Source organism: the organism of the source record quoted next, unplaced genomic scaffold (genome assembly GCF_019419815.1).
Source record: "Pyrus x bretschneideri cultivar Hongxiangsu unplaced genomic scaffold, Pyrus_bretschneideri_v1 Contig38, whole genome shotgun sequence".
NCBI classification, from domain to species: Eukaryota; Viridiplantae; Streptophyta; class Magnoliopsida; order Rosales; family Rosaceae; genus Pyrus; species Pyrus x bretschneideri.
This window is the reverse complement of record NW_025999701.1, coordinates 2,398,673-2,470,761: the sequence shown is the minus strand read 5'-3', so window position 1 is coordinate 2,470,761 and position 72,089 is coordinate 2,398,673. Positions and strand designations below refer to the sequence as shown.

At 36.6% G+C, this 72,089-nt stretch overlaps 2 protein-coding genes across 3 annotated transcripts; one reads left to right on the top strand and one right to left on the bottom strand.

Annotated features, from left to right (window-relative positions):
* Positions 1–34,901: 34,901 nt before the first annotated feature.
* LOC103961813 (OVARIAN TUMOR DOMAIN-containing deubiquitinating enzyme 2) lies at positions 34,902–39,145 on the top strand. 2 transcript variants are annotated; one of them, XM_009374429.3, is made up of 9 exons: positions 34,902–35,050; positions 36,042–36,126; positions 36,233–36,278; positions 36,436–36,544; positions 36,899–36,990; positions 37,087–37,149; positions 37,909–38,024; positions 38,639–38,714; positions 38,840–39,145. In XM_009374429.3, the coding sequence occupies exons 2-9, from the start codon at positions 36,062–36,064 to the stop codon at positions 38,894–38,896; spliced, it is 624 nt and encodes a 207-aa protein (XP_009372704.2). In that variant the 5' UTR covers positions 34,902–35,050; positions 36,042–36,061; the 3' UTR covers positions 38,897–39,145. The 2 variants fall into 2 exon arrangements, with proteins under 2 accessions (XP_009372704.2, XP_009372703.2); XM_009374428.3 differs by lacking the exon at positions 34,902–35,050 and adding an exon at positions 35,145–35,384.
* A 557-nt stretch (positions 39,146–39,702) lies between these two features.
* On the bottom strand, positions 39,703–43,973 carry LOC103940611. The gene is made up of 3 exons (XM_009350761.3): positions 43,430–43,973; positions 42,608–42,730; positions 39,703–41,694 (listed from the first exon to the last, which is right to left on the bottom strand). The coding sequence occupies exons 1-3, from the start codon at positions 43,829–43,831 to the stop codon at positions 40,156–40,158; spliced, it is 2,064 nt and encodes a 687-aa protein (XP_009349036.2). The 5' UTR covers positions 43,832–43,973; the 3' UTR covers positions 39,703–40,155.
* Between the last annotated feature and the right edge of the window lie 28,116 nt (positions 43,974–72,089).

Here is a 72,089-nt window from a genome sequence, read left to right as displayed (position 1 = left end):
AGGAAGCTTAGGATACCTTGAAGCAAGAGTATAGAGGTGATTCAAAGGTAAGAGCTGTGAAGTTACAAGGCATTAAGAGATATTTTGAGTATGCTGGTATGAAGAATGATGAATTGTTGTCTAATTATTTGACTACACTATTTGATTTGATTAACAAATTGAAAATGTATGGAGAATAGCTATCAAACGCGGTAGTTGAAAAATTGGGTACAAAATGAAAATGTATAGAGAAGAGTTATCAGTCACTATATTATTTGACTACACTATCTGGTACGAAGTAGTTGAAAATTTGTTGATAAGCTTGACTCCTAGCTATGATAATATAGTCTATGTAATTAAGGGAACAAAGAAATTGGATGAAATCAATTCCACTAAGGTTGTTGCTACCTTGAAAGGGTTTAAGCAAAGATGGCTTAGACATGCTAAGTAGAATGAAGTGACTGAGAAGGCATTTAGTAGCCTGCATATTAGTTCCAGAGATGGATCTCAAGGAAGCAATTTCAAAGGAAAGAAACAATGGATAATAACCAAAAGAAGGGCGGTTTAAAGCTAATAATGGAACTGTTCCATTTGTGAAGTAGTAAGGGAATTTAGAGAATGCTAATGAAATATCCAAATACTGTGATAAATTACACTATGGCAATTGTTGGTTCAAAGATAAACCAAAATGTCATAAGTGTAGTAATTAAATTTGATCACACAGCTAAGGACTACAATAGCAAGGTGCACCAACTTGTTCACCATGCTAAGCATGTGGAGGAGGAAGCATCTATGCTCTATGCTTGTCATGCTGCTGAGGTCATGATGAACAAGTCTAGTGTTTAGTATATTAGTAGTGGATGTAGCAACTATATGACATCTGAGGAAGCCTTGTTGATCAATATTGGCAACTGTGAAATTTAGAGTGAAATAGGAAATCAAGAACTGGTTCACCTACAAGAAAGGGAACTTTGGTGATTGAAACCAAACATAGAACCAAGTATATCAAAGAAGTAAGGTTAGTGTGTTTGGATTGGATGAAAATCTATTGATTGGTAGTCAAATGGTTCAACATGGATACTTTCTGTTATTTGGTGACAATATGGAGCGTTGGTCAAATGGTTCATCATGGATGCTTTTTGTTATTTGGTGACAATATGGTTGGTATATTTGAAGGCTGAAAGCTAGAGTGCTTGGCAATTGTTCAAATCGGTGCTAGTAGATGTTTTCCCTTATTTATGGAAAATGATATCCATAATGCAAGAAACATTATAATTCAAGATGTATGGGGTTGCACATAAAAGAATCCTTAAATTTCAAGAGTTTACAGATGCTGAAGCAAAAGGAAATGGTGATTGGTTACCTAAATTGACAGAACACAGTGGTGTATGTGCAAGTTGTGCTATTGGAAAGCAACATAAAGAGGCTTTTAGTAAAAAAGTACTTAGAGGGCTAATATCTTCTTGAGTTAGTGCACAATGATGCTTGTGGCCCTATGCAGGTCACTACAATGGGTGGAAACATGTATTTTCTCACATTCATTGACGATTGCACAAGAACGTGATGGATTTACTTTCTCAATCTCAACCCTGAGGGGTTCAATGTTTTCAAAAAATTCAAAGAAATGGTTGAACTATAATCTAGATACCAGATCAAGAAGCTGAACAGTGACAAAGGTGGAGAATACACACATGTGAATTTGTGAAGTTTTGTGAAGACTATGGACTTAAGAAACAACTTATTGTTGCCTACTCCCCATAGCAAAATGGTGTTATAGAGGGGAAGAATAGGACAATAGTGGAAATGGAAAAGTGAATATTGCATGAAAAAGACTTACCTTATTTTCTATGGGGTAAGGTTGCCAACACTGCAATGTATATACTAATTGGTGCCCTACAAATGCACTTGCAAAAAGGGCTCCATTTGAAGCATTCAGCGGAAGGAAGCTATGAATTAGGCATTTGAAGGTGTTTGGATTTGTATGCTTCAATCACATTCCCGTGACTTGAGAGACAAGTTACAAGAATCATCTGTGAAAGGGATATTTGTGGGATATGGAAAAGTTAGGAAAGGTTACAAGATTTATAACCTAGAAACCAAGAAGATAATAATGTCAATGAGTGTGATCTTTGATGAGAATGCAAAATGGGACGAAAATAGTCAATAAATTGGCTCAAGGACCATTCTTGTGAACTTATAGATTGAAGATTCATATTAGAGATCAAAGTCAAGATGATATCTAGTTAAAAGGGAGAATTAATGATTCACCAACATTTTAGGATTCAATAACTGAAGTTGGTTAGTCTAGTTCTAGTAGCTCAATACCAGTGAAAATGAGAAGTTTAAGTGAAGTCTATGCTAGATGCAATGTATGCATTGTTAAACCATAAGGCTTTGAAAAAGCTAGTGGAGATGAAGCTTGGTCCAAAGTCATAGAGGGTGAACTAGAGATGATTGAAAATAATCAAATTGAAAATAATCAAACAGGGGAACTTGTTGATGGGCCTACTGAGAAACCAGTGATTTGTGTAAAATGGTAAAACCCAATTGAACCTAGATGGTACAATTCACAAGCATAAAGCCAGATTGGTTGCCAAAGGCTATTCACAAAAGCTTGATATTAACTTTAATGAAACCTTTGCACTAGTTGCAAGGCTTGATACAATCAGAACCTTAATTGCTCTTGTTGCACAAAGGAATTGGAAGCTATATCAGCTGGATGTGAAGTCCGCATTCCTGAATGGTGTATTGCGAGAGAGGTGTATGTTGATCAGCCTAATGGTTTTATGAGGTATGGAGATGAAGATAAGGTGTATGGACTGAAGAAGACACTCTATGGATTAAAACAAGCACATTAAGCTTGGTATGATAAGATACACATTTATCTATTAAGTTGTGGCTTTCATAGAAGTTCTAGTGAAGTCACATTGTACCTCAAACTACGAAATAAAGAATCATTGATTATATCCATCTATATGGATGACATTGTGTATACTGGAAGCTGTGCAATACTAATTGAAGAATTCAAGCAAGATATGATAAAGAAATATGAAATGACTGATCTGGGATTGCACTATCATTTTCTTGGAATGAGAATTTTCCAAGGTGAACACAGTATCTTCATAAACCAGAAGAAGTATGCACTTGTTATCCTCGATAATTTTGGTCTGAAAGATTGTAAACTAATGAGTGTACCACTTGTTGCGAATGAGAAATTAAAAAGGAAGATGTGCAAATGAAGCTCTCTATAGGCAAATGGTTGGTAGTTTATTGTATATGACTGCTACTAGATCTGATATAATGTTTGCATCTAGCCTACTTTCAAGTTTCATGCATAATCCAACAAGAAAAACACTTTGGAACCACTGAAAGGGTGACAAGGTACATTCAAGGAACCTTGGATTATGGAATTGAGTATGTCAAAGGCAAGAAGGCAATGATAGTTGGCTACTATGACAGTGATTGGAGAGGTGATGAGAATTATTTGAAAAGCACATCAGGATATGCTTTTTCCGTTGGAAGTGACATTTTCTCTCGGGTTTCAATGAAGCAACACAGGGTAGCACTTTCCACTACAAAAGTTGAGTATGTGAGTGCATCAAAAGCCACAACTCAAGCAATTTGGGTCAGGTTTGTCTTGGGGAATATTGGTGAGTTGCAAACTAAGGCAACACCATTGTATTGTGATAATACCTCTGCCATTGCTATGATAAGGAACCTACATTCCACCAAATGTCCAACCACACCAACAGAAGATACCATTTCAATATGGAAGATGTGCAAAACAATGTGATTGATTTGGTGTACTGCAAATCTAAAGAACAAATTGCAGACATATTCATCAAAACATCTAAACGATGGAGACACTACTAAGCATAACTGCTTGGGTGACCAAGCGATAGTCGTCATGCAAAGGCAAATATGATTACCGGAAACAGCAAATAGAACGTCGCTCAAATTGTGTCCCGCAAAGCTCGTGACGTCAAACAATACGCGATGGAGGAAAGTTCTTCATTGCGTGAAATGAATGTTGCGCGACTAAATTGGTGGTCGTTGCGCGAAACAAAGAATGATGAACCAGTGTTCGTTGCGAGTAAGGGTTCAACGCGCTAACCCTTGCTCGATGGACATAGAGGTCGTCACAGTAAGATTTTTAAATTAACTTTTTTAAATAATTTTTATCTATTTATTATTTATTATTTTTCCTTTTAAATGTTGATAATATTGTTTTAGGTTTAAATTAATTTAATAAACAGAAAATGTAAAGAAGAATATTGAATTAAAAAATTATTGAAAGTGTACATACAACGGAAAGAAATATTTTAAAATTTGAAAATGATTTTAAAAAATTACAGTATGTAGTCTTCCATGTCACACTCGCATGCTGGTGGTCTTGCTGCTACGTTGGGAGGCTAGAAGTTTGTAGCTATTGCGGCACGGGCTAGGAGGTCGTTGCTAGAGGTGGTTCAACGTTGGGGAGCCGAATGCCAAAGATTTAAGGGTGAGATGAATTTGGTTCAACAAATTGCTTTGGGCCGCAAGTTGAGACTGCTGAGCAACAATTTGCTCCTTTAGGTCCGCCACTTCAGATGTCAGCAATTCAACCTCTTCTATTATTTTCCTGGAGGAGGAGGCAGACGAGTCCCGAATGTGGACTTTTCCAAGCTCTCGGTGAACATTCCCTTACATATGATCGAGGGTCGATCGAGTGTGTTGTCATGATCTGAAAACCCGCATCCTCAGGGGGAAACACCTCCTCGATCGGGGTCTCTGGGGGAAATTGGGAAGCCACCTCCTTCAAAACAGTTTGGCCCTTCTCCACCATGGTGGACTAGAAAAATGAAAACAAACAAATTAATTTTAATATACATATAATTAATATTAATACTAATTGAATATTAAAAAATTGAAATAACTTACATGAAGCTGCTCTGTTAGCTCATCCCTAGGCCAAACGTATACCTCATTGAACATGTTAATCTCAGGAAACTTTGATCCCTCCTGAATGAAAAAAATATTAACACATAGATTACCAATTATCTAATAGAGAGTAAAAAGAATCAAAACTTAAAATAAATATATGGTTACCTTACATCAATCCTCCAACCTATAAGAGAAACGTCGTGAGCTGGAACAGTGAAGAAGTTTCTTCTTCAATCGATTAATCAAGTTTGCCTTCACTTTTTTATGTTGAATTAAAAAAAAAACATATTAGTTTAGATATTTATAACAAATTAATGAAAAAATTAAAATATTATTTAAAAAATATAAAAATTTTGATTAAATATTATTGGAATATATATTATACTTACGATGTATTTCTCATCTTGAAAATGGCTGCAGAGCCACTCCCATTCATCCCGGTGGTCCACCAACTCTTTAGGGCACCTAACTGCTAGAGCGACCTCCAGACCGTCATATTTCTCATAATGCTTGTGGAGGTCGCTCTTCCACTGAGTGAACCTACTGGGGCAAAGGTCGTTGTTGTACTGGTTTTGATTGACATCGAGGTTTGTGAGCTCATAGTGATGTTGCAAAACTTAACAAATAAATAGTAGTTAAAATTTATAATATTTGTGTACTTTAATTAAAAAAATTTAGTATTTGAGGTTGAAAATACTTACCAATAATTCATGAAGAACGACTTCCTTAACTTCAGGTGGGTCATCTTTCTATGACTCCCACAGAAGGGGGCAATGATTCCTGATAACCGAGCCAATGTCACCGTCCAACACATTGTGTTGCTCCTTTGTTTCAGCCGCATGATGTCGAAGATCCCACATAATGGTGATCTTCTCAGTCGTGATGCAAGTGGTATGTGATGTCTTTAGAAGTCTGCATGGGCCCCTGGTTTTTTTTTTTTTTTTTTTTTGAACTACAAAAAAAACAAAGTAAACATTAGACGAATTCTATTTTGTATCGAAAATTCGGCAAAACCTCCCCTAAAACTATAACATTTCCTAAAACCTACAAACAATATAATAACAAAAACAACACAACCACCCAACAATTTAAAGACTTGATGCCAATTGGGGACTTTAAAACAATTATAATCTAAATTCCATGTTGTTAAATTGAAAATAATATGAGAAAGATGCATTAACTGTCTGGGATCCCTCTCCATGAACGAATGAAGCCTCACCAAACTACTCAGCTTCCTCAGAACTCCGGGGCTGTCGATGAGTCCGCCGAGCGCTTAGTACAAGATATGTCATTGAATAAGTCGATGATGCAAGAGCTAGAAACACCGTTGGAACAACAGGTTGTGCCTAAATCAGGTGGGGAGGTGGCAGCAACACTACCTGCTGGAGAAGATGTCTGATTATCCCTACTAGCTGCCCGGCAATTTAAAATTAAGTTTGACATCTACAAAAACAATAATAAAAAAAGGTACATTCCACTACTTTTAGTCAATTTATTAGAGTACATTACATGGCATAAGCTATACATAATCCACCAACACCAACTTGTTTTTGTTTGTGTTTTGCATATAAAAGCTATCAAATGTTTATAAAAAACAAGTAGCTGATCCACAAATAGATAAGTAATAGACAAAGAATAGTCAAATATATAACATTTTCCTTGATATATATATATATATGTGTGTGTGTGTGTGTGTGTGTGTGTGTGTGCACGCGCAGAGAGAGAGAAAGAGAGATAAATTAAGTTTATCTATTTTTGGAAAAAAGATCCAAACCAAACTAAAACACCAAATCTAGTGAACTTATTTGAATATACAGCTAGGGCAAAGCATTCGAGACAATAGCATATAAGGTTGGTGTAGGGAAACAAATAGCAAAATAGCAAAAATATTGGTATTAGTTATAGGCAGCATGGTTTCATCACATAATCCAATGTGTTGATGGCATGGTTTATGGCCATATATTGGTGGGGAATGGGAGCGAGAAATAGCACATAATAGTAATAACAAGATCTACATTGTAGGATTACATACAGAAGAAAATGGTTCATGTTGCAGAGGTTGAAAACTGTGGTATAAAATAAGGTATAAAACATAGGAAATTTCAATCTAAATCCAAATCCAATTATTGAATACCAAACACAACATTACAAAACTCAAATTACAAATTCACAATACGATAAACGGGTAAACGTTTCCTTTCACCACATCCTAATTATCAAGAAAACACATCCATGCATAGAGTCTACATCATTATATTCCAAAGTTGCTGAATGCTAGTCCACTTTTCAGTATACCAAATATCCAATTATGTAAAGCCCCAAATTACGTAAATCAAACATAACAAAACATATATTACTTGAATGACCAAGACAAAGAATAATAAAGTTAAGAATCTAAATCCAGATAGTGAAAAAAAAGAAATATTCTTCAAGAATATGAGCAGCAACATGATTCCACACACTTCAATAAGACAACAGAATCAAATATTTTGGTACCTTAGTGGGCAAGATAAAGGCAAAGCTTAAAGGGGCCACTGCAGTGTTGGCAAGTTGTGAAACATGATGAGCATGTCCAATAAAGAAGAAACCAAATTAAATCTATACTGTAGTAACAAAAATTTATTTTATATTTTGTGTCACTACTCTAACCTAAACGAAAGGGAGGGGGAAGGGCTTGAGCCCGAGACGTAATGTTGTGTATCATAGTAGTATTCAAAGAAAATTTTCCAAATTTCTTAATGTATAATACCCGGTTTTGTTAATGGAATTTGATGGGACTTCCTCTCCATCACATTAGGTAATCCTAATTCGAAACCCCTATTTGATCCCAATTAGATACCCAATTTTGTTTATAACCAAAAAAATACAAACACCAGATTCCCAATTCGAAAACCATAACTCAATATTCTCAATTCAAAAACCATAACCCAATATTCTCAATTTGAAAACCCTAACCCAAGATTCCCAATTCAAACCATCCCTAATTGTTCTAATTAAAATAATTCAATAGAAAAAAGGAAAAAATGCGCTAATAAATAATTTAATTTAGGGATACTGGGCGCTTACCTAGTAATGTTACGACGGCGGTGAGATGGTGTGGCGTCGGAGTGCGGTGGCGGATGTCAAGTGAGGAAAGAAAAAGAGAAACAGAGAGAGGGAGAGACTTAGATAGTGAGTGATGAGAGTGAGAGATGGAGAGAATTGAGAGAGAGATAGAGAGAGGAGAGTAAGATTTGGACAGAATCGGGAAAGGGAGAAAGAAGAGTGAGCTTCACATGTAGAGAATGAGAGAAAGAGAGAGAGAGAGAGAGAGAGAGAGAGAGAGAGAGAGAGAGAGAGAGATAGAGAGATAGAGTGAGTCTAAGCTTCACCAAAAAAAGAAAAAAAGTGCCGAAACAAAAACGAGCCCAATTTTCGCCAAAAAAATCAAATTTTTATATGTTTGCGCAACGAGGGTGTTCTAATTTTCATCGCCCATCCAATTTTTAAATATTTGTGCAACAAACATTTCCAAAACATCGTCGCGCATATTTATAAATTTAATTTATTTTTTGTTTAAATAAATAAATATTTTTTTTGTTTAATTAATTTTAAATTAAAATTAAACTTTTGTTTGTATACAAAATAAATACCATTCAATAAATATCATTACATTTACATCACGAGTTTTCATTAATCCTTGTCTTAACTAGAATAAATATCATTACTTTAATCAAATTCAAACTCTTATTCCTCCTCATCTGTTGGCATGTTAACATTGTCGTTCACTCGCTCGGGTGCATTATATCGTGGTAGATCCCCAAGGTCAATTATAATGGAGTCGATCAGTATGTTGATTTCAGGACCTCCGGCTACCTGATACGATTCTTGTACAATAGTCACATCCCGCAATGTATTTGCACCAAGTTCCGTTGAAGTCTTTAGTTGTTGGTCAGCAACGTCACCACAATCGTTATCATTAGCAGGATCTTGGTCCGGAATATCATACAGCCTTCTGTGCTCAATCTTCTAAACTAATTTCCATCCCCTCCTGCCCTTAGGGTCATCTATATAGAAAAATTGTTTGGTCATCATTGCCAAAATGTGGGGGTCGTCGTTATACCTACATCTGTTAGTGATGACCAATAGCAAACCATCGTCTCTCTTAACACCTCCAAACCTACGTGGGTTTGTATCAAACTAGGACACTTAAACAAGATAACTTCACAGCGGTCTTTGTAAAGAACTTGCACAACACTTGTAAGTTTTCCATAGAAATCAATGTCTATAATGTCGCCGGCACCCAGGACGTGTACAATTCTGTGAATAGCCAAGTTGTACAATTCTTCGGTGCTAACGGTCGAATTCATGTCCTTCAAGTTCTTCACCTAAATTAATGATAAAAAGTTGACGTGTTAGTTTACCATTTACAATTATGCAACTAACCCAAAACACGAACAACTTACATTGTCACAAAACCAACGAGGAAACAATTCACGGTGCTTCTTGACATATAAATGTGAAGGATGTTCCTTCTTCATCAACTCTTCATACTCATCTAGGTAGGTAATTATCTCGTCACAATTGTTAAGTACAAACTAATATGCTACCTCCATGTCCATTTTGTTAAATGACTTATATTTGATTGGTTCGCCAAATGGTTGTGCAATTTGGGCAAAAACATAAAAATTTTCACTTCTCACATCATTGTCATTATTGCATTGGTGTCAATTGAACATAGTCTCAACATCTTTTAGGTACATTGCACAAAATGTAAGCAACTCAAATGCAACCTATGCCTCCACAATTGATCCTTCGGGCTTTGCCCTATTCCGTACACTCTTTTTTAATTCACCCAGTAGTTTGCATCAATAAACAAAATAACGTACAAAATTAGTCAAATCATACGTACATCACGAGCTAAGGTTTTTATGGCGATTAAATAGCTTTCTATCAGATGCATCCATCGATAGTTAAGGGGTCCAGCTAGAAGTGCCTCATCCGATAACTGAATCATGAAGTGGATTATGCTTATGAAGAAAGCTAGAGGAAATATTTGTTCAAACTTGCATAGCACTTCAATAATATCATTGTGCAACTGTTTAACATCGAACTTGCACAACCACGTTTGTGCAACGCCCGATGTTTGAAGCATACCTATCCAGAAACTGTATTGCAGATAGAAACTGTAAAAACTTTTTCCACTTATTCGATTTCATCAAAAACGATGCAAGCTTCTTTCTGGCAATGTCTCTGTCCCTCGTCATCCATAAACCTGGCCTAATGCCTATTTTTCCAGAACAATTCGAGCTTTTATTGTGTCATTTGTTTTTCCCTCAATGTCCAGTATAGTTCCGACCAATGTATCAAACACATTTTTCTTAACATGCATTACATCAATGTGTGTTCAATTTTAATTTGGACCAACACGGGAGCTCAAACAACCTCGTCCTGTGTGTCTAGTTCAGATATGTGTATGGTCTTGTCCTATTTACGAATTTGCCCAACGGAGCAAAATCCAAACGATTCACTTGAGACAAAATCTATGTGCCGTTGAAGAAAGATGTCTCGTTCTGACGTCATTCGTGGTCCCACAGCAACCATCTACGATGCCTTATAGGTAACAAACTTTTCCCGCGTGCCAACCAGATGTGTTTTCTTTGCAAACTTGGTATGCGTCATAACCCTTAATGCGCCACCTAGATATCTTAGTGTATGTAGGAAAATCATTTATAGTTCACATCACTACTGCTCCCAAAGTGAACATCTTCTCGATAGATTTATCGTACGTGGGAACAACATTTTCCCATAATTCTTTTTGTTCATCTACCAACGGTTGTAAATAAACATCAATATACGTGTCCAGATCTTTGGTTATCAACAATATCATCATCATATATTCTTTTTTCATGCATTTCCAAGGCGGCAAATTATACGGAATAGCGACGATTGGCCAAGTGCTATGGTTTTAGTTTAGAACCCTGAACGGATTAAACCCGTCTGTTGTAAGTCCCAATCTAACATTTCGGGACTCACATGCAAAATTGGGGGCATATCCGATCAAACTCTTTCCATGCCTCTCCATCTACATGATGTCTCATAACATCGTCATCCACCCGTCTGTCCTTATGCCACTTCATGTCTCATAACACCTTCTTTGCACTTTTTTGATCTTTAGGCAGGCAATTGTCCTTTAGAAGCATCATCTTGAAAACCCCCAAAAAGTAATCAAAATACTAGTTCGATATACGAAACTTTATTTTGCCATGCATCAACTCAAAGATGGTTATGAGCACCAAAAATCCTTCACAACCGGGGTATAATTCTTGCTTCGCACTTTTTAATAGTTTTTCATATTTTTCAAATGCTTCACTGTCAATGGTGGAAAGGACCTCATCTTCTGCTTCCTCATTTGTATTCAAACTAGCATTTGGAAAAGCATAATTGATAATGTCCATAATTTGTTCATTTGGGTCCACAACTGATTTAACTGTCTCCACTGCTTAGGTAATGTGTGAGGATGAAGCATGTTTTATTTGTTCTCCATGATGATTCAACATAGTATAGGTCTCCATCATCCTATTTCTGACTAAATGGTATCGAACAATTTCAAAATATTCAATCATTGAGTTACACTTTCTACAAGGACACCGAATTTGAATTGAACCTCGGTTGTTTGCAATTGCAAAATCAATGAACTAATTTATTCCATCCAAATAATCATCAGCACATCTGTTAGGATTATTTATCTACTGTTTATCCATATCACCTGCAAACATAAAAAAATTACAAGGGTTACAACAACTTCAATTATGACATGCCACCTTATGCCTCTGATATGGGTCCTATCTCATTCGAGAATGCACAATTACTCGAAGAACGCAAAGAGATGCTACCAAATTTTCCACGTTCAAACTCTAATGCGTGAACCGCAAAATACAACATGTAACTGTGCATTATCAAATTGTCCAAAATTTTGGGACAATTCAAAAATTAATTGGACCACAGCCATGCTTTTGCATCCATTCGCGAAATCCAACTAATTACCAAAATACAGCATGTAACTATGCATTCTCAACTGTCCAAAATTTTGGGACAATTCAAGAATTAATTGAACCGCAATCATGCTTTTGCATCCATTCGCGAAATCCAACTAATTCTCAAACGAGAAACTAAGTTCATATAAATATTGCAAACCATTTTTTGTACATCCATACAAAAATGTTTGCATATAAATACATAAACTCACAACAACTATAAATTACATACAAAAGAATTTAAATGAATGGAAATTAAATAAGTTAGTTAAGAAAATATACCTCCAAGATTAATAGCAACACAGCTACAACTGCTGGAAATTCTAGAAGGAAGGTAGCTACTGCAATTGTTTTGTAGCTTCTACCTTCCTACATTCTGGTTAAATTCAATAAAGTGAAAAAACTTTGCGTGACGAAAGCATCATCGCGCAAAACATGGTGCTTCCACTTTTGGCGTCATCCAACTACAATTTGCTGCGTTTTTAGGACACATTTCATCGTGCATTACCTTTTTTTAAAAAAAATTAACAAAAAAAATTGAATTTTTCCATTTAGTCTTCATTTTTTTTTTTCAAACCACATAAATACTTAATAAATCAAGAACTTATTTCATTAACCCATTCATGCATAATTAATTAATATAAATATTTATTAAAATGCATTAATCTTATTCAAAATGAACATATATTTAATTAAACCGTTCATGATAAATAATAATAATAAATAAATAAAACTTCTAATTCAAATCTCGTTATTAAATAAGCAATAAAATACAATAAAATAAAAACCCTATTCTACTCCTCTGCTAGTAGTTCTGATTCTCGTTGTAGTTTTGCTGCACGTTGATTATCAAACTTCCACTCCCGGAAACGTGACTTGAAGATGTTGTCGATAGCCTTCATCAGATTTGGGTTACTTTTGTCAACGTCCCAATTAGGCTGTCATACAAAAATTAATAAATTAAAATCTCACTATTATATTAAATTTAACAAACATAATTATTATTTAACTAATAACTTAACACATACAGCTAACTCATCGATCAAATGCATCTTCAACTGTTCGGGGATAGCTCTCCAAGACTCCCAATCCACACCACATTTGTCACGCACCAATAGTCCAACGTTGAACCAAAAGCTAGCGTGCATATATGACTTCACAACCCTTATTAATTCGTCAGCAATAATTCGGTAACGGTTCCCACCATAAGTGTGTTGGACTTGTATCGCAATTTTTTTCTTCTTGTCCATCAACAAAATATATATTCATAACATTGAAGCTAAATAACAAATTTATACAAAATGCAAAATTTACAACGCAAACCTTTTCTGAAACCTTCACCATCCATTGTCTTTGACGAACGCACACCACAGTCAGCCATCGTACCAACAATCAAAGAACAAATTCATTATAATTTGCAAAATAGTAAAGCATTTCCAAAATGAATTGTGAAGAATAAAGAGAGCAGAATAGCATATTTATAGAAAGGTTAGGGACTTTGCGCGATGAAGCCTTTGTCGCACAAACATTTGCACTAAATACGGTATTACTTCCTCTAATTCACATACACTAAATGCTCTGACTCAAAAATTAAATGGACTTTGCGCAACGAAGCCTGTGTCGCGCAAGGTTTCCGTGGGAAAAACTTCGTCATTCCTCTAATTTGCATGCACTGAATGCTCTGACCAAAAAAACTGCACAACCTTTACGCAACAAAGCCTTTATCGTGCAAGGTTTCCACGGAGAAACCTCGTCCCGCGTTTTTCACCACCATATGCGACAAACTATTCGTCGCACAAAACATATAGATTTGAAATATGGCGGTAAAACTTAACCATGATTTTTACACCCAATGCACGACAAACTTATACAAAATGCAAAATTTACAACGCAAACCTTTTCCGGAACCTTCACCATCCATTGTCTTTGACAAATGCACACCACAGTCGGCCATCGTACCAACAATCAAAGAACAAATTGATTATAATCTACAAAATAGTAACGCATTTCCAAAATGAATTGTGAAGAATAAGGAGAGCAGAATAGCATATTTATAGGAAGGTTAGGGACTTTGCGCGATGAAGCCTTTGTCGCACAAACATCTGCACTAAATACGATATTGCTTCCTCTGATTCACATACACTGAATGCTCTAACTCAAAAATTGAATGGACTTTGCGCAACGAAGCCTGTGTCGCGCAAGGTTTCCGTGGGAAAAACTTCGTCATTCCGCTGATTCGCATGCACTGAATGCTCTGACCAAAAAAACTGCATAACCTTTACGCAACAAAGCCTTTATCGCGCAAGGTTTCCGCGGAAAAACCTCGTCCCGCGTTTTTCACCACCATACACGACAAACCATTCGTCGCACAAAACATAGAGATTTGAAATATGGCGGTAAAGCTTAACCATGTTTTTTACACCTAATGCATGACAAACCGTTGATCGCGCAAAAAGTAATTGATTGTAATTATGCATTTTATATAAATATAGATCTTTAGTATCTATATTTACATAAACTTCATAATTACAAACAAATATTCAATTATAACATTTATTCTCAAAATAATTGAAAACTTAAATAAATTAAATTAATCCATTCAATTATGTAAACAACAAAACATGAATTAAAGCCTAATTAAGTCCAAATACATAACCTAGAAGAAAACCTTAAAACTAAATATTGTCCTCAAAAACATAAATTTAAAACTATTGCTCCGCCGGTCCTCCATTTCCCTCCACATCATAACGCCACTGCTTGTAACCCCTTTTCAATGCCTCATCCATCAACTTCATCAACACTTTGTTCGTATCATCAAGGGTATAGTTACACTATTACACATATATGCAAATAATTAATTACAACATACAACAAACAATTTCACAAAATTAATTATTTTCAACCTTTGTCACACTTACTAATAATTGATCCATCACCACCTTCTTCACATACTCGAGCACATATTTCCAAGAACACCACTCAGCAGTAGGACAATTGTTCTACATTGCTACACCAATCGCATGCGCAAACTCCACATATTGCGTCATATCATGAGGCGCAGGGGGCATGCTCTAATGCCGGTTTCTTTCCTCCACTCTCCTACTGTCCTTATTACTTGCCATCAGGTTACAAAATAATATGAATAAAACTGCAACACAATATGTGCTTCTATAGAACACGTAACACTTTACACGATCAACTGTTGGTCACGCCTTCAGGTTTACAACCTTTGCATGATAAAAAGTTCGTCGCACAACCTGCAAAATAAATACGCAATAAATGACACGACTTCAATGCCACTGACCACGGCTTTGCGCGATGAAATTTCATCCCACAAAGTTCTGCACAACTAAACTTTCATCGTGCGGTACATTCGTAGTAAATACGATGACTTAATTCTAATCAATCTTTTTATAGTGTTTTGCACGACGAAATCTCATCCGGCAAAGGTTTTAGCGACAAACATTTTGTCGCTTAAACCCTTGCGCAACAATTGAAAATATTTATTTTATTCCCTCTCGAAAATAGTTTCTCAAAATACTAATGTCAATATTATAGTATTTTGGAAATCTACTCTCGAGACGAAACAAAATAAATATAGTCCATATAAATTTATTCTTCCATATTATTAATAATTTAGTGTTATTATTTAATAAACCATAAATAGACTAATGAAAAAAAAACTATTCTAATCATCCGCTGGTCCAGCCACTCTGTAGCTTTGAGTCACGTTGAACATCAAACTTTAACTCCCGAAAACAATACTTGAACAGAATGTCAATGCACTTCATTAGATTTGCGTCACTTATGTCAATGTCCCAATCAGGTTGATATGCAATAATAAATAAATCATACATATCACTATTATATTTTATCTAAAGAACTAAATTATTATTTAACTAATTAATAATTTGTACGTATTGCTCACGCATTCATCATGACCGTCTTTATCTCCTCGGGAACGTCTCTTCAAGACTCCCAATTCACTCACCAATACCCCAACGCCGCCCCTAAACTTGTTTACCATATCCGACTTATCATATCCTACTAATTCTGTGTAAGTGATTGGTAGAGCCTTTTAGCAGAAGAAGTGTATCAAATGCATGTCGCAGCTCTCTTCTTTTTCTTGTCTACCAACAAAATAAAAACTTATATTAGTCTACTTAAATATTTAATTAATTTACACATCCAACAAAATTTAGTACATATTACCTTTCTCAGAACCTTCGCCTTGAACTTTCTTTGACGAAAGACCACCAGAGTTTGCCATCGCATATGAAAAAAAAAATTGAAATAATAATTTGGTGAAAGGAATTTTGGCTTCTTTGCGTTTCCGAAACGAATTGTTAAGAATAAGGAGAGTATAAGCGCATATTTATAGGAAGGCTAGGGACTTTGCGTGACGAAGCCTCGCGCAAACATCTACACTAAATACGGTATTGATTCCTCTGATTCACATGCACTGAATGCTCTAACTCAAAAACTGAATAGACCTTGTGTGACAAATCATGTGTCACGCATGGTTTCTGCGAGAAAAAACTTCGTGGCGCAATTGTTTTGCGCCAAAAAAAATTACCGGCGGTTTTCTTCTAACTTTGTGCGATGAGTATTTTTTTTTCGTCGTGCAAACAGTATTGCACGACAAAGATGTGCGTTGTGCAAAGTATCACCACTCTTGCGCAACAAAGATATTGTTTCATTGCGCAAACCGCACTTGCGCGACGAATTTTGCTTTGTCACCCAAACATCTGTCGCGCAAATAGTTTTTGGGAAATTTTATTCAAACCCGTTTGTTGTATCTCTACACCCAACTTATAAAATTCTCTATCACATTTCCAAATTTGCCCTTAAATAAGTAATAAAAAAATTATATTAAACCCCAAAACCCATGAACAACAAAACACTATTTTTATCTCGACACCCATCCATTTATTCATGTAAACTCAACTCAGACGCCGGTTACACTTTCACCGACATTGTTGACGGCCACCATTCCCTTTCACCTTTTTTTTTCCTTTTCTTTTATTTAATCAACTCTTGTTCATGAATATGCTTAACTTCTATCTCAACCTTACCTTTCAAGGACCTCAGACGAAGAGTGTTTGCAGAGAAAATTTTCTTGTCTGGAGTCAAGATCTTCTCGTTCTGTTCAATATAATCATCATCATCATCATACCTAGCCTTTATGAATCTTCCTTTGCTATTTGATATATGAAATTTAGCACTAATAGCAGGTTTAGCTCTTCTTGCACAAATGCTTCTCATCCCCATGCTTGAGTTACTCTATGATCACAGTGGAGAGGCATGGTGGTTGTTGAAAACGTCAGGAATTGTCGCCAGCTCTTGGGCTAGGTTCACCGAAATGTATGGAAGGGGTGTAGAGATAAGAATAAAGAACTTTTGTGATGTTCGTGGGTTTTAGGTCTAATCAAAATTTTCTATGCTATTAATTAAGGGCAAAACTGGAAGTTTGGTGAAGAAAATTTATAAGTTGGGTGTAGAAATACATAAATAGGGTTCAAATAAAATTTCTCATAGTTTTTCCTACTAGTGAGAGTGTGCCACCTATCCTAATTTGTTATGTTTTTAAGTTGTCCCGTGTGAGGCACGAGCACTCTCAAGCTTACACCACCATTGTTTATCCTTTGTTCTTCATTTTTTCCAGAAAACTAATTCACAAAATCATTCAATTTAATGAAAACCACAGTGGGATGCATTTATTTTGGTGGCCAAATGTTGTTCTTCGTATTCTGTAGAAAAATGGAAATAAATGAAAATATTATGTTTTGGCAGATTGTTGTGTCTTCATTTTCATGCTTTGTTGAATGTTATTAGCCAAATTACATCGTTCGGCTCCAATTGGAACAAGAGTAATGCTAAAAACATATAACCATATTAATTGACATGTCCATACATATAATCCACGAAGGCAAAATAGAAAGCATGAGAAGTCGCTGTTGTAAAGCACCTGATGTATCTGTCTGCTTAATGCTTAATTGTTTATCCTGTTTGTTTGTTATCTGACTGGATCCATACAGCAGATTTCACTTTTATGTTATCTTCTTTTCTATTAGCTAGGCTTTCTTGGTGTTTGTTGGTTTGGCTCTCAGCTGTGGCTGTGCTGACACTGTTGCTTTAATTACTTCTCTTGATCAATTTTTCTCTCTTTAACTATTTAACCTAGTTCCCTCTTAGGAGGACCCTGTTGAATTGTAATCTTGTCTTGGCCCAAAGATAATTGATCCGGCCCATACACAAAGAAATATCCATGCACATGCTAGAGAATTCTAGCAAAGTTCAAGTTGGTGGAAGAGTTTAGAAGAATGGTGAGGATTCCACCAACATACAAGATTAGTGTAGATAATTCTAGCTTAGGAAGGTAGTGGAATTATCTAGATATCTCTAGCACAATGTTTTCATGCTTCTCCAAGGTTCCATCCATGCCTATAAAAGGAGAAGGCATCCACACCATTTGTAACAACCAAGAGAGCAAGTAGCAAGAAGTGAGAGTGTCAAGTAAGAAGTAAGAAGAAGCAACAAAGCTTCTAAGAGTGTTTGAGTGTTTCCTCTTGTACTAAGTTTGTGAGTGAATAAAAACCTTGTGTAATACTTTGAGAATTCTTTCTTTCTCTTGCCTATCAATTCCGCTGCGTTACATTTTTCTTTGTGAGATAAACTTCTCCAAGTAGTGAAGCATTTTTAAACCCCCAACAAAGTGGTACCAGAGCTATGGCTAGCAATGCTATGGCAGCCTTCCAAGTTCCAGTGCTCGACAACAACAACTTCGATAATTGGAGTATCAAAATGAAGGCCCTTTTGGGTGCACACGATGTCTGGGAAGTCGTGGAGAAAGGCTACACTGAGCCAGAAGATGAAGCTACTCTGTCTCAACCCCAGAAGGAGAGTTTGAAAGATTCAAGAAAGAGAGACAAGAAGGCTCTCTACCTCATCTACCAAGCATTAGATGACAATGGCTTTGAGAAGGTCTCGAGTGCAACCTCTGCCAAGCAAGCATGGGAGAAGCTTCAAACCTCTTACAAAGGAGCCGAACAAGTGAAAAAGGTTCGTCTTCAAGTATTAAGAGGTGAGTTCGAATCTCTACAAATGAAAGGGTCTGAATCAATCTCTGATTATTTCTCAAGAGTCTTAGCCGTTTCCAATCAATTAAAAAGAAACGGAGAAAAGTTAGAAGATGTTAGAATTATGGAGAAGATACTACGCTCGTTGGACCCCAAGTTCGAGCACATTGTCGTGACGATTGAAGAAACTAAAAACTTGGAAGAAATTAGTATAGAGCAATTAATGGGTTCGCTACAAGCATATGAAGAGAAACATAAGAAGAGGCAAGGGAATGATGAGCAGCTCCTTAAGACGCATGTTCAGCCAAAGAAGAAAGAAGAAAGCTTCGACAACGAGAGAAGCCGTTACGGAAGAAGTCGTGGTCGAGGTCGCGGACGTGGACATGGGCGTGGATGTGGTTGGAACTTCAACAACCATAGCAACTACGAAAGAGGAGAAAGCTCAACAAAAGGTCGCGGAAGAGGACGCTCAAACTCAAGGTATGAAAAATCTCAAGTTCAATGCTATAATTGTCAAAAGTTTGGGCATTATGCTTGGGAATGTAGAGCTCCAAACAGCAGACTTGATGATGGAGACCAAGACTATACATGGTACCTTGACACCGGCGCTAGCAACCACATGTGCGGAAGAAGAAGCATCTTCGTAGAGCTCAATGAATCAGTGAGTGGCAACGTTTCTTTTGGAGATGAATCCAAAATACCTGTAAAAGGAAAAGGTAACATCCTTATTCCCTTGGAAAATGGCGGTCACCAATTAATTTCAAATGTTTACTATGTGCCCAATATGAAAAGCAACATTTTGAGTTTGGGTCAACTCTTAGAAAAAGGTTATGATTTTCATACGAAAAATTATATCCTTTTTCTTAGAGATGACAAAGGAAGATTAATTGCCAAGGCGAAAATGTCAAAGAATAGGATGTTTCCCATGAACATTCAAAACGATGTTGCAAAGTGTCTCAAGATATGTTACAAAGACATATCTTGGCTTTGGCATCTTCGTTTTGGGCATCTTAACTTTGGGGGACTGGAGTTATTATCCAAGAAGGAGATGGTGAGAGGCTTACCGTGCATCAGCCACCCTGATCAAGTTTGTGAAGGATGTTTACTTGGGAAACAGTTCAGGAAAAGCTTTCCAAAGGAGTCGACCACAAGAGCCCAGAAGCCACTCGAGCTCATTCACACCGATGTGTGTGGTCCAATAAAACCAAGCTCTTTGGGTAATAATAATTATTTCCTTCTCTTCGTTGATGATTTTTCAAGAAAAACCTGGGTGTATTTCTTGAATCAGAAATCAGAAGTCTTTGGAGCATTCAAGAAGTTCAAAGCCACTGTAGAAAAGGAGAGTGGTTGCAAGATCAAAGCCATGAGATCTGATCGAGGAGGAGAATTCACTTCGAAGGAATTTCAAGAGTTTTGTGAAGCAAATGGAATTCGTCAACCTTTGATAGTTCCAAGATCCCCTCAACAAAATGGAGTGGCAGAAAGAAAAAATCGAACCATCCTCGACATGGCTCGAAGCATGCTCAAAAGTAAGAAATTGCCTAAGGAATTGTGGGCAGAAGCTGTAGCATGTGCTGTCTACCTATCCAATCGGTCTCCAACAAGGAGTGTGTGGGGAAAAACTCCGCAAGAAGCATGGAGTGGAAGAAAACCAGGTATTTCTCATCTAAGAGTTTTTGGAAGCATAGCCCATGTACATGTACCAGACGAGAGGAGAACCAAACTCGACGACAAAAGTGAGAAGTTCATCTTCATTGGCTATGACACCAATTCAAAAGGCTATAAGCTGTATAATCCAAATAATGGGAAGACGGTGATTAGTCGAGACGTGATGTTCGATGAAGAAGGAGAATGGGATTTTAGCCCGCATGCAGGTGATCTTCACTTCTTTCCTCAATTTGAAGAAGATAATGAACAAGAGATGATGGAGCAAGCAAGAGAGGTTCAACAAGAATCCATTACTCCACCTGCTTCACCAACATCAACCAATCATGGTAATTCATCAGCATCAGCATTGTCAAGTGGGAGTCTAAATGAAAGAGAAGTACCACGCACAAGAAGTATACGAGATCTTTATGAGGTAGCTGAAAGACTTGATAATCCTACACTTTTCTGTCTCTTTGCTGATTGTGAACCAGTCGACTTCCAAGAAGCAGTGCAAGATACTAAGTGGAGGAAAGCAATGGATGAAGAAATTGAAGCAATCCAGAAGAATGATACATGGGAACTCGCTATTCTTCCGAAAGGACACAAAGCCATCGGAGTCAAGTGGGTGTACAAGACAAAGAAAAATGCCAATGGAAAGGTCGAAAGATACAAGGCAAGACTAGTGGCGAAAGGCTATAGTCAAAGAGCCGGAATCGACTATGATGAGGTATTCGCACCCGTTGCTCGGTTGGAAACTATACGATTACTAATTTCTTTGGCAACTCAAAACAGTTGGAAGATTCAACAAATGGATGTGAAGTCCGCCTTCCTAAATGGAGTTCTTGAAGAAGAAGTCTACATTCAGCAACCGTCAGGCTATGAGATCAAAGGGCATGAAGACAAAGTTCTGAAGCTGAAGAAAGCCCTCTATGGGTTAAAACAAGCGCCACGAGCATGGAATAGTCGCATCGACAAGTACTTTCAGGAAAACAACTTCATCAAGTGCCCTCATGAACATGCTCTCTACATCAAAGTCAAAGATGAAGATATTTTGATTGTGTGCTTATATGTGGATGATCTAATCTTCACCGGGAGTAATCCAAGCATGTTTGAAGAGTTCAAGAGAGTGATGACCAAAGAATTTGAGATGACCGACATCGGGTTGATGGCATATTACCTAGGCATTGAAGTCAAGCAGAACGAAGAAGGAATTTTCATCTCCCAAGAAAGCTACACAAAGAAGATACTGAAAAAGTTCAAAATGGACAACTGCAAGCCCGTGAGCACGCCAATGGAGTGCGGAGTCAAACTAACCAAGTATGATAAAGGAGAAAGCGTAGAACCAACATTTTTCAAAAGTCTAGTTGGAAGCTTATGCTACTTGACTTGCACAAGACCAGATATTCTCTATGCTGTCGGATTAATCAGTCGCCACATGGAGAATCCCACAACTACACATTTGAAAACGGCCAAAAGAATTCTTCGATACCTCAAAGGTACTGTTAACTTTGGCTTGTTTTATTCAAGTTCTGATAACTACAAACTTGCTGGATATAGCGACAGTGATTGGGCAGGAGATTCCGACGATAGAAAAAGCACTACTGGATTTGTGTTCTTCATGGGAGACACTGCATTCACATGGATGTCGAAGAAGCAACCGATTGTCACTCTCTCTACCTGCGAAGCTGAATATGTAGCTGCTACTTCATGTGTCTGCCATGCAATCTGGCTGAGAAACTTGCTGAAAGAATTAAGAATGCAACAAGAAGAGCCAACAAAGATCTATGTCGACAACAAGTCTGCAATAGCTCTAGCAAAGAATCCAGTATTCCATGACAGGAGCAAACACATAGATACCCGTTATCATTTCTTAAGAGAGTGCATTGCAAGAAAGGATGTGCAAGTGGAATACGTGAAGTCTCAAGACCAAGTTGCCGACATATTCACCAAGCCACTCAAACAAGAAGACTTTGTCAGACTAAGAAACTCAATTGGCGTCACAAGACAAGATTAAGGGGGGATGTTGAATTGTAATCTTGTCTTGGCCTAAAGATAATTGATCCGGCCCATACACAAAGAAAGATCCATGCACATGCTAGAGAATTCTAGCAAAGTTCAAGTTGGTGGAAGAGTCTAGAAGAATGGTGAGGATTCCACCAACATACAAGATTAGTGTAGATAATTCTAGCTTAGGAAGGTAGTGGAATTATCTAGATATCTCTAGCATAATGTTTTCATGCTTCTCCAAGGTTTCATCCATGCCTATAAAAGGAGAAGGCATCCACACCATTTGTAACAACCAAGAGAGCAAGTAGCAAGAAGTGAGAGTGTCAAGTAAGAAGTAAGAAGAAGCAACAAAGCTTCTAAGAGTGTTTGAGTGTTTCCTCTTGTACTAAGTTTGTGAGTGAATAAAAACCTTGTGTAATACTTTGAGAATTCTTTCTTTCTCTTGCCTATCAATTCCGCTGCGTTACATTTTTCTTTGTGAGATAAACCTCTCCAAGTAGTGAAGCATTTTTAAACCCCCAACAGACCCTTTGTTTGAAACTAAGGTCCTTGGAAGTTAAAACCTTCAGAGTCTATTTGGATATATAAGGGATTAAAATGAGGGTTTGGACTGAAGAAGGGGTTTAGGAAATTCCAATTTTGAAATCTCTTGTTTGGGTAAATTGTAAAAGGATCTTGATAAACCCAGGATTAAATTGAGCGCTTACAGTGAGGGGTTAACAAAACAAATAAAACAGATCTCAAACCTAGGTGGGTTTGCGTTGTCCCTCGTCCGTCGGCGTCATCCGACTCGTCCCTTTTGCAGCCTGCACACACACACACACACTCTCTCTCTCGCTCTCTTTCTCTCTCTTTCTCTAGGTGCGTCGTCGTCTTCGTCTTCTCCGACGTCATTTTTTTTCCTGCTATTTTTATTTGATTTATTTTTTTATATGGTTATCATTGTTTATATTAATAAAATTTGGATTTAGCATGTGTTTGTTAGCATGCGGGTTGAGATTTTCGATTTATCTAGATTTTTTATTTTTTTTTATTTTTTACAGTTATATTTTTTTTTAAATTTCTTTTTACATAAAATAGTTTTATTGGGTTAAATTGTTAAATGTTGGTGAGGAGAAGATTGGTGGAGTTTGAATCCGCCCGTACCTACATAAACATTATAACTTTGTGCTGTAACATATCATCGGCAGTTTTTTTTTCGATTTTCAAATTGCTAATAAATCCTCCCTCATTCTATTCCCATCATTACTAGATCCCCTTTATTCCCAAACAAGAAACCAAAAAACCCATCATTTTAACCCCTTCATTTCCTACTCCCATCATTAGTAAATTCCTTGGATCCACGTTCACCGAAGCCCCATCCAAAGGGACCCTTAGTTTTATGAAACGATGGAGGACAGAATGGCAATGCTACCTCTCATTCCAAAAGGAATTTTAGTCATGGTACACGAAAATATGCAGATTAATTGCTTCGCAACGTTTAACCTGGCATAAGATCTTGTCTGTTCTTAGTGAAAAAACTAGCTAACAGATCGTAGAAAAGCTAGGTTGGGAAAAGGATTATCGCATCTTAACCTTATTGTATAATCTGAGGAACACAAGAATTACAGGGCTGTGTCGAACCAGGAGAAGTAAATAAATTAACCAGATACAAATGTAATCAGTAAACCTAAACCATACTTGTACCATTTGACAAATCAAAGTTTTATATGTTTTTAACATCCAACCAGTAATAGCTTGGCGCTGAAGGGTTATTGCTTACTTCTATGCTCATACACATGTCATGTTTTATTATTGTGCACAACAAGGATTTTAAATACTTTTGAAATCCCTTCCTTAAAAGAAACCATTCCTTGGAAACCTTTTCCATATCCAATTCCCTTTTCACGGTACCATCTAGGTACTTACTTTGGAGACATTCCTGCAAAGCTAGTAGGGTTACCTACAAGCAAGTTTAATTCCTTTCTGCAAATGACCCCATGGGAGTTCCTGGGTAAACATACAAATCTCTTTCTGCGATTTCTCCCCTGCGGACCCCTAGGTAAAATGAAAACCCTTTTATGTAATCGACCCTCATGCGGGCTCTTAGGTAAATATAAAGGTCCCTTCACCTTTACACGAGTTCTACCTTCTAAGGTGTTTCCAAGATTATAAAATGTTCATAAATATCAATCTTGTAACGTTACATCAAAACACTTTAATGCATGTCTTATGCATGACTTGTGCAATGTGTATTTCAAACTTCATATATGCATTCCTGTCATCATAAATCATTTATGAAACACAAATAAAAGTAGAGGTTCAAACAGAAAACATATCATCATCACATCGTGAAAAATTGATGACCGCCTCGTGGTTCCCTTTTCTATTTTAGCCAAACACGAAATAGCCACTGATAGGAGCATATTCATGCGACTTAAATGGCTTGTTCTCGTGCATTTACATTATGTTTCTCTAGTTATTTTAGTCCTTTATGCTTCTTTTGTGTGTTTTCAGGTTCTAAGGGCTTAAGGAAGAAAAAAGATGCATTTTGGAGCATTTTGGAGCAAAATTGGGCTTGGAATGGATGACATATGATTGGAGCCAAAATGTTGGACGAATTTGAAGGCCTTGTATTCACTTTGGACATAAAACAAAGGGCCTAGCCCATTCTCTCTTAAACCAAGCCCTTTGCTATGCATTTCCTTCCAATTCCAAAGCCCACAATCAATTCAAATGCCATGCAAATCCATATTCAACACCCTAAACTACAAGCATGCATCATCTCACCAAGCAATCAAACAAGCCACATGCATGTCCCTTTAATCATTCAACCACATTCCCACTTTCCTAGCTAACCCTACATGCATTCTTTATTCACTCTTCATCATTGCACCACAAATCATTCACCCACATGCACTCATATTCCCATTTCCTTTCCAACATCTCACATGCATTTCCACCTTCCTACTTCATCATTTCACCATATTCTCCCTCTTTAACTCACATGCACCCAAACAAAGCCAACCTAGCTAACCCTACATGCATTATTTATTCACTCTTCATCATTGCATTCATCACCAAAGAACTCCCCATCATTGCCATGCATTCCCCCTAATTCCATCCATCTTCCACACCTTTCCAACCTAGCCACATCCTTTAATCATCCCCCCTTTAAGTTATAATTTTATTTCCTAACCCTACATGCATTATTTATTAACTTTTCATCATGCATCCACATTCATTCCAACACAAAACACACACATGCACTTATTCTTTCATCATTGCACCACCAATTCACCCACATGCATTTCCAACCATTCACACCCCTTTAATCATTCTCCTAGCTATCATTCACATGCTCTCCCATCCATTCTCTCCCTATATGTTCCCTCCACTACTCCTATAAATACCCTTGCATTCTCATCATTCAAGGCATTCTTCATCTCATTCACAACACAACAACACACCACAAACACATTCCTTTCTCCCTTAGAATCCAAAAACCATCTTCCATTTCCACCAATCCTCATCCATTTCCATAATTCCCCAACACTTCCATCCCCCCAACCAACCTATCCTTAAACCTTGTGCTACAACAACGAGGAAGAGAAGAGTGCCTAAACGTTCATACAATTCAAGTTTTGAGTTGTTGGAATGTTTAGGTGTTTCTTTGATTTCAAAGTTTCATTTTAATTCTCTTTGTTTTGTACGTATGAGAAATGGAAGAAAAGAGTGCTTAAACGTTCATACAATTCAAAGTTTTGAGTTGTTGGAATGTTTAGGTGTTTCTTTGATTTCAAAGTTATGAGGAACTAAACCCCCCTTAGCTAGGGGGTGATTCGAAATATATGTTTATGCTTGCAATATGATTTGATTACTTTTAATTACGTTTCATAAGTTGTGAATTCAATTTGTTTAACTATTTGATTGATATCCTATTTATGTATGTTTATTAAGAATGAACGCTTAATTTTCATGCATGAATTTGACGCTAGAATATAAGTAAGTTTCACGTAATAGTTATGAACTTATATTCACAAGTAGTGGAGGTTGCTTATAAACAATCGCGTTAAACAAATTCTTGGCATAAGTTTCATGCAATCATAGTAACGAATGCCTCGTCAACACTTATAGTTTTCATGATGCTTAATGATTCTTGCTTGTATCTCTATTATGCAATTCATGTAGGGAACTTGTGAGGAATGCTTTGGGTTGTCGTATGCAATCATCCAATTCATTAACTTAAGGAAAACTTGACGGTTAATTTAAGCGGACCTAATTAACCCGGGGCGTTGAGAATTCATGGTTTAGAGAAAAGCAATTAGAAATCGTTTTGTATGCAAGTATAACATGTGTGGAGATGAACCCCTTGGCTAGCATCCATTCATTCCATTTCATCAATTTCATATTTACATTCTGTCTAGTTTATTAACTTGTTTCGTTATTTCAATTTTCGTCAAACCTCAATCCCCCTTTTTCCTTTAATGTTCAATTTAGTTAGAAATCAATTTAGTTTGTGTTTTTAAAGCATTTTGAGTCTTTTGGTTTGTCTTAGTGTTTTAACGTTTAGTTTCACATTCTTTGAGTCTAGTTTAGTGTTTTATCTTGTTTTTACGTTTTTGAAGTCAAATCCAAGTGGTTAACAATCCCTCCTAATCCCCGGTCCAGAACGATCCCTACTTACATCCATACTACAATTGTCAAAAAGAGGGTTTAATTTGTGCGCGGATAATTCTCGCATCAGCCACTTACCTCGCTGGACAAGTCTCTACCCCCTTCAAATCTGTACCTATCAAACACATAAAAGCATGGATTAAGCCAGTAGGCCTATCAAAAGCAAAGCACATAAGCAACCACAAAATTATCACTTAGTTGGACGACAGTCTTGCTCGCACCTGTTAAAGAAAATCCCAAAATAAATCATCTATAGTTCCGAAAAATACCATAAAAATACTCTTCGAAAAAAAAGAAACATCATACTATAAATCTGAGAAAAGAAACCCTAAAAACCTCGCCTAACTTAATAAAAATTGGGTATTTGCAGCAAATTCAGTCTCATTCCTTGACCAAATTTCAGAAGCCATAAACGCTTGCATTCAGAAACCCTTATATCCCGATATCTCATGACCATGAAATTTTCAGGGTTTGTTCCTTCAAGTCTTGGCTACATGGTGTAGAAAAATCAAGGCAACAAGAGGTTTCTAATTTAGGTTTTAACTCTCCTGTGCTGAACTGGTTCAGAATCGGTGCCCTGCGGAAGAGTCTGTTTCTCTCATTTATTTGTCCAGTCAAATGATCTTATTTTTCCTGGAAATATGTACAGTAACTCAACGACTATGTTAACTATGTCCTGTAAAAATTTCAGAGAAAAATAACGTGTCTAATGGGATTTTGAAGAAAGTTGAGGTTCCACCAAAAAATCAATTGGCAAAATAGGGAGTAACCTAACCTCTTATAACCACTTGCAAAATGTCTCCATTCACTAATGTGAGACTCTTCTTGGTGGATTTTCAAGCCAACACATGAACAACACAAATTGGATGCCCATGTGACTGTTGGGCTTAACACGTACGCCAACCTGGCTTTGACACCAAGAAGAAATTGAAGTTTCATCATAAAACTAATTGGAAATATAGGGAATAGTCCAACCTTTTATAAGTCATTGCAATGTTTCTTCGTTCAGCGACATATGACACTTTTACCTTCATATTCTTACAGTTTCCAAATGTAACCCATCTGTCCAATTTTTAGAAAACAAAACAATTACAAAGCTAAACTTTTCCTTAAACTAGCAACGTTGTTAACAAAGCTTACCTCTTTGTTCCTCATTTTTGCTCACGTCTTCCTCTCCAAACCATGGTTAGGTCGTGGTTCTAGTACCTTCTCCAAAGCCTTGTACAAATACGATGCTCTCTCTATGGTTTTCTTTTGAAAGAAAAGAAATGGCATCATTTGGCTAATTTAATCACCTACAGCTTGCCCAAAACAGCATGTGATGGTGGCAGTAGCCGTGATGGTGATGATGATGGTGGGTGGTGTAGGTAGGTGGTGCTTACATGTGGTGGTTGTGGTGATCACTCATGGTCGAGTTTTTTTGTTTTTGGTTTTTTTTTTTTAATTCACTCATAAAAATTTGAAAATGACACATGTTTACATGGAATTTAAACTTGGAAATTAGAGGTCTCAAATTCCAAGTTTCTTTTCCATACGAAAATTCTAAATTTCTATGTTTATGAATTCAAACAAGAGAATTGGTGCATGTCAATTTATAAATTTTTTTTTTTTTGTCTAAATTTCAAAATTATTTCCCTCATTTGAACATAGTGTAACAATTTTAAGTTGACCAAACAAGAGAATTGGTAAACTTCTCTCATTCTGAGAGTTTTTCTCTCCTCCTGAGATTTTTTTCTCACTGCTTGTGTGAGTTAATAGATCCAGAAATTAGTTAGTTGTCGGCCGTTGCCTTGGAAAGGGCCAATGGTAATCCCGATTCCCTTTCAGTTTCTTTTCTTTGCATGTTTGTCAACCTACTTTTCCTCTTGTTCTTCGGCCTAATTTTCTTCGACCCTAAACCTCAACTCCTTCGTCCTACATCGGAAAGCCTCCAATTCCGACTTTCCCTTTCCTATTCTTCACATTGTTTGTTCACTTCCATGTTTCCAAGCAATCCACTTTTTCACTTTCCTTTTTGGCTTTCCCATCCTTTTGTATCCTCCATCCGACATCATTTCCCCCTTCTTCCATTGGATCCATCACCTCTTTGCTCACATGCACCGCGTTTTGTCACGCATCTACGGGAGGGCGTGTAGAGCTTCAGCTCAAATGCTTGCACCACCACCTTTGATGGCCCTTCCCGCTGCTCGCCCTTGTCGGCAATGTTGCTTGTGGGAGCTTTCTTCTCATGTGCTTCCTTTGTTTCATATCGGGGTTTGTCATTCTCAAAAATATTGCTAGGTTTTTGTTCCGTGTTGTTGGAAGATGATGGAGCTTTCTTCATCCTCGATATGAGGGCTTTGTGTGCCTTGATCTTCGGCGTCTTCAAGAGGTGGTCTGCTTGGTGGCTGGTGCTTTGGCGGCGAAACATGATGTCATGCTGGGTGGCTGCTAGGTTTTTTTGTTGTGTGTTTTGCTATTTTGAGCTCCAATCTTTGTGTCGGATTGGGATTTTTTCTTATACTGCTTTGGAGGTCCATTTTATGCTTTCTACTTCCCTTGTAAATGGGCATTCATTTGTATAAATTTGTTTTGTTGCTAATGAATGTTACTTTTGACAAAAAAGAAAACAAGAGAATTTGTACATATCAATTTGTAAATTCTATATTTTGTCTAAATTGCAAGTTTATTTCCCTCGTCTAAACATAGTGTAAGAATTTTCAGTTGACTACACAAAATGAAAAATAGCTAAAAATAAAGCATAGTGCAATCTTGCTCCCATAAAGCTAGAAACCAAGCTTCCAATCAACTGTCAATGTATATACTATGGACTTGTAAGAACAATATTACAGAGAGAATTTAGAGATAGATAGATAGAGAGAGAGAGAGAGAGATATTGATTACTTAACTACTAAGTAGATTCTACTACAATAACTACCTATCTAGGATTTAGATAAGTGTCAACATCTCAAGTGCATTATCTCTATCATCCCTCCACAAAACTCATGCTTCGATGGCCCAAGCATTAGATTGCGACAGTGAAGTGTGAACAAAGGTGCACTAAGTCCCTTAGTCAAGATATCGGCAAACTGCTCGTTGGAAGACACAAACTACACTTGAAGTTTGTTTGAAGCCACTCTTTCGCGAAATAACACAGGTTGTGATGATACTGTGATTTGCAGAAAACTCATAACTTGTTGAATCCAATCAAGTTCAGCTGCAGTTGTAGAGAGGGCCCGATATTTAGCCTCGGTAGAAGACCGTGAGAATGTTTGTTGCTTTTTAGAAGACCATGATATAGGATTGATGCCTAAAAATACCACTAAACCAGTAGTGGACCTCCTGTCATTAGGGTCACCTGTCTAATCAACATCACTAAAAGCCTTGAGGGTCAAGTCTCCTCGAGAATATGTAATACCACACTCCTTATTTCCTTTCAAATAACGCAGGATTCGTTCAACAGCAGTCCAGTGAGAAACATGAGATGTTGCATAAATTGACATACCTGATGCATAGAGAATGCAATATCAGGTCTAGTGAATGTGAGATACTGTAAAGCACCTACAACACTCCTATATAAACCAGGATTTGAATATGGTTCTCCATCATCCTTCAGTAAGCGATTATAAGTCAAGCAAGGTGTGTCACAGGATTTGGATTCAAACATTTCTGTTTTCTGCAATAAGTCAGTAACATACTTGCGCTGGGACAAGAACAAACCAGTGGAGGTTGCAGTGATTTGAATACCAAGAAAGAAATGGAGAAGACCTAATTCCTTGATATCAAAATCAAAAGTCAAATCAGAAATCACTTGTTGAATGGCTTGAGATGCATTGCCTGTGATGATAATGTCATCCACATAAAGTAGAAGAATGACAATATTAGATCCCACAGGTTTCACAAACAAGGAAGAATCCGAGTAGGTGTTCTTGAACCCCAATTTAGGTAAAAATGTGGTAAACCATTCATTCCATGCCCGTGGAGCCTGTTTGAGGCCATAGAGAGATTTATGCAATTTACATACTAGGTGAGGATTAGTGGAGTCTTCACAACCAGGTGGTTGGGCCATATATACCTTTTCTTGAAGAATGCCATGTAGAAAACCATTCTTGACACCAAGTTGTCGGAGAGACCAATTGAAATGAGCAGCAAGTGCAAGGACAATCTGCATTGTGGTAGGTTTAACCACAGCACTAAATGTATCACAGTAATCAATTCCAGGTTCCTGACTAAATCCTTTGGCGACCAATCTGGCTTTATGTCATGCAATAGACCCATCAGAATGTCTTTTGATTTTAAAAATCCATTTGCAGCCAACAAGATTCTTGTTCGGTGGCAGTGAAACTAAACTCCAAGTACCCTGAGTATACAATGCCCCAATCTCTTCTGTCATAGCTTGTAACCATACTGAACTTTTAAGAGCAGTTTTGTAAATGAGAGGTTCAGTTTGAGACATGTCAATCTCCTTGGAAACTGATAAGAAGGCCTTTTTCTTGATAATGCCACTTTTGCTTCTTGTCTGCATAAGATGCAAATTGAGAGGAGGAATATCCAACACTACTTGAAGATTGTCAGGATTATAGTCAAGTGCCACAGGGATATGAGAGAAATCACTTGTTGCACTAGTAATGGACTGAGAGGAAGTAGAAGGAATGGACAATGATATATCAAATGGTGAGCTACTATGAGGTGGTGATCTGAGAGAAGAGACATTGGAATGAATGTGCACTGGTGAATCAGGTACATGGGCACTACAGTGTCTCATCTCCTTTGTTAAACATTACCAATAGAATTCCTCAAATCCCTTCTCTTGCCTCCTAAGTTACTATAAGAAAAGCATGACTTTAAGTAACCCATAATCAATACCAAAATCAATGAAAAGAAATACACGTACATGAATAGTGTATAAAATGTATCAAGTGCAAGTTATGTGACTTAAACTGAAAATTGAGTAGATTAGCTTTAATTCTTATAGTATAACTAATGCAAACTAACCTAAGCAAAAGTGTTTAGCTTCAAATAACAAAATTCAGTTTCTAATGGAAGTATGGAACATATCAAGTCTAGCCTTAAAATAGAGTAGGGCTCTTTAAGGGGCTAGTTTAGCCCCGATTCTTGCTCAAGGCTCTTGGATGGTCAACTTAGGAAGGTTCTAATAGCCAATAAAAACTAGTCACCCAACACTGTTTAGCTCCTAGCCTCTCACACCATTAGAAACAAAATTTAGAGAGTGTTTAAATTTCATGAATAACGACATTTTGAAAAGCCAAATAAAGCCTATACTCCCTCGTCTAGAGATGGCAAATCAACCCATTGAGTTGTTAATGGGCACCCTTTAAGACCCATTTAATTTGATCTCAGCATAATATAGATGTGAGATTGATAGTGGTGGTGATGGTGTAAGGTAAAATTAAACTAAATGAGTCATAATAGGTACCTATTAACAATCCAATGGGTTAATCTGCTACCTCTAGCCCATGCTGTTGCCACCAAACTTGCTCTTACGGTAAGAAGAATTGATAAATTTTTATAACTTTAAGTTTTTTTTTTTTTTTTTTTATGGGAGCCTCAGTGTCCCTATTTTTTGAAAGAATAGTTTCAAGTATCTCCAAATGAGAGGTAAGAGATGTCAAATTTTAAACCTAAAATTTAAAATTGAATCTTATAGGCACTTTGATCCTTTTTAAGTTTTGTTATCCACCCGAAATGTCAAATTTAAACTATTATTCATTACATGGTTTATTTTCATAATTGTAATAAATATTTTTAGAACAAAAACAATAATAAAAATGATACAAAAACATTTATTAATTAATTAAAATGGATTTGAGGTTGTTATCAAATTCACCTTTGCTGCCAATTCACATCATGCCACATAGAATTAACATTTTGGTTGAAAAACACTAATGTTGTCTTTTTTATTGTTAGCGGTGATGTGGATTTTTTTTAGGCTTGTTTTGTTGAATCAATTTTTTTTTTTTTTAAATTAATGAGTATTAAGTAATTTGGCTACATTCATTATTTTGGAAAAAAAAAAAAAATCAGATTCAACAAAGATACCAAACAAGCCCTCAACTTTCACTTAAGCAATAACACCAATGAGATATGTTAAGGAGACTCTCTCAAAGGTGAGACTCTCCATGAACTCTGTGTCCAACCCAACCCTATTACAAGAACACTAAACTCATGTTCCAACACTTTTTTAGGCCCTTCAGGCAACAATGGAACATGGCACCTCATGTTTTTGCCATAATTCTTTATAATATTGACACAAATTTTGTTATTAAATTATAAAATGATAGAGAATTCATCAAAAATCTCACTTTAGAAGGTTTTCTTAACACTTTTCTTTAAATAAATTAAAATTAAGCATCAAGATTAGGGGTGGTTCGGTATGGGATACCGAACCGAAAACTATATACCAAATACCGAACTGAAAAAGTTCGGGATGAGATTTTAGCAACCGAAACCGATCCGAAATTTTGCCTTTCCCGAATTTCGGTATTCCCGAATGTTTTTCGGCTTTTCGGTACGGTTCGGGACGCAGCCAACACCAGCAATCTCCAGTGGCTTCTTCACAAGCCTCTTCCTGAGAGATCTTAATACCATTCTCCTCCGCCACCTCCACCATTCTCAGAAAGCAACGACCACGGCGACGACTCTGAATCCACCTAGCTATCAACCCCACACCCACTCCTCTCCATAATCACATCTTCTCATGCCATTTCTGCACAAATCCTTTAGAACCCACATGCAAAAATCCAATCTTTTTCTTCGAGCACGGCGGTGACTCTGAGTCCACCTCGCTCCCAACCCCACACGGCCACACCCACTCCTCTTCACAATCACATGTTCTTATGCCATTTCTGCACAAATCCTTCAGAACCCACATGCAAAAATCCAATCTTTTTCTCTCGAGCTTCAGTGATCATCAAATGGAATTATTTGTTGTGGGTTATGAATCGTGCATGCGCAGCGCTGAGGATTCATAACCCAGAGACGAGAGACCTTCAGAGAGGATAGAGAGAGAAATGGGTCGAGGCCAGAGACGAGAGAGCTTCTTCCTATCTCTGCTTCCCAACACGAAGACTGCTTCTCTCTCTGCCTCAAGAATCAAGATTCAAAACCAAAACAAAAGCTTTGTGCTTTTAGTTTCCAAAAAAGCTTTGTGCTTTTATCCCAAACTAACAAGGCATCACCATCACATGCCTTTTCCATATTATTTTATTTTTGTTCCCTTGCTAGTGGAACCGAAAGGCTCTGCTTTTTATTTTATTTTTTCATTGTTCTTCGCAGATGTAGCGCTGGAAAGTAGGAACCAAAAACAAAAGAAGATTTCGGGACTTCGAGAATACCGAAGAAAAGAAATCTGGAAACCAATTCCATACCGAATATTTCGGTATTTTTTGGTATGGGATTACCAAAGTTTGAGATAGTTTCGGTTTGGGATTTTTCGGTTTGGGTTTGGGATTTTTTCGGTTTGGTTTGGGATTTTCGGGAATTTTTTCCAGCCCTAATCAAGATAATCCGTTTGGGTTGGACCCCACACTAGCGGCAATATGTCGTCGTCCGCACTTTGTTCTAATTCCTAATCCCACCTTCGCCACCCTCCCAAAGGATAAAGAAAATAGAAAAGAAAAACATCAAAGTTACGTTCGGCGCCCGCCTTTTAAATGTGTCAACAAAAATACAGTACCATACCCAAAACCAGGAGAAAAGCCACGATACGACACCCCCTTCATACCAAATTATTAGCAGACCAGAGTGAGTTTCTTTTCTCCTTTTTTTTTTTTCTTCTTTTCTTTTCCAGCAACTTCTTCTTCTTCTTTTTTTTTTTTTTCTTTTTTTTTTTTTTGTGTAATCCTTTGTTTGTTGGACATTTATAATTATTTGATTATGCAAATGGGTCCTCATTATTTTCTGTTTTTGTCCCCTCCAATTTCTTTACTGTAAAGCTACTCTTGGTACCATTACTAGATCTGGAAATTTCTTTCTTTTTTTTCTTTTGCATTTATTTATCAAGTTCCTATCATTTCTGCTTTTGGGTTTGTTGATTTCAAGCTGGATTCGTTGTATCACTTTGTTTCAGAATCTGAAGGTTGGTCTCATTTCTGGAATTATATTCTGATTTATTGGACGAATACATACATATAGATATATATATATATATATATTTTTTTTTTTCTTTTCATATAGCTGGATAATTTTGTGGGTAGGCTTTGGAGATAATTATCTTCTTGAAGAAAGTGATATGAGCATGGATTATCTGATTCTTTTTTGTAGATTTATTTCCTCATTAAAATTTGTAAAAGTTTGTAAATTTTGTTTCTGTTCACTATATTTGTTCCTTTTTACATTTATGTGTTCAATCATGGACTGCTGCCGGTAATTGAATCTGGTTGGTCATCATCAACTGAGTATGTGAAGCTGGGTTTTGTTCGATTCCTCGGCCGCCTTTTCATATTGTCTCGTATTTAAGTTTAGGATGGAGTCTTAACATAAAATATCTTTTATGTCTCTGTCGATGCTTAGTTTGAATGGAATCCTAATTCTTGTATGTATTCGTAATAATCTTTGTTCTGTTTTTCGTTGTAATCTCAAAGGGTTCGTTCTTTGAATGAACCGTTTCTACGCGGTTTAATGCTTTTCATGTCCTTGTTTTTTGAGCAAATGTTCATGTATTTCAATTTTAAACATGTACTTGGATAGATAAAACCATCACCGTTTGAAATTTCATGTTGTTATAATGCTTCAGGTGTATAAATAATTTACAATATGGAAGGTATCGTAGTAAGAAGGGTTATTCCCGCAGACAATAGTTGCCTCTTCAATGCGGTCGGGTAAGCTCCAGTACAACCCTCTATTTTATCCATTGTCTATTGCAATGAAGTGAACTGTGTCATTTAACGTCAAATTTTCTATTCAATTTTTGCCCTTCATTTGCAGGTATGTAATGGATCATGACCAGAAAAAAGCTCCTGAATTGAGACAGGTATATGAACATTCAAGGCTTAAAAGCATACAACAATAGATACAAATCATGGGTGCTTGTGCATATATAGCCCCCGATTTGCATTGTGCATGCATAAGTGCAATACTTACTGATCACTCTCTGATACTTACATTTTGTGATCATCCACGATGTGAAGGTTATAGCTGCAACGGTAGCAAGTGATCCAACTAAGTATTCTGAAGCATTTCTTGGTAAATCAAATGAAGAGTATTGTGCTTGGATTCTCGACTCAGAGAAGTGGGGAGGTTTGTTAAGAAAACTTCCTGTTCGCATGCATCTGAATCTTGGTTACCAAACAAAATGCACAATAAAAAGTTTTTCTCATAATAGTTTGGTTATTTCTTATACACAACTAAGTAGCCAAACCTTAATTATACATGACTGACTTAGATCTTCTTCTAGGGTATTGAGGATTATTGAATTTCATATTTGACAGAAGCTTTGTGTCTTGAATGTTCAAGAAATAGTTTGTGCGGCCACTTGTCTATAAGATAAAGTTCAAATCTTTCTTTTCCTTCGTTGAGGTCTCTGTCCCTATCAGTAACTGGGATACTATTAGATTTGTTTTGCACACTGTTAATTTGCAATCTTGTGTGCAGGTGCCATAGAGCTATCTATATTAGCAGATTATTATGGACGTGAAATTGCAGCGTATGATATCCAGACTACACGTTGTGATTTGTATGGTCAGGTTAGCATTTGTAGCGAATTCTCATGTATATTAATCTTGCCTACTTACCATTTCTGAATGTTTATGCCCATTTTTGTATGCGGTGCTGTTTTGCAGGAGAAGAGGTATTCCGAAAGGGTTATGTTGATCTATGATGGACTTCATTACGATGCTTTAGCTGTATGTGGCTCTGATTATTTTTTTGTTAATTTTCTGTTTACGAATTTTTCTGGTTGTCAATGTGGATGGACTGTTAACAAGTGGCTTCGATATGGCCTCAAGTCGGCGTTAATGATGTGGTTGGCTGAGGGATTTCCAAGGACAGGGATTTAGGCTAAAGTAGGTGGAAAGTTGGAAACGCACTACAAAACATTAGATAGAGGGATCGAAAATGCACCACATGTAACATGAGCATTATGAAGCCACTAAATGGCTAAACAAAGGATTTTCAAATGACTCTTTCAAGTAGTCATTTACAAATCCCTCTAAGTGCATTGCGTCTAGTCATTTCAAATCCATTGATCTATTGTTCTGTTGTGCATTTCTTGCTAATGTATGCCTAAATCCCTTGGTACTTGGTAATACCTTATCCAAACACAACATAAATATTCTTCCCTCATCAGCCATCTTGACAACCGTACGAACCAGATGATTTACTCTTCTGTTCTCTTGTGTGGGTTTGAGCATGTAAAAAACTGGGAGGGGGAGAGGGGAAGAAAAGCCAAGCATGAGCTGGGCAAATTTTTATACTTGTGTGGATAGTTTTTACTTATTCAAGAATAAGTGGTCTTTGTTGTGCATTTGGTAATTACAATCTGTTTATTCACCTGGCATGCTTCTTATTTGGTTCACTGTTTTTGCTATCCCCCGTTCGTGATGGAGGTTGCACTTGATTTTTCCACTTAAATGATGGCTGAATTCTTTATTCTGTTGTATCAGATGTCTCCCTTCGAGGGAGCTCCAGAGGAGTTTGATCAGACAATATTTGCAGTCCATAACGGTTCCATTGGGCCAGTTGAGGGGCTCACTCTTAACCTTGTCAAAGAGCAACAAAGGTATTATACTTTCATGATGGCTTCTAATTTCAGTGCACACGCACAAAAACTATGACGCATAATATGTTAAATCATTATACATGTCCCTTGGGGTTTTAGTCTGTGACTAGCATATTTGGATGTTACCGGACACATAGTATCTGAATTAGGGACTCCTTTCTGACATTTCACGCTAAGCTTTAAAGTGTGCAACTAAGTTTCCTAGTTCACTACACAACCTAGTTACAAACCTATACAACTTGAGCAATTGTTTTCAAATTTATTACAAATACAGTGTCTTGAATTTTCCGGATCTCTATGTGTTGAGGACATACCAGTTGAACCTGTATTGTACTAATGGTAACATTAAATTATAATCAATAAATTTGTTGTCAACTTCAGATGATTAAGAACTATATGACAAATGCCAAATGTGTGTTGCCTAAATTGTCAAAATTCTTGAGGTAATGTGTGTTTCACGTAATTATCTTGGTTACAATGATTGAGTGCATCTTCCTGTTAGGTGTCCATTTTTCCATTGCTCCTACTACTTATGTAGCTGAGATGTATGCATATGTATCTGCATTAACTCTTAATACATGAGCATACCTTAACACCATGATACTTCTTTGTAGTAAGAGGAGATACACGGACACTGCCAACTTCACTTTGCGCTGTGGGGTGTGCCAACTTGGACTAGTCGGCCAGAAGGTTAGTTCCCCACAATACAAATTCTGTTTGCCTTGCCTCCTCGGTGTTTCTTACCGTGTGTGGTTGTGCACATGAAATTTCTTAAGTTCTTATGTTACTGAATAATCTTGTATGTATATATTCAGGAGGCTGTGGAGCATGCACGGGCGACAGGGCATGTCAACTTTCAAGAATACAGATAACAGAATCGCTATCCACTCATTTGTTTCATGCTGTGTCAAATAAGTACAACGTTGGACTGTCGAAAGGCCACCGTGTGATAATATTCAGTCTCGAAATGTTGTATTGTAGTACTGTACCGTCAAAAGGAAGAAAAACAAGGAAAACTAGACTTGTAGTGGGTTGCCCATATCATTTTATGGGGTCTCATGCAACCTGTTGTATCAGCCATTACCCCTCCTTTATTTATTATTTGAGTCTTCTTCATTTTATATGGTTGATTGTCTCTCGAGTTTCTACCAATTTCCAATTACTTTTCGCTCGTTCTTTTTCTCCTTCTACACACTTCTGTTTACACATATTCTTTGATTTTTCTTTTTTTTTTTAATTTATTAAATCCAGTCAATTGGTATTGGAAAAGAATACGAACCGTATAAAATTATCTCATCTCTACAATTTTGTAAGATATATTTACATTAAAAAGTAGAAAATTTGAGTCAAGTCATCTGATGGGTGTGATTGATTTGGTGGCGAAGTGAGAGAATGTGATCGGTTAATCCAACTACTTGGAACCTGAAACCCAAATCTAAGATCCTGGATCCGGCACTCAGGACCGGACATGGGACATCGGAGCGGGACCACAACGCCGGGGACCAATTTAAAATCTAACAGTAACAATGTACCACCATTTTACTCAGTTGATCCCTTCTGGCTTCACGTACGATCTTCCCCATCACCTCGTACCAACCCCACAGTTTTCCAAAATTTCTTAGATTCTCAACAAATTCTACATTATTCTAGAGTGCTCCGAAGTATGAGATACTCAAAGTACCGTCGAAAATCCTGCTTCTTAATTTGAAATTTTCTTTCTAACATCTGCTTTTTTTTCCTTTCCAGTTCTGATTAAAGGGAAAGACAAGTTTTGGACCACAGATTTTCCATTTCCTATAAGAAACTAAAATGAAACATTTCTCATAACAAAATACATCATATTACAGACGGAGGAAATGTTATCGTTCTTCGTCTACCATTTTCAACAAATGGTGTCCTCTGTACTTGAAATGATACAAATAATGACTCGCGCTTTCTGAATCGCTTGCAAAGACCCCCGAAACCAGACGTGGGAGTCCATGATCATCTGCATTTTATTCAGAGACTCCTTGCGACCGCCGTTGAGCATTTCCTAGTGGCAGGAGTTTGTACCTTGCGCGGTGAGAAATGGAACTACTTATTCTTGCCTGGGTTTATCAGTTTCGTTTTATGAGCAAACTCTGCCTCACTACTAGATCTTCTGTTTAAGCACATGACGCAGCTGGACCTTATGACTGTCCAACCTTGCCTCCAAAAGCTTTGCCTTCAAACTATGCTTCTGGGCGCCAAGCGGAATGCACCCTTTCATACCCCGAATGTGATGCCCCGTCTCAGGAGAATTCCACTGCCCCACTAAATCAGAGGGGCTAAGCCCGCCTTTACCCGAACCCCGATCAGGGGATACCAGACCCCTAGTGGATATCCTTCCATTCGATAGCCTACCGTTTATTCCCTCTAGCGAGATTATCTTGTAGTTTTCCCCATTGTTTTGGCCAGACCTCCAAAGCCTTGCTATTGATGATACCTTCTTCGTCTGCTTTGTTGGTACCGAGCAAACCTCGCTGATTTCAGTAATTGGTGTTCCCTCAACTTCTTCTTCCCATTCTGTTCCACTCTCTGAGACATTACTCTCTCGGCGATTCTTATTGACAGATGGGGCACTCCCGTCTGGCGAATAGCTTGAGCCCTGATCCTCGAGATGGCTCACAGTTTCCCAACCACTCTCATCTTCTTCTATATCACCATTATGACCAACAAATGCAACTGGATGTCTCTGGATCCAGTCGTTATTGATTCCATTGCCTTCAGGACTCACAGTACGAATTTTTGAACCATGGCTAGCAGGACTGTAAGCAACACACTGCTCAATCTCCCTCTCATTAGGCTCACCAAAATTAACTTCTTCGAACACAGAAAAGATATCATCAGGATTGGGGGGTTCATAAAAAAAGTCCTTGACGTCTTGAATATTTACAGCAGCAGCAGCCTGTCGCAGATATTCTACTTCTCTCAATTCCTTCACATCTGGCGTTGCACTTCTTGACGTCAGAAAATTCTCCAGATCTGCCACAATCTTGTTCATCAGAGAATACTTCTCCTCAACTGCCACCTTTGCATCAACCAGCTTCATTTGGACACGTTCCTCACGCCAGACTTCTGCCATCTGCAACATCTTCCTTTCCTCGTCCACTTCCTCTCTGAGTTTCATGGATTCTCTCTTCAATGCTTCAACTTCAGCCTTGTCTTCTCCAAGTTCCTTTGCAAGCTCATCACATACTTCTTCAATCAATTCTCTGGCCTTTCTTTCTTTCTCGTACTCCTGCATGTATCGCTTTGCTGATAACTTGACATCAGCAAGCTCATTAACCAATTTGGAATTGATTATCTCAGTTCTCTGACGACTCTTCCTTTCCCGGTTCAATTCAGACTTCATGTCATCAATAAATGCGCGGACTTTCTCATGCTCTCGGCTCCTCCATGAAACTCTTTCCTCACTGACATTCCTTAAGAAGTGCTCAAGTTTCTTTTTTGAGGAACACCGTTCCATCTCAAGCTCCTGAATGCGAGCTCGTGCCTGCTCTAGCTCAGCTTCAAGTACAGATACAACTGATACAGCACTTGCTTGTTGGTCAAGAAGCTTCATTTGGCTGTAAATTTGCCGTACCTCATCTGATGTTTTCAAGCAGACTGGATCCCATTTTGTTTGCCCCTCCATGACAGAGTTGGATAACTGAAATGAAGGTTGAACTTAAAATTAGAGGTAACACCACAGGAAAAACAGACCTTAAACAGCTTTGGGAAAAATTGATGTTGAGAAACAAATTTAACGAAGAAAAAGTTAAAAGGACGAGACTGTTTGTTATATAACTTCAGAGAATATATACAAGTGACATGTTTCTTAGCCAGCTGAGCTGCACCTGAACGCATTTCGGCATTCCATATTAGTTCCAACAATCCGTACATGTACATATGCATATAATAACAAATCTTCATATTGTAGCCTTTTCTCTTTATTTGGAAAACGGCCAAGCCTTAGTTGTTGCATAATCTGAAATTACTTCATGATTCTCCCTCACAAATTTCCATCTTCTTGCTAGAGCTTTCTGGGATTGCTAATGCTGCTTTTTAGACAGCTATATCTTTTAATCCAGCTAAAGAATTAGCTATACGTCCCATTTTACACCAAATTTCTACTTTATTTTTCATCCAAATATGATCATTATTCTCTATTTCGTAGCGTATATGAGTAATTAAAATTAAATATTTAAATTCACCCATGAGAAATCCTAAGAGTAACACTGCTTTAACCTTATAACATAATATTCAATTTCTGAGGACAGCAAAACAGATGACTACTTGATGAAACATCTATTTTTCTTCCAAAACCAACGATTCTTAATGAGTATCCATAAAGCCAATCCTTGCAAAGCAAATCATCTGCCAAGGTTCATGCCAAATAGCTTGCCTTAAAGGACTGCTCGGCATGTGTGACACGTGCACAAGATGATAAAGGTATCTTGTTGTAATTGCTTTAAAAAAATATAAAAAAAAAAAAATCTGTATCGTATTGTACTTAAGTTCATAAAAGATGTTGTTCATTCAGAATTTACAGATCATTGTATGAATTTAAGGAAGAGATGTACCTTGGACAAGAACCCATTCCTTGAGGTGGACCTAGGGCTTTGTAAAAGATCATTTGCTTCAGAAGCATATCCTTTGCTGTTACGATTACGGAGAAATGGTACCCCAATATGGACAACGTCAGGCTGAAAAGAAGACAACAGCAATGAATATCAAAATCCAGAGTATACAACAGCATTAATACTGGCTGGTTGAGGGCAAGGCATGATAGGACAAGACGTATTAAAACAGCACGCAAGGACCCGGGGATCCCAGAACAATAAAGGAAAGCGTAATGAGCCGGAATTTTCAGAAATCATCAAAGCATTGCATAAATGCCGTTACCATCATATCTTGAATATCACAGTTCCATGTTAATACATTCAGATAAACATGACACCACTAATTTTAATTAAGAAAACAATACAGGACTAATGAAAGATCTCAACAGTCAATTAATTACCAAAATAAGAGATACTTAGCAGGAAATTGATGGAAACTTACAAGCATTACCGCATTAGTAAAGATTTCATGCTAATTTAAGAACACATTTTCTCAGTAAGATCGATCAGAGTTGAAATCACAACGCCTGGTTTCTTAGTCCTCAATTCGAAAAATCGAAACGAAACACGAAGATAACAACAGTACCGTAGATATCAACACCAACATTAGTATTTATCAAACTAAAAGAACACCAGATTTAACAACTTCCAATGAATTAACGAGAAAATTAAACAACTTTTTTTGACATAAAAAGGTCAACCTCCAATCAAATGCGATTCAACCAAGGTTGCAAAGAAGACCCATTTGACCATAAAATTACAGATCTTTGAGACCAAGCTCACCTGAAACCCTAGCTTCCCATTACGTCCAGGTACACTGGAACCCGTCTCCGGTAACTGCAGCCGCCACAGACCACCGGCAAGCTTCCTGGCCGACAAGGGGGCCTCTCTTCCCTTCCTGCCCTTTCTCCTCACTCCGTCCTCTCTTTCCTCCTCACGGGCATTTTGGTCCTTTCGCCTCTCCCCGTGCCCCTGGCGCTCTTCTGGGCCTTCGTCAATCTTCCACTTGAGCAAAGGCGTCTCGGGTCGGCTCCGCTTTCCGGTCGGAAGTCCGGCCCGCTTCAACCGGGCCGAACCGGGTGCCCGGGTCTTCTTGCGGGTGGTGGGGGGCCTGTGGAGGTGAAGATCGGAGTCCGGCGGTGGGAAAGTTGGCGAGAGGTGCCGGGGCTTGCTGGGTATCTTCATCTTCTCGAGTGAGATTCAGCCATTTAGAGAGAGAAAGTAAAGGGTTTTCTGGTGTGTGTGCAGTGTGGGTGTACTGTGAAATGGGAAGGAAGTGCAGAGAGAGAGAGAGAGAGAGAGAGTTAGAGAGAGAGAGAGAGAGAGAGAGAGAGAGAGAGAGACTGAAACACGGACAGGGATGCATACAAGCACACAGACATGTACAGAGGAGGTACTTTAGGTAAGAAAAATACAATATTAGAGTGTATAAACATACGAACGTGATTTTCCATGTATGTATAATGTATTTCTACGGTCAACTACGTATCTTACTCCTGAGATTTCGAGGTCGATGACATGCACAGCTATTGGCCTATTGCACCACGTCGTTAACAAAAATCGACGTTTTGATTTAAAGGGTTTAGTCATTGTAAAGCAAATAAACGGTTCATAATAAGGATGTTAATTTTGAGCCTTGCAGTTTGGGCTTGTAACTAAACAAAGCGTTAAACTGATTGATTGCATAAAAAATTCAGCCAATAATTCATTATCACCTCAATTTTGAGGTTACATCAAAGCACGACCCAAGCCTTCGAGTACACCCACATGTGAAAGTGCGTAGCAAACCCCAATTGCTACTTATATTTATATCATGAGGATGCTAATTGTTACAAAAAAACCTTGATTGGTTCAATACTCATGAATGAATAAACAATCTCCAATTAAATGATTTTGGCAATATGATCTGTAGATAATGATAAAAAGAATAAATGGTTTTAATTATGATATTTGGAATTTTTTAGATGATAATAAAAAGAAGGGTAAAGTACAAAAAAAATTACCTCAACTATTGGTGTCACGACACTTTCATACCTCATCTTTTAAAATTGACAATGTCATACCTCATCTTACGAATTTGTGCCAATGTTATACATTCCGTTAGTTTGCCGTTAATTTGTCAGTTAAATGCTGCCGTGACTTGATCCAGACCCCACTTTTTATTAAAAAAACTAAAAAAAAAAATCATTTAATATTTTTAAATATTAAAATAATAAAGAAAAGTTAAAAAACAAAAAAACAAAACCTTTCATCCCTTCCACCCCCCCATCCCCCCTTCTCTCTCTCCCCATCTTCATCTTCTTCCCTGCTTAATCCCATCAACCCACAACCCCCCCTGGGGGGGGGGGAAGAAGAAGAAGAAGAAGAAGGAAGAAGGAGGAGGAGGAGGAGAAGAAAAAAAAAAAAAACAAAACAAAAAAAAACCCCAACCCAGTTCGTCCCCCTCCCCCCCCCCCAAAAAAAAAAATCCAACCCCCCTGCAATCCAGAAAGACGAAAGAGGAGGAAGAAGAAGAAGAAAAATAAAAAAATAAAAAAACCCAGATCCCGTTCACCAAGGCAATTTCGCAGGTGGAGAACCTGGGGGGGGGGGAGAGAAAATGGGGGGAATAGGTGTGGATTTAAGGAGTGGGGTGTGGTAGAGGAGGGAAGAGGGTGGGTGTAAGGTTGGGTGTGGAGGGTGGTGCGGGGGAAGACAATTGGTTTTTTTTTTCTTTTCTTTTTTTTGGGTTGCAGCAGATAGGGGGAAGAAGATAAAGATGGGGGAGAAGTGATAGGGAGGGCCCCGGGGGGGGTGAAGGGACAAAGTTTTGTGTATTTTTTTTTCTTTCTTTTTCCTGGGTTTCAGTAGGTAGGAAGAATAGGAAATGAGATGAAGATGGGGGAGAAGAGAGAGGGCGCCCGAGGGGGGGGCGGCGAGGGACAAAGTTTTTTTTTTTTTTTTTTTTTTCTGGTTTGCAGCATGTAGGAAGAAGAGGAAGGGAGATGAAGATGGGGGAGAAGAGAGAGGGCGCCTCAGGGAGGGGGGGAGAAAGGACAAAGTTTTGTTTTGTTTGTTTTTTTTTTTTTTTTTTTTTCTGGGTTGCAGCATAGCAGCATGTAGGAAGAAGAGGAAGGGAGATGAATATGGGGGAGAAGAGAGAGGGCGCGGAGGGGAAGTTTTGTTTGGTTTTGTTTTTTTTTTTTGTTTTTTTAACTTTTCTTTATTATTTTAATATTTTCTGATTTTTTTTTTTTTAGTTTTTAATAATTTTTTAATAGAAAGTTGGTCCTGAATCAAGCCACATCAGCATTTAACTGAGAAATTAACAGAAAAAAACTGACGGAGGTATGACATTGGCACAAATTCGTAAGATGATGCATGACATTGTCATTTTAAAAAGATGAGGTATGAAAGTGTCGTGAGACCAATAGTTGAGGTAGTTTTTTGTACTTTACCCTAAAAACGGCAAATATTTCAATTGTGATGTTCGCGCACAAGCATTATTCAAAATTAAAACAATCATTATAAATTTTTTTTATTTTTTATGTTGAGCTAAAATATTCAATTTTTTTCTTTTGCGTCTGAAATGATCATATTTTGTCTAATGCAAGAGACTAATAATCACATCTCAAGCTCGTATTGAGTAAGAAAATAAAACATGTAAATGTGCATAGTATTAACTATTATATTTTTCTCACTAATTCTCGTTTATGGTCCACTAAATCATAAAAACGTAAATCTAGATTTATTCCGATCAAAATACCACATGATTATAAAGTGAATACATTTTTTTTCATGAGAGACACCTGGAATATTATTCCATATCTCAATTTTTTAACACTATTGGTATTTTTACTTTTTATTTTTTGAGACAAAACGTTTGTTTTTTATATTATAATTTTAAGAGCTAATATAAATACATAGAGGTCATTCGAGATACCATCCAAAATGTTCTCAATTCAGAAACTTTAGCAAAACATAAAGGGCCAACTTGGTCAAATTAGTTGTCACCGTACTAGTGGATTTGACGGTGAGAGAGGCCTGAAAGGAATGAATCCAATTTTTGAAATCATCCATACATAAACTTCGAGAATAGAGATGACACTCCAAAGCTAATGAAACTCCATTTTTGATGAAAAGGTCAAGCAATTGATGAATAGCATGTGATAACTTCTATGCACAAAACCTTGAATATAACAAATATGAAGACACTATTTGACAGTGAGCAGCGCCAACTCTGAAGTAGAACTGACAACGACCAACTAGTGTCCATACCAACATGAATTTTGTGAGCAACACCATCAATAAAGATACCGTTTTGAACAAATTAGCCCTAGTAGGAGCACCAATACAAAAGCCAAATACTCGCTAAGAAAGACTTACAAATAACCTCACTAATGAGGCACTTATTGACGAAAATAATAAGATGAAAAATAGATACACAACAATTTATGAGGAAAAAAAAAACAAAAGAAAAAGAGGAAGGCTAGAAAAATTGGGAGAGAAATGATGCCACCGGCCTCAAGCCGGAACAAGGAACCGACAACTATGAAGTTTGTAGATTTAGGGTTTGGTAAAAGGAAGGAGAGAGAAGATAGCGGCTAGAATTTTTCAAACATTAACTTGTTTCTAACCCTAACAGTATCATTTTTCTATCATGACAAGTATATTGTTTTTATATATCATTTGATGCATTGTCTTTTTGAAGTAGATTTATAAATTCACAGACGTACACGCTACCACAAGTTATTTTCTACCAAATAGGGATTGATAGAGAAATCCTTGATGGGATTGATAGAGAAATTCTTGATGGGATTGATGGAGAAATCTTGTAGAAAAGCATTATATCCATGCATGACACATAGCATGTAATAAAATAAGTCCATTGCCCACAAGATATTGTAATTCTTCTTTTAGTAATATCTAGAAGTTAAAGTTTTGTATTTATATTTTTGTTCGTTAAATGCTAACAATAAAAATGGACTGATTATGTAGAGCTTCCTTCATCAAAGCTCCCTATGAATCATTACATGTTCTTGAGTAAATATCTAGTAGCGGACTAGGGTTGGCTCCCTTTCCATTTAATTTGTTTTCTTCATATATATTTTGGACAGAAGTTTGATTTTTGGGTAGTTTTAATTCAAATAACTTAATGTTATATAGAAAAAAAAAGGTACACATAACTTTGTACTATTGGACTGAAACACCACAATAACAAATTATATATAATATTTTACTACTAGACTGAAAATATCACGATAAGGATAAATTGGTTGCATGTAATTATGTTACCGCTTCACCAATGCTTATATCCAAATCAGTAGGACGCAATATTATTCTCTAGTGGTTAGCTTAGTTTTCTTTTGAGTTGTTATTGATAATTCAAAGAAATAATTTAACGTAATTGGATAAAGAAATACTCTCTTAAGGGTGCAAAATAACGTTATGGTGAGTGTAATGATATAGAAAACAACTTACATAACATGACTACATTTGTACATGGTGTATAATTTTAATAAAAATAAGAATATGTAAAGAAAAAATTATACATATTTTGTATAATTTTTTATTTTTATTTCGTTTTTGCACTAAATACACCGTATGGGTGTATTCCTGCGACGTAAGCGAGAGAGTCGTGAAGATATGGTTTACGTTTTGCTTGCTTGGCGAGACAGTCACAGATCTACTTGTTTTGGTTCCCCGTATTATTTAGTCCAGAAAAGGAATCCGAGGGCATCACCACGTGGCCGCTTCAGCACATTACACGTGGCGACATGACCAAACAAACATACACATGCATTTGCATAATTGCATCCCATGCAAAAACTTGCCAGGCGACCGAATGCACGCACGTGGGCAGGAAGGAGGGTTCAAATTTTTAACTGAGGTTTCCGAGCCATAGCAGCATAAATTAAACTTTGCATGGGGCTGGACTCACGGTGGTCACTGCCATGGTTTTAGATCTAAAACCCAATTATTTTGAGGGAATTCTATCGAAACATTCATGGTACTAATTATTTTTAACTTTAAGAATATTTTAACTCTAAAAAGTCACTCATGATACTATTTACTTCCAATATATTTTTATCATTTTGATTAAAACTCAAATTTTCAAACTATTTTTATTAGTTTTCTTTTATTTTAATTTTTAATCCTAATTTAGGTCAACTATATACTTAGGCGGTTGGAAATCGGGAATCCAAAGAACAATGTCTCATCTCTTGGACAATTGTTAGGGCTTTGGATATTGGCCGATCAAGCAAAATATATAATTCTTATTGTTGTAGCCTATTTTATCTGATAAGGGAAAAGGGCCAACGGTAAGGAGAGAGATTGAGAGAGAGATGTGTTTGTAAAATTGTAAGGGAATGTATATGTTATCTCTCCTACGTAGTACCTTTATTTATGGTAATAAGGGAGAGGAAATCATTCATCCTCAAGGAATACAAGTCATAATAGGAAATGATAACTAGAATCAAATGTAATCTAGGATTTACACAATTACACCTTAATAGGAAGTTTACAACACTCCTCCTTGAGTGTGTAAATACTTAAGGAAGATTCAGCATCATGTAGAAGCTGAGGAAGTTAACTCGTCGGCACTGATTCTAAGGAACACACCATTCTCGAGAAGGTAGGAACTTGCATAAAGAAGTAAATCTCACAAAAAAAAAAAAAAAAACCCTAAGGCTATGGCAAAACCCTGAGCGGGGACAAAATCCATAGTCTAAGGAAAAATGCATGAGTAAGGCAAAGTCAAAAGAAATATATACGGGACGTCATCCAGGATATGATCAACCCAAGGTGGGTGCCTCATTAAAACCTAGTAAGGTAGAAAAAACCCAGTGGGAAAAATGCTCCTAATCGTAGGAAAAATAGTACATTAAGATCAAGCAAATATACTTCAGGATACTCCCTCTGAGTTTGACACAATTTCAAAGAGAACTAGCAATGTTACAACTCAGAAAGTTTACGAACAAGCTTCTGAAACGTCGTATTCGGCCGTGATTTGGTGAAGAGGTCGATCAAATTGTCTTGTGAACGGATTTGCGTGACTTCAATATTCTGATGCTCTTGTTATTGATGTGAGAAAAAGAACGTCGGCGCAATGTGCTTGGTGTTGTCTCCTTTGATGTAATCCTTCTTGAGCTGTTTGATGCATGCTGGGTTGTCTTCATAGATCATCGCAGGGACATAAACGACGAGGTAAAGATCATAAGAGCTTCGAATATGGCCCACAACTGCTCTCAACCATAAGCATTCCTAAGTTGCTTCATGTAAGGTGAGAATTTCAGCATGGTTAGACGAAGTGGCAACCAAGGTCTGTTTAGTTGACCTCCAAGAGATTGCGGTGCCTCCAACGGTAAAGACATAACTCGTTTGAGAACGCACTTTGTGCATATTAGATAAGTATCCTACGTCGGCATAACCAACAAGGCGAGAATCGACTCGAGAAGCAAAGGGTACGACATCACTTGAGGATTTATAGTGATAGAACAAGCCCAAATCCATGATACCCTTAAGGTTGCGGAAAATGTCTTTAACGCCAGTCCAGTGTCTACGTGTTGGTGCATTACTGTATCTTGCGAAAAGATTAATAGCGAATGAGATATCGAGTCTAATACATTGAGCTAAGTATAATAAAGTGCCTATCGCACTTAGATAAGGAACTTCAGGCTCCAAAATCTCTTCATCATCCTCATTCAGATAGAAGGGATCTCGTTTTGCATCTAGCGATCGAACGACCATAGGAGTACTCGAAAGCTTCACTTTATCCTTATTAAAACAGCACAACACCTTCTGGGTGTTGTTCAATTGATGTACTAAGATTCCATCCGAACGATGCTCTATCTCGAGACCGAGACAGTATCGAGTCTTTTCTAGATCTTTCATCTCAAATTCCAACATCAGGTACGCGGCAATTCTCGCGAGCTCTTTAAGAGTTTCGATGAGATTCATATCATCGACATAGACTACAACTATCACAAAATCAGAATGTGACTTCTTGATGAACACACAAGGGCATAGTTTATTGTTCACATATCTCTGACTAGTCAAATACTCGCTTAGACGATTATGCCACATTCTTCTAGATTGCATCAAACCGTAGAGTGAATGCCTCAGCCGAATTGAGAGCGTGTTTCGGGGTTTGGAAATATTTGATCCAGTCAATATAATTCCTGCGGGAACTTTCATATAAATTTCCATATCAAGATCCCCATAGAGATACGCAGTTACTATATCCATCAACTGCATACTTAGTTTTTCAAAAACTACCAAACTGATAAGGTAGCGAAAAGTAATCACATCCATAAGGGGTGAATAAGTTTCATCATAGCCAATCCCGGGGCATTGTGAGAAGCCTTGCACAACAAGACTAGCTTTGTAACGCACAATTTCGTTCTTCTCATTACGCTTCCAAACGAAAACCCACTTGTAGCCAACAAGCTTCACATGTGGAGAAGTAAGAGCTACAAGTCCAAACAGCTTATGTTTCGCAAGTGAATCAAGTTCAACTTGGATTGCTTGTTTCCAGTTTAACCAACCGGTTCTACGTCGACATTCATCAATGGAACAGGGTTCAATGTCATCGCTCAACATGATCTCAGTAACTACTGCATATGCTAATGCATCGTCGACGATCATCTCATTTCTACATCACATATCATCTAAGCTAGCATAATAGACCGAAATCTCATGATTCTTGAGAAGATGATTCGTCTCTTCTAGGACGCTTCCGTAATCTAGAATTTCCTCATAAGTTGGATAGAATGAGTAAGTGATAGTCGAATTCTCGGTAGGCTATTCAAGGGCCTGTGTCATGGGTTTCCTCTTCCAGGAGTGTGAATTATTTGAACCAAGAGGTCTGCCACACTTATGTGTAGAGGCAGATGATTGGCTAGCCGTTAATGTACGTGGATCAGCCAAAGTGGTGTCCCAGGCCTCTAGGAGGGAAATCCGTCGTCAAATACATCCATCTTTGTAGGCATATTTGCAGCTAGAATATGTGATCTTGCCACTCACGCTAGATTGGTGAAAGCATCTGGCATGCTCTAGGCTATGCTCTAAAGACCTAAGATGCGCTTCACTTCAGTTTCAGACTGAGCGGTGTGGGGATCCAAATGAGACAAAGTGAACGTTGACGTTATGGTCTCCCCCTAACGACGGGAAGACTGTCTCATAGGAGTGATAATATGTGAAACGAGCAGTAAAAAAATAGCCTGTCAAAGGTTCTAAGTAACGAATAATCGAAGGAGAATCATATTCGAAATAGATTATCATCCTTTGTTGAGGCCCTATTTTTGTACGTAAAGGCGGCGAAATCGGCACATAAACCGTACAACCAAAAACATGTAGATGTTATATGTCGGGTTCGTATCCGGTAACCAACTGAAGGGCACTATATGGTTGCGCCACAATAGGCCTCATGTGAACCAACATGGCTGCGTGGAATATTGCATGGCCCTAAGCAACGATCGGAAGCTTGGTATGTATGACCAACGATCGAGCAATCATTTGTAAGTGCTTAATGAATGCTTCCGCCAAGCTGTTTTGTGTGTGAACATAAGGTACTGGATGTTAAACTTCAACCCCAATCGACATGTAATAGTCATTAAAAGTTTTAGATGTGAATTATCTAGCATTATCCAATCGAATAGATTTGATCGGATAATCAGGGTGGTGAGCCTTGAGCTTGATAACCTGAGCCAACAGTTTGGAGAATGCAGCATTCCTTGTGGACAACAAGCACACGTGTAACCAAAGTGTAGAGGCGTCAGCCAAAACCATAAAGTAACTAAATAGTCCGCATGAAAGGTGAATCGGTCCACAAATATCCCCTTGAATCCTTTGTAGAAAAATGGGAGGATTCAAACAAATCTTGTCATAAGAAGGCTTAATGATAAGTTTTCCCATTGAACATGTTTGACATGCGATTCCTTGAATCAAACCTACACTTCGGGTTAGTGGATGCCTGCACGATGATTTGAGGATACGGTGCATCGCTATTCGTCCAGGATGTCCCAAACGATCATGCAAAGTGTAATTTTGTGCATGTCCTAAAGGTAGGGCCAGCCATATAGTGGCATTCTATGGGGCGTATGGTCATAGTATACAGACCACTCGATATACGCTTCATCTTCTCTAGAATACACTTCTAGTCATATCTGTAGGAAGTTATGCATAGAAATTCAACTTCGTTTTGTAAGTGACTTTCAGCGTGGTAATTGTTATCTCTAATGTCCTTGAAACTCAACAACGTTCTCCCGGAACGTGGAGAATAGAATACATCATCAATGGTCAGGACTGTACCATTATACAACATTATACGTGCCTACCTTATCCTTCAATCAGGTTGGATGAGCTTGAGAGGGTTGTCAGAGATGCATTCTTAGGTATGAAGTTAGTGAAATATATGTGTTCACGCAAAATGGTGTACGTGGTTGCACTATCTGCTAGATAACTAACTTCCCCACTAGTCATACCTAGAATGAAAAATTAATTTGAATCGGTCACATGCATAAAAGTTCTAAAAAATAAATATCCATTCAAAATAATTTAAGTATTCAAGGATGGTAATTAATTAAAAACTTAATATCCAAAAAACAAATCACCAACAAATAATCCAAACATAAAGGAAAAATTTTCAAAATTTAACCAAAAACAAGGGGGGTTCGGCCATTACTATGGAATTCGGCCTTAATGTCTTATTTCAACTTAAAAAAAAGTTTATATCTAAGATTCTAATCTTCCATAGGGGTGGTATCCTTCTGAAAGTTAGAAACCTATATCTTTTTACTCCCCAGTTCGTCCACTTGCACAAAATTTGATTCAAACTTCTTATGATGGGAATGATATTTAGCTACAACCTTCTGGGGAGCTTGGCAAACACGAGACCAATGGTCCTTTGAACCATAGTGATAACACATGTCCGCATCCATGGTTTCAGGTGCTTTGCCTTTATTCTTGAAGTTTGGGGCCTTAGGAATGAGGTTTAGGCGCTTCTGGGCTTTGTTCCTTCTTTAGATGGGCCTTGGCTCTGTTAACCTTGACAGGGTGGCTTCTGGCCGCCCTTACCACGCCTCTTTTGGCATTTTGGGCGTTGGTTTATGCCATAGTATACTTCAGGCACATCAGTAACCCCAATAGGTCGAGCTTGATGATTTTTCATCAATAGCTGATTCTATTTTTTAGCAATAAGTAAAACAGAGATCAAATCCGAAAACTTGGTGAACTTCTGAGCTCTATATTATTGCTACAAGACAATATTAGTAGCTAATAGGTCTTCTCCAGGAGATCCTCTTCTGTCAAAGTTTCATTACAAAACTTGAGAAGTGATCAGATTCAACAAACTTCATAATTATATTCATTCACGGACTTAAAGTCCTGGAAGCGCAAATACTGCCAGTCATGTCTTGCTTCAGGCAAGAAGATGTCCTTTTGGTGATCAAAACGATCAGCCAAAGTGACCCATAGTGATCGTGGATCCTTCTCAGCAAGTTACTCGGTTTGCAGGGTGTCATGAATATGTCTTCGGATGAAGATCATAGCAGTGGCTTTCTCGGCTTCGCCAACCGGATTGTCCATCTCATCTTTAATGACAGGACCAAGTTCTTTGTAGTGAGGTGGAGTTTCACATCTTGAACTCACTTGAGGTAGTTCCTTCTAGAGACTTCCAAAGCGGTGAAGTCAAGTTTGTTCAAATTCGATATGTTCCTATCACAAAATAGATAGACAAGATGTGGTCAATATAATGGAGAAAAAGTCAATCCATTCATATAAAACTAGAACATTCATGTTCTAATAGACATGTATTGGTTTAAATTTGCATGAAAAACTTCGGGTTTTCATGGGTGATACTTTTAATGAAAACTTTAGGTTTTCAAACAAGGCATGTTGTTAGAAACTTCAGGTTTCAAAGTAATTATGAATTTTAGGTTCATATGTTCTGCAGGTAAACACAAATATATATACAGAAATATGCAACAAGAAAATATGCAAATAAAACTTAAGATTTATAATTATAATTGAATTAATTATTTGGACTTCGGGCCAAATGTAAAGTGTGGGCGAAAAAATATAAAACCCATTGGGCCTAAAATAATTAGGCAATTAAACTCGAGGCCCAAAATAAGGCTTAAGCCCATAGGTGGGCTTATTAAATGGGTGTCGTGCATCCCAGGCCCAAATCTGGGAGGGTTTGGTCTTAGGCCGAGTAGCCATGCGGGCCCAGCATCACAAAAGCAATGGCTTGCATTCGCAAGCCCAAAGTAAGAGCCTATGAAGAGCATGGATTAGTTGCAATCCAGCGTATAGAAGAGACAACAGGAGCCCAGATGGGCTCAACTAGGTCTCAGGCCAAATCATTATCAAAGCCCAACGGGTTGGTGATGTAGGTCGAAACACGCAGCACAAGCAAGCCCAATGACATGGGTGTTGTGCGAATGGGTCTAATGGAAACCGAGGCCCATTAGGGCTCAGATTGGGACCTTCAAGCCACCCTAGCGGCACTGGGTGTGGGGATCCACCGGACCATAGTCAACGACCCCACTTTAAGCGGCTTTCCATGGTTGGGTACAAGCCATGGTTCGTCGGGGAACCAATATTTGTCGAATGAGGTGAAATCTTAACGTCGAGGGGAAAAAACCGAAGGAATTCAATTGAATTCGAAAAGAAACTCACGAAATTCTTCTAGAATTTTGAAATAAAACGTTGGAAAAACGATGAGTGTCATCCAAATTGCACCATTATCGGTTATGTTTCGTCAGAAAAATCGATGGGGAGGACCTGGGCTTTAGGCCAAAGGTCGGGACAGTGGTGCTTTAATGCACCGATTCAGTTTTTGGGCTTGCAGCATGGGTTTTGATATTGGGCTGGGCTCGCCAGGCCATTGCAAGCTGCTGGCCTAATGCTGGCAGCTTGCAAGATGTAGGTCATGGGTTTGAGGGACCCTAGCGGCTTGCAATTTTATTTTATTTTTTATTTTTTTAGATTATGAAATTCAATTATATGCATATTCAATTCAATAATTTAATGCATGGACATAGATTTGATGCAATTCATGGTAAATATCAAATTCACATAATTCAACAATTATGAATATAATGCATACACAATTTATGTAGAATCTAAAATTTGAAAACATAAAGTTGGGTCATGCATTATGGTGAATGTTCATGCTATCAGGGCTGCAAAAATATTGAGATAAAAATCGTTGTTTTGGAAGAACCTGATTTTGTGATGATGTGGATGAATTGGTTTGATGTAGAGAGCTTCCACGTCAGATCCTAAGTGCAGCGGTAGGAGTGTGCTGATAATGTTTTGTAGCCTATTTTATCTAACAAAGGGAAGGGGGCCGGCGGCAAGGATAGAGATAGAGAGAGACAGATGTGTTTGTAGAATTGTAGGTGAATGTGTGTGTTATCCCTCATACATAGTGTCTTTATTTATAGTAATAAGGGAGAGAAAAAATCCTTCATCTCTAAGGAATACAAGTCATAATAGGAAATGATAACTAGAATCAAATCTAATTTAGGATTTACATAATCACACTTTAATAGGAAGTTTACAACTCTCATCTAAATATAATGATATGATGTTTTCAAATTAAATTCAGGTTTTAAATTAGTTAGGTTTTATGCTGAAAAAATGTATAAATTTGGACTAAATTTAAATGCACAACAACTAGCTTGATTCTGTTGATTAATTTCAAGACATCTCTTTTTGCCGTATGTATTGAGAAGTTAATTTTGTAACGGATGCTTTTGTTAGCATGAGTCAGGTTACTTCATATAGTGTGGTTCGGTGGCAGACCCAGCAGTTTCTAACACAACATGATGGCATGACACGAAAATGACATGAAAATAACGTGTTTTGGGTCAACACGATAACTAATTGGGTTATTGTTAGATGACCCGTTAATAACGGGTATACACGTGGGTAACCCGTTTCAACCTGTTAAGAAAAAAATTATTGTAATAATTTTAAAGTTTAATTACTAAAAGAATTATTATAAAATTATGAAGCTCCTTTTGGTCATCTGGGATTGCTACCCTTACTTCCTTATGGCTGCCAGTGCCACACGCATATGAGCTATCCTACTAAAAGGACTCTCAAAAGGCGATTTGTGCCTATAATACGTAGTCCCCAACAAAAACACCACAACAGAGATTGCAAGCCCAAGTGTTGGGAGACCATATCCAAGGGCCCACCCAACTTTGTCTTGTATGTACATCAAGAATGTGTTCGAGAAAAGGGTCCCAAAGAAAATGCTAAACATCCACTAGTTGAAAAATGAGAGCTTTTGGATCCTCTCTTTGAGCTCAAACTCATCAAATTGATCTGCTCCCATGGTGGAGATGTTGAGTTTGGTTAAAATACAATAGCCATATTAATATATACAATATATTCTATATTAAATATATATAGCTTTGTATTATTATTCTATCTAAGTTAAAAATAAAAAAAAAGTTTTAGTCATTATTTATTTTTATTATGAGAGTTCCTTATTATCATTACTAGGATAAATTTTACTTAACACACTGTTGTCCAAAATTAAAATAAGCTAGTATAGTATTTGTATATGCAAGAACTAAGAAGACATACATACAAGTATGAAAAATGTGAAAGAATATATAAACACTTGTGATTCATCATTATTCCTCCACGAGTAGATAATGGTTACACTTACATCATCGTTTAGCTTTTTAAATCCTCCAAACCCTCATGAATAATGTTTTTTATTTGAGCGCAAAATTAATAATAATTATTGTAGAAGTGTAAAAAATGTAAAAAAAATATACAATCACTCATAATGGCAAGCTTTACAACTTTCATGAAAGGGTCAGCTTCGAAATCCAACACTATAATCCATAAACCTTAAATTTATATTTAACCATCAATTGTCATTTACGCTTTATTCTTGTTACTGAATTTCATTTTTTTAATTTTCTTTTTTGAAAACATGATCATCTGGCTAATAGTTATAGTTAAATGAAATATGAGTCGATGCCATATAGTTTGTAGAAACTTTATAAACATCAAGCAATATTTTCACTAACCGTAAAACTTTGAACATAATATCAACGATCCAAACCGTTCATCTTCCTGCATCTTCTAATAGATCATGTTTAAAAAAAAGAAAATCTGAAAAAACAAAATTTGATGAGAAAAATGAAGCATAAATGTAAACAACAATCAAAGGTTAAATTTTGATCTATGATTTATATGATTATAGTGACGAATTTTGAAGTTAAGCTCTTCACGAAAGTTGTAAAGATTGTCATTACGAGCGTTTATATATTTTTTCTATGTTTTTTACACTTCTACATTAATTTAAAAACTATTAAAGACTTTACTTAAATAACAGTCATAAGATAAATGAGAGTAATCTGATCAGACTATTAACCCCTTAAATTTTCCATTATTTTCCAATTTTACCATCTGATCAGACTAATCTGATCTGAATCATCTAATCAAAACTAAAAGCCAGCCCAGCCCTAATCCATTTCTCTCTCCCCACTCTTGTAACCCTCTCTCCCGACCCGCCGTCTGTTCTTCCAAAAAGCTCTGATCCAACGGCCATGATCTTCTCGTCCTCCATTCGTACGACCACTTCCTCTTTATTTCTCTATGTAAGTATTTCTCCCTCTTCAAATACATAGACTTATTGTCGACAATCATGGGGGCGTATGCACAGCATAGGGTTCGTTCTCTTCTCATTCTCTGAACAAAGCTCTATGAACTGATGATTTGTGCTCTTTGAGCCGATGATTTGTGCTCTTTGAGCCGTTGATTTGATTGGGATTGATCCGTTTTTCATGGTGGTTTTTGTGTTTTGTGGTGTTTTGCAGAAAGGGTATTTCAGCTTCAGCTTTGCCATACAAGAGGACCCCACCTAGCTGGTTAAAGATCTCTACACAGGATATGAGAAAACCCCAACTCTATAACTCTTGAATAATTTGGGTTGTTTTAGGTTTTGTTTGGATGATGAGAACATGGGTTGTGTTTAGATTTGTATGGCTGATGAGAAAATGGAATAAAGTTCGAATATTTAGGTCAATTTTGTTCCCCATTGTTGGAAAATCTATGCTCATTCCCATTTGGTTTTGGATGTTAAAATATTTAAACTAATTCTATGATTTCATTCATGGGTTGTATTTTATAATTTTGGCAACCATGCAGCAATTTATTGATTAATCTATTTACCGATGCTGTTTGTATTGATTGACTGATGAAGAATGCAGTGCAGTGAGAAAAAAAAAAAAGATTAACATATTTTAATTTTGTTTTTACAAAAAAAGCCATATGATTTGCAAAGATTGATCTTGTTCAAACTAATAAAACATGGAGTCTGGTATTGCTGTTGTATGTAATAAATGATAATTTAATTATCAATGAACATATAGTTTTGTTTCTTATATTTTGCTAGTTCTTTGTGATGTAGTTAACTTTTAGTTTCTATGTTGTGTATCTAACATCGACAACCTAATTATCTTTTTTATTTTGTTTGGTTGTAGTCCTTTGTTTTTTCCATTTTATAGTAGTCCTATCTTCAAGTGTTTGTTTCCATGTTCCGTGTTCACTCAATCAATCTTATTTGGACTCTTAATGCACAATGAATGGTGAAACGCTTGAACTGCTTCCATCCTCAAAATGGTTCCTATATATTGATAAGTATACCAATTGAATTGCACTCAGTGCACCACATTGAAAACTTGGTATTATCTTGAAGACAATATATCAAGCCAAAGTTCCAATACTGTTTCTCATGGTGATTGAGGAAAATTGAAGGGTCTAATTGGAAGAAAATGTGCAAGGTTCCAATGTTTTAATGTTCCAATGTCCTTAATTTTGCAAATCTTTTGAACATTTGATATTTTGTAATGTTCTAATGTTTTTTTATTATGCTCTTATCTTGGGTATGTAAATATATACTTAAAAGAAAATTGTGTTTTTATGTTTTTCATTTGATTATTTATTGGTTTAAAATATATTTTTCTTAACGGGTAACGGGTTGGGTCATATTACCTGTTAATATTATCGGGTCGATTTCGGATCGGGTCATTTTACCCGTTTATTTTAACAGGTGTTACACGACATAACCCTTTAAGATATTAAGTATGACACGAAAACAACACAAACACGGAGAACACGACATGAATGCCAAGTCTAGGTGGCAGACTCTTTTATCGAAGGTGGGATCAGCTTGGGCCTTGGCTTTGGGATTTTTTAAATTTCAGTTGTCTTTGGGGTTTTTCTTTGTAATCTTATACTTTCATATCTAGGGATGGCAACGGTTTGGCTTGAGGACAGAAATATTATATCCATCCTCATAACCGCGAAAATTAACCATATCCATAACCACAAATTAACCATCGAGTATGATCCATAACCATACCTACCGGATAATGGATTCTCCATCGGTTAACGGTTATATCCATCTTTTTCAATACAAAAAATATATTCGTTCAATTAACGCATGATGATTTAGTAAATATTAATTTTGTCATTAAATATTTGATGTATAAAATGATTTAATGAACGGATCTTGTGGAGCATAAAAATTAAAGTTAAACATTGATAATGTTAGCTGATCTTTGATATCTCCCTTAACTACCATTGAATCTCATAGATTTTGATTCATATCAAAACTTATGAACTTTCCCACAAAATGTAACTCACATAATGCAGTTTTTGTATTTACACTCAAAGTAAGGGATTTGGCGAATAATGAATATACATATGTGTGTGCGCGTATATTTTAATACTTTAATATTATGAATAGTTATATTATATATTATTCGGTTTGGATTCGGGAATGGATACAAATTGGGGACATCTATAACCATATCCAAAACCATAACTGAATAATATTCACGGTTTTTCCCTATACCCAAAATATATACGAATTCTCATATCCAAATCCAATCCATTTGGGCGGTTATTCATAGTTATTGAATTTAACGGTTAGAATTGTCATCCCTATTCATATCATTTAAAAAAAAAATATCCGACAACTAGTTTGGTCAGTTTGGTTTAATTAACTTCGCTTTTCAAACCACTTAAACCAAACCAAATTGCCTAATATGATATATTTATTTTATACTTTACTTTTTTTATTAGTTATAACCATTTACTGCTACGTAATTTAATTTTCTTCTTACATAAGCAATGATAATGAAATTTAGGGTTTAAATTGATGATTTTGACTTCAGAAGATTATAAGAAATAAAAAACATTTGATGAGTTTGTTAATTTCAAATGTTTCAATATTTTGATGTGCCATTTCACATGAATGTCAAATTTGGAAAATGGACAAATGCAAGTTTTGAAGAATGAAAATCTACAAAATTTGCAGCATAATTGAGTTACATTGCTGAAAAGAAAAGAAAAACAAAGTGCTCTTGTCTAATCAACCTAAATTCTCAAACCCAAAAGAGTAGAAATTCTTCAAGAAGGATGCCTACCTCGGCCAAAAGCATAGGAAAAAAAGAAATACGATCACCCTTAGTAAATCATTTAACTGAAGCACGATCTCGCCAAAAGCTTCTTGCATAGGAAGAGCATCAAGGACAGACGTTTTGGCCACAACTTCCTCATTAAATGACTCTAGAGAGATCCCAACATTGGATTAAATAAATCAAACAAAAATAACAAGCATGGTTAAATTAGAGTATGTAAAGAAACTACAAAGAGTGTCACTTTTTCATTCTTGAAGAAAGTTGAGGTTGCACCATAAAACTAATTGACAATACGGGAGTAGCCTAACCTCTTATAAGCCCTTGCAATGTTTCTTGTTTCACTAATGTGAGACTCTTTTACCTTCACATTCTCACACGCCCCCTCACGTGTGGTGAATTCTCAAGCTAAACACGTGGACAACACAAATTGGGTTACGTGGAGCAAGTGTAGTCGTTAGGCTCCACACATGGGCCAACATGCTCTAATACCATAAAAAAAGTTGAGGTTCTATCATAAAACCAATCGGCAATATGGGGAGTTGCCCAACCTCTTATAAGCCCTAAGGTTTCTCCTTTCACCAATGTGAGACACTTTTACCTTCACATTCTCACAATTCTCCTATGACAAAAGCAACATTTTGAAACAAATTTTACTCATTTCATTTGACATGATATTGTTTAGCATGTTAAACATTTTCATTTGTACCAGAAACACTAGTACGTAGTATGGTTCAATAGTATTTTTTGACTTGTAAGTAAAGTATTTACAAGTTCAACTATCATAAATGATGAATTCGATACTTTAACATGATTGATTGTGAATTTCACCACAATACCTCTTCTAATATCTTTGTGTTAAAACAAACATACGTATGAATCCAAGGGCATCTGGGCCTAGGTTACCGCCAATCGTGATTGGTACAATTGATGTGGCGGCCTCACCAATGAACAGGTATGCAAGAACCAAGTCTCACTCTCTTTGCCCACTCCTAGGATAATTTGAGAGTTGCACAGTGCATTATTTGGTTGTAGCCTGAAGTTGTTACAACAGTTCAGTTTCAATATGGTTATGTCAACACATTTTAAATGCATTATTTGTTTCTACACTAACACATGAAAATCATGTGCGAGATTTTTTTTCTTGCCTTCTGTCACCCCTTTTGTCAAGAGAGAGACATACATGGATATAAAGATGCACTTAAACAAAAGATGATTAGGTTAAGAACATTTTTCGTCAACCCTAAAACCATGAGTAATGAGTTTATACTCGAGCAGGGTTAAGAACATTTTTCGTCAACATCCGAGCTTTTTGTGTTTGATTCTCCTTATGGAGACAAAAATTAATCATATTTAATAGGACAAGGACACGTGAACTATACGCTCACTATGACGGTTTTACATTCAACCAATGGCGGATCCAGGAAAAATTGTTTGGGGGTTAAGTGTAAAACTTTACACACATTTTTTGACAATAAATAGCCACAAAAAATCATAACTCCATCATCCATAACTTATGAATAAATAACATTACAAACTACAAGTGTCCATTACAAGCAACAATTGTTCATGACACGGGGATTCATATTTTGAAAATATCACACTGTAACTTCATTGTTGTATTGTTATTGTTATTGTTATTATTATTGTTATTGTTGTTGTTGTTGTTGTTATTATTATTATTATTATTTAACTTTACTATTATTAATGAAAGGGGAAGGGATTCGAAATTCTTACAATAGTTTCAATATTAATACAATGAATATTGGAATTTTATAAATCTAGAATTTCGGTTGGGATTAGGTAGAAATTAGGATTTTAAAGATTTGGGTTTATATTGTCTAGATTAATTAGAAGCTTAAGTTTTTTTTTTTTTTTTTTTTAAGTGGTTGGTTCTTATTTTTTAAAAATATATAAAATGACTTGGTTTTGCTTCAAAGGCACACTTCCAAATGAATGATGGCACTATGGCACTACTTCAACACGAATAGGGTTTGGAACGGTGGAAGTGGCAGCTTTGGACTTGAGAGCAGCATTCTTTAAGGCATCAAACGCGTTTCACCTTGTTATCCACTTTTTTTTAGGAAATTCCTTGGCCGATAGAGGCAAGTTTAAGAAATCTAGATTGGAAAAAAAGAGGTTGTGCTACACCAAACTCTGCTGTATTAGTAGAAATAATGGACCCAAGGGCACGATGCGACCTTCATCCATGTTGTATACAATTCCCTGCCTTGCCCATTCAATCCATTAAGGCACTTCATCGGTTGGAGGGCATATCTCAAGGACAACTCTGAACATCAAAGGGGTAGCACTGAGGTCTTCCATGGAGGTTTGCCAAAGTTAGGAGGGTCAGATAACCTTTCCTACCCCTTAGTGCATCCGCCCCTACCTTTAACATCTTGAGTAGACCACAAATTACCTCCAAGGAACATGACATATCGGCCCTGTGAGTAATAGGCCTTTGGGCCACTAACGTATCACAGGTGCTTTAAGCCTATGATATGTCTTGCCATTAGGCCATACCCGACCTAATGGTGGCAAGAAACCGACTCTTTGGAGTTTCCCTTTGAATGTCTGGTGCACTAGCGCTGCTACTAACGAGGACCTTCAGAACTACTAACCACTACAACAAAAGTGGCTTATTGTGTCGGTGGTTGGTGTCAGTTTTATATAACATACTGGCGGATAAGACATTTTCAACACCTTCTTAACATGTTGTTAGAATTACTGTAGGTTATGGGCGACATAAACTATCAGTTATGAGCGACATAAACTGTTTATGTTGGTTATAAGAGAGATAAACTGTTAATGTCACTTATAACCGACATATATTTTAATCTTTTTTAAATGGTGGTGTCGTATAACAAGAAAATTGTGTCGCTTGTAACAGACATAAAGGTAGTGTCGATTAAAAGAAGACTGGTGTTGTTTCTACCCGACACTAATGATTGTCTTTAAATATTTTGAAAGTTGGTGTCGGTTGTAACCAACATAGATTTTAATTTTTTTTAAATATTTTGAAACCCGATGTCAGTTGTGGGCGACAAAGTGGTGTCATTTATATACCCTCCCCCGTGTTTTCTTCTACCTCTCTCGCATCTTTCTTATTTGTTCTTCCAATTTATATACCCTCCCTCGTGTTTTCTTCTTCCTCTCTCGCATCTTTCTTATTTGTTCTTCCAATTTATATACCCTTCCTCGTGTTTTCTTCTTCCTCTCTCACATCTTTCTTATTTGTTCTTCCAACTTCATTAATTCCTTCTTCTTCACAGTAAGTTTTTCTTGCTTCTAGTATTTTTATTTTCTCCTCTTATGTTTAATTTTTGTTTACAATTTAATTTTTTAGGGATTTTATTTGAGCTGGTTAAGTACATAAAGAATTAATCAATGACGGAATTCTTCCATAATTCAGCTTCTATCACTAAATTCCTTAATTTTTAAATTGTATAATACACAAGTTTATTTATTTAAAATTTCTAATTTAAGTATTTAGATGAATTTCTACAATTTATGTTAAATTAATAAATATTTAGTCAAATTAAGTAATTTTGTTACTTGAATTGTTATGAGAAAATGCAAATGAATAATATTTATAAACATTTATGTTAAATTAACAATATTAAATATAACATAAACTGATAATATTTAGTAATATAGGAATATATTATGTTAAATTAATTTTTTTTGCACTCTAAGGGGGCGTTTGTTGCGCCGGACTATCTCGGACTGGATTAGCTTCAAGGACTAAGCTGGACTGGCTTAGACTAGACTAAACTGGACTAACTTAGTGAAGCGTTTGGTGCAGTATTGGACTAAGAAGCTGGATAATAACAAATTCTAATATTATATTATTTAATATATAAATTATTAATATTTTATTATGATCTTATCTTTTTCTTCATCTTTTCCTACCATTTCCGTCCCACTCTTTTCCTCTTCTCTCATCGTCCCACCCTCTCCTTCTTTTTTTCCTCTTAGACCTCTCAATTCATGTCTCTTTCTCATTCCTGGTCAAACTCCTTATTGATTCCAGTGTTTATTTCTCTGTCCTCCCTCCCTCTCTAGCTATGTGTTGTTCGAATGGAACCTCACGGCTCCAATTTCCGACGAGTTGCAGGTTTCCCGATGTGTTTTCCGGCCAACCCTCGTTAAATTGGATGAAGTTAGCACCGCCAAAAAATTCATCACCATCCCTAGACCGAGATCTTAGCTTTGAATGCTCGAATCTGTCATGGATTTGAAGAAGCCCAAACAGGCCGAGACTTCCAGGCCATTTTCCGGCCACATTCGACCACATTTTGGCCTCTATTCAGGTAAAATCGTAATCTTGTCACTCCCAGCTTCAATTTGGTATATTTTATATGAAAGTTGGTTGTGAAATGGATTTGAAATGGAGTCGGAAAGTTAATGATTGATCTAGGTGACCGGAGATGACGAGGAGTCTGTCGGGAGTGGTCGTTGAGCATGACGAGGACGAGAAAGAGAGGATAGTCTTAGCTAGTCCCATGGTTATTGGGGGGTCTCGCTAAGACCTCTTAGTGAAGGGTTTTGTCCATGCTAGTCCCCTTTAGTCTCATTAATGTTAGTCCCAGCATGGAACAAACACAGTATTGGACTAATAGCTAGTCCAGTTCAGTCCAATCCAACTTAGTGAGGGCAAACAAACGCCCCCTAATTGTTATGAGGATATACAAAACTTGATAGCTTTTTGTTATTATTTTAATTTATTTTTGCTATAATAGGTGTTGAAAATTAAAAGATTGCAATTGTGATAGAGTTCGATGGTTGAAAGATAAAAATTGAAAATTCTAATAGTTATGCCTACATGATAGGGATTGAAAGATTATAGGGATCTTAGTGTCAACATAATATTTTGCCCTCGTAAAGTGGTAAAACATGAACAAGAGTTGGTTGATGATACCCCGAAATGTGGAAGCGTATATAGCTGGAATTAATTTGTTTTTGGATCAAGCAGTTGCAAATGGTGTTGGCCCCGATAAGTTTAGATGTCCTTACAAAAGATGTTGTAATCGATATACTATTGTTAGGAACACTATCAAGCACTGCCAAGTATGGTCTGCAACGTCTCCTCCTCTCAAACTACTTTTCTGACTTGGGCATCGAACTTAATCATCAAATACCCTTTGGCAGATAACCTCCCCTTTTTTTTCTAGCTGTTCATCAATTAGACTAACAATGTTTGTTATCTTGTAGGTGAAATTTCATCGCATCAGCATGTACGATATTTGCATCCACACTTCTCTTTTTATATGTTGTTTGTATACAAAAAAAAAAAGGAATGATGCATAAATGTTAGCATAGGGCTGCAATACAATGTTTTCTTTCTAGAGATAATTGGAGCTATGGTCACTGAACTTTAGCTCAATTGGAGTTTTGGTTTATGAACGAAAACTTTTTGGGTATTGGTCCTGAACTTGTTATAACATGGAGCAATAGCCATTTTGGCTAATTCCGTTAGAATTTCCATCTATATTTTCCCCTTTAGACCACCTTGGATAGAAGTTCTAACGAAGTTAGCCAAAATGACCATTGTTTCACGTTATAACAAGTTCAAAAATCAAAACTCATGAATTTTTAAATTAAGGACCAAAACTCCAATTAGGCCAAAATTCAGGGATTATTGCTTCAAAATTTCTTTGTCTTTCTACAACCTCGTAGTCTCGCATGTTATCAAAGCACACAGTAAGATGTATATTTCTTTACCAAGCAATATTAGTTAATTGACAATATAACATGACAAAATAAAGCATTATATACACACTGTTTTCTTTTCTTGTTTAAGGATTAATTATGACATATTAGTCGTTTTTAATGACTAAAGAGTGATGTGGCGAAGTCACTAGCTGATCCTCTAGTTAATTTTTTTTTTTTTTAAAGTACATTCTACAAGAGTGCTTGTATAGAACCTGGATCCTCTCTGGATCCCAAAAAACTGAGTCTAAAGATCAAATAATCCGAGCTGTTGAAATTTGATCAAACGGTTAAAATTATTATAACTTTTAGAGGCCCTGTTTGTAGCCATTGGATCAAATTTCAATGGTTCAAATCATTTAATTCTTAGACTCAATTTTTTGGAATCCAAAGAAGATCTGGGTTCGCCTGTATATATACTCTATCTTTACCGGAATGGCTATGTGTGGCTTGCATGTTTTTAGACGTGACGATGCCCACGTTTGGTGCGGCCCCAATTGTCGATTATCAATGTTGGAGAACAATAAGGTTTTAAGCACCATGGACGCTTTGACAATACTACCGTGAAAATAAGGTAGATTTTTTTTACAATTGCTTTTATTAAGAAATTATTCAAAATTTTATTGAAAATCCGAGTTTTATGAAGAGCGCCTAGAAGTGTTTTCAAAATAAGTATTTAAGAACTGTTATCAAAGTCACTTAGTACTATACTCTATTGGTATTCCTCTTCACTTGTAAGTAAGAAATGTTAGATTCGATTATCGCCACAGGCGAGTTGGAACACATTATAGTGTAAATAATAAGGAAAACTAATGAAAAATGCTTGAAAACTTTGAGTTTTAACAATAATGACAAAATGAAGGGTAAAGTAAATAGTACCAGAATTGACTTTTTAGTGTAAAAATGTGGTTTTTCGTTAAAGTAAATAGTACTAAAAGCTTTTCGTTAAAGTTCCCATAATAATATAGTTTGTTCAAAAAAAAAAAAAAAAAAAACTGTTATCAGAAAAACTTTTAACGCTTTCAAAAACAATTTGAACAAGGTATTTCTTGGGAGAGACATAAACGTATCAATCATATTTATATGTAATATGTTTTACTTGCGACATAATAAAAAGACGAGAGGTAGTTTGTGATCAGTAATCTTCTAAGAGCCATTCCCATCACTTGATTTTATATATATTCCTTTGTCCAAGGCATTAAACGTAGCATGTAGACCCGTCGTTTTGGACACATCAATGAGTTAAACTAAACAATTTGATGCCAGACAGTACAAGAAGATTCCTTAGGTTTTTTAAAATGTATTTTTCCCTTAAATTGTAGGTTCTTTTTAAAGTCTAAATCTTAGTCTCCTACATGGGGATACCTATAGCATGCTCAATAGCAACAAACTAACAACCAGGATCAAGAGAAGGAAGGAGGTGATGCTGCCGTTACCGTTAATGAGAATCCGGCCGGTAAGAAGTTACTTGAGAGAATGAGAGAGCATGATGAGCAGGGAAGGTTAAGGTTCAAATTTGCAAAACAAGTTTCATTTGGATTGAAATTGACAATGAGTTTAACCACAAGAGTACTATCAGTTGAAAATCAGAGTATACATAATGAACAAACTAATAAACCAAAGAACAACCGATTATAAGCGATCTAATTTTATTAACTAGAAAGATATTGCCATGACGGCTACAAAGTAAAAAACTACATTGTGACTAACTAGTTGTTCAACGAGTTACAAAACACTCTATTTATAAAGAAAACTAGCAAACCCTAATCTCTAACAGACAAAAAATCATAAATTTAAAGGATAAATAATCCTAATTCTTAGCACAGTAGAAATCCAATAAAATAACAATAATACTAAAACTAATTTTTCAACACCCTGTCATACTCATTGTGGTAATTCCAATTCCAATGCAACTACACATGATGTCCCATAAGTATTTCAAATATTAGAAATTTGGAACCACTTAAATGAACCAATAAAAAGTCCATGAAAATTCATGAAAGCCTATTAATTAAAATCCGCTAAAACATATAGCCAACGTCTCACAAACTTTATTGAAATTCATATAAAATTCACTCAAAGTCCATGAAAAATATCACAACTTGATGTAGAGTGGCAATTATCTCCGTGAGCATGTTTTTCGTGATGAATATGAAAATGATCTCAGAATAGTGCGATTATCTTATCACATGTGGATTTAACTTTTGAGATATGATGAATCTTTTTCTTTTCTTTCCCAACTATACATATGACTTCAGTTAATGAAAGCCACTTTCTTTTTTGCCTCGTAACTTTTCTTTCTTTCTTGTGCTTAACATGACTTCTTATATATATGGTTGGAAGGGCCTCACTGTCGGCACAGCAGCTGGTTACAAGGACCAAAAGAGGAAATTAGAAGCAACTCAAATGATGTTTAGATCCCAAACCAATAACAAATAATACATAAGAGTTTACTAATTATATAGAATACTTTCTTTGAATTATTGGTATGGTGGGATTAATCCTTTAATACTAAATGCTTTGAAGGGCTAAATTCAGAACTAAAATGAATAAAATTGATTGACCAAAAAGTTAAGAGGAATACGCTTAAAATCATAAACTAATTCTCCAACAGTTAGATCTTGACTTTTGTGATTTTTTTTTTATCAAATATCTCGTGGTTAAAAAATTCAAAATATCTAATACTTCTGAATTTTAGAAATCGCGTGATCAAATTACCGTGGCATCATGACTTCATATACTTTATTTCTGACATGTTTTGGCAGTTCAATGTCAAGCCCAGAAAGCCTAGAAGGGCATATAACACATCTGTTGAAACTTAGCCCACTTTTATGTTTTGGGCGACCGAGTGTGCTAAATGGAGGGCCGGCAAATTTATGTTTTCTTATTTTTATGTTGCACTAATTTGAACTTTCTGTAATTAAGCTGTCGATATCAGTATTTTAGGAAATGTAATTCTTCAAATATGAAGTTCGCACGTATGTAATCATCAAATTATTAGATAAAGATACCAAAGACGAAGCCGGCCCATAATTAATTTAAAAATCGTCGTATCAATGTCAAACTTAATCGTCACTTGGGGACTTAATCATCTTACATCATAATCTTCAGGATAATCTTTTTTTTATACATCTTAAGGATAATCATGAAAAATATATAGATATGGACTTAATCCTACTAACTGACGTACAATAAATTGAGAGATTTGTAAGTACGAAAAAAATCTTCATGCACTCATTTTCAGCAAAAAAAAAAAATAGAGAGCATGATCATTATTTTGGACTGCTAAACGATTCTCTTAATTAATTAATGATATCAGCTTTATAATCTAATTTTATTTTGATTACTCATTGATTAATATAATTGACGAAAAGGTTAATTTGTAACAAAGCCAAGGTAATAAAAAAATAACGAAATAACATGTCCAAGCAAAGTTTTAAAGTGGTTGTGTACATTGGCGTACTATCATTCGATCAGTATTATAAACCGTGCATATTTTTTAAACCATACCCTAATTAAAGTATAAACTCGTCACCATAGAGATTGGGTGGACGGCAACACTATGGCCTTTTTTTTTTTGGTCAAACAATAGATTTTGTTAAATTAAATGTTAAATTAGCCAAAGACAGGATTCGTACCCCACCATGCAAGGGCTCAAATCATTTCCACTACTGTGGTAAAGAGCAACTTGCAACACTATGGCCCTTTTTCCAGTGAAGCTAATTTTGAGTTTCTGGTAGCAGATTGCATGTGTATCCATGCTTACCAAAACAAGGAAACATGTCAAACCAGTACCTGAGATGGCTGTATTGGTAGGAATTGAAGAACAAAGTTTTAACTCTCAAACAGTTCCAGAAGATCGATGCCACTATGAAGGATGTTCATCCCTGAACTTTGATGTCATGCCCGAAACTGATTTAGAAGGAAGAAAAATTAGAATGACAGACATGACAGTTTACAATAATCAGTATGCTTACAGATGTAGTAACCACTAACGCACAACTTATTTGAGAATGCTTTTATTACAAGCACTTTTATCTATAGTATAACTTTTGGTTGATAGTTGATAGTGCTTTTGTTAGAATGCATATAATCTCTTGTTACTAATTAAGAATTTGAAAGCATATTCCTGTACTAAAGCACTTATAGATTATGTTTCTACAGTAATTAAGCACTGTACCACAAAGTCTATACTTCTATAACTAAGAAGACACTTTCAACTATGATCTATTCTTGCAGGCTTATTTTGATTGACTTTGCAAGTTCCATACTCTAATTATATATTGGCCGGTCAAATTAATAATAAACAAGCACATGTGTTTTATGCACGATTTGACATTCCAATTTCAGCTCATCAATTGCAACCTCTATATATGACACAATCTTCTTTCTAGCTAGTCCAAAGAAGCTTAGTTCCAATTAGCTTAATTATAACTTATTTAGGGAAAGAAGCATTCTCCATCTTCTTGATTTACTTATTAGTAGCGGACATGGATGTCATGTGAGAGAAGAAATTAATCTTTTATTGCCTACGTCTAAATGAAGTAATAGTATATTTATTAACAACTGAATGTTATGTGTGATGCTTAATTTGATAACCATTTTAATTTTAATTTTAATTTTCTTGTTAGAAATAAGGTCATGTGGGAGAAAGGAGTGTGAGGGATGAGGATGGGAGTAAAAAATGGAAGGTTTAGTTCACTGCATTTGTATGAGTTTCTTTGAAACAAATTGTATATATATTCCATTGTATCTCTTTCCTCACACAAGCTCATTAGTTTTATCATAAACTGTGAGTAGTTTGTGAGACATATGAGTGAGCACGGTTTGAAAGACATCTCTACTTGGATGATGATGCTGCTACAAGTTCATTTTGCCTTTTGCACATTCCAGGTAGTGACTGCAATGTATGCATTGTTTCACATAGGACTTTTTTTCGCTGCTTCTGACTATGTTGTTTGTCGGTCACTCTTTGATAGTTTGTGGTTTTTATTTTGTCTTTCCTTGGATGCTTCTTCTACATTTAACCTATAAAGATTTTAGAGTCGGGCTAGTGATTCACTACTAATCACATCAATATTGTTGTCTCAACTAAACTACATGCACCCAGTGGCGAAGCTAAGAATTGGTGGGAGAAGTGGCGAAATCTAAAAGCATAAACGGTCCCAAAAAAATGTAGCCAACCTTTTATATATCTTTGATAATTTATCAATACAAACAAGTTACAATTGTAGTCGGCGAAGCTTCATGTCATGAAACATCACAAATAGGCTTGTTATCAATAAAAGCAA

Excerpts from the sequence above, each read along its gene's own strand:
- LOC103940611 (XM_009350761.3), bottom strand. The coding sequence starts at position 43,831 with ATGAAGATACCCAGCAAGCCCCGGCACCTCTCGCCAACTTTCCCACCG. Across the intron at positions 42,731-43,429 it reads ATGGGAAGCTAGGGTTTCAG|CCTGACGTTGTCCATATTGG; the intron begins GTGAGCTTGGTC and ends TCTTCTTTTCAG. Across the intron at positions 41,695-42,607 it reads GGAATGGGTTCTTGTCCAAG|TTATCCAACTCTGTCATGGA; the intron begins GTACATCTCTTC and ends CCTTCATTTCAG.
- LOC103961813 (XM_009374429.3), top strand. The coding sequence starts at position 36,062 with ATGGAAGGTATCGTAGTAAGAAGGGTTATTCCCGCAGACAATAGTTGC. Across the intron at positions 36,991-37,086 it reads GTTGTGATTTGTATGGTCAG|GAGAAGAGGTATTCCGAAAG; the intron begins GTTAGCATTTGT and ends GCTGTTTTGCAG. Across the intron at positions 38,025-38,638 it reads CTTGTCAAAGAGCAACAAAG|TAAGAGGAGATACACGGACA; the intron begins GTATTATACTTT and ends ACTTCTTTGTAG.